Source organism: Apium graveolens, chromosome 4, assembly GCF_009905375.1.
Source record: "Apium graveolens cultivar Ventura chromosome 4, ASM990537v1, whole genome shotgun sequence".
Classification (NCBI taxonomy): Eukaryota; Viridiplantae; Streptophyta; class Magnoliopsida; order Apiales; family Apiaceae; genus Apium; species Apium graveolens.
Window position 1 is genome coordinate 8,474,647 of NC_133650.1, and position 68,075 is coordinate 8,542,721.

General features: G+C 34.2%; 6 protein-coding genes across 7 annotated transcripts; 1 reads left to right on the forward strand and 5 right to left on the reverse strand.

The window, feature by feature from the left end:
• Window positions 1-7,476: 7,476 nt before the first annotated feature.
• Window positions 7,477-9,274, reverse strand: LOC141716638 (bidirectional sugar transporter SWEET5-like). The gene is made up of 6 exons (XM_074518830.1): window positions 9,076-9,274; window positions 8,927-8,963; window positions 8,523-8,739; window positions 8,284-8,445; window positions 8,077-8,196; window positions 7,477-7,798 (listed from the first exon to the last, which is right to left on the reverse strand). Exons 1-6 carry the CDS (start codon window positions 9,116-9,118, stop codon window positions 7,670-7,672), a joined length of 708 nt encoding a protein of 235 aa, XP_074374931.1. The 5' UTR covers window positions 9,119-9,274; the 3' UTR covers window positions 7,477-7,669.
• Window positions 9,275-13,238: 3,964 nt separating this feature from the next.
• On the reverse strand, window positions 13,239-14,305 carry LOC141716639 (protein DELETION OF SUV3 SUPPRESSOR 1(I)-like). The gene is made up of 3 exons (XM_074518831.1): window positions 14,164-14,305; window positions 13,941-14,043; window positions 13,239-13,550 (listed from the first exon to the last, which is right to left on the reverse strand). The coding sequence occupies exons 2-3, from the start codon at window positions 14,035-14,037 to the stop codon at window positions 13,414-13,416; spliced, it is 234 nt and encodes a 77-aa protein (XP_074374932.1). The 5' UTR covers window positions 14,038-14,043; window positions 14,164-14,305; the 3' UTR covers window positions 13,239-13,413.
• A 25,539-nt stretch (window positions 14,306-39,844) lies between these two features.
• Window positions 39,845-40,348, forward strand: LOC141718280 (uncharacterized). Its single transcript, XM_074520665.1, has one exon. The coding sequence runs from the start codon at window positions 39,845-39,847 to the stop codon at window positions 40,346-40,348; it is 504 nt and encodes a 167-aa protein (XP_074376766.1).
• A 317-nt stretch (window positions 40,349-40,665) lies between these two features.
• LOC141716641 (inactive leucine-rich repeat receptor-like serine/threonine-protein kinase At1g60630) lies at window positions 40,666-43,122 on the reverse strand. The gene is made up of 2 exons (XM_074518832.1): window positions 41,722-43,122; window positions 40,666-41,402 (listed from the first exon to the last, which is right to left on the reverse strand). The coding sequence occupies exons 1-2, from the start codon at window positions 42,998-43,000 to the stop codon at window positions 40,840-40,842; spliced, it is 1,842 nt and encodes a 613-aa protein (XP_074374933.1). The 5' UTR covers window positions 43,001-43,122; the 3' UTR covers window positions 40,666-40,839.
• Window positions 43,123-44,147: 1,025 nt separating this feature from the next.
• On the reverse strand, window positions 44,148-49,442 carry LOC141717666 (protease Do-like 9). Its single transcript, XM_074519839.1, has 9 exons — window positions 48,827-49,442; window positions 47,858-48,057; window positions 47,595-47,775; window positions 46,704-46,895; window positions 46,208-46,440; window positions 45,208-45,309; window positions 45,056-45,106; window positions 44,857-44,961; window positions 44,148-44,780 (listed from the first exon to the last, which is right to left on the reverse strand). Exons 1-9 carry the CDS (start codon window positions 49,338-49,340, stop codon window positions 44,685-44,687), a joined length of 1,674 nt encoding a protein of 557 aa, XP_074375940.1. The 5' UTR covers window positions 49,341-49,442; the 3' UTR covers window positions 44,148-44,684.
• Window positions 49,443-49,935: 493 nt separating this feature from the next.
• LOC141717668 (uncharacterized) lies at window positions 49,936-52,445 on the reverse strand. Of its 2 annotated transcripts, none has more exons than XM_074519841.1 (4): window positions 52,208-52,314; window positions 51,853-52,035; window positions 51,384-51,541; window positions 49,936-50,400 (listed from the first exon to the last, which is right to left on the reverse strand). In XM_074519841.1, the coding sequence occupies exons 2-4, from the start codon at window positions 52,016-52,018 to the stop codon at window positions 50,293-50,295; spliced, it is 432 nt and encodes a 143-aa protein (XP_074375942.1). In that variant the 5' UTR covers window positions 52,019-52,035; window positions 52,208-52,314; the 3' UTR covers window positions 49,936-50,292. The 2 variants fall into 2 exon arrangements, with proteins under 2 accessions (XP_074375942.1, XP_074375941.1); XM_074519840.1 differs by lacking the exon at window positions 52,208-52,314 and adding an exon at window positions 52,346-52,445 and having other exon boundaries at window positions 49,937-50,400.
• Between the last annotated feature and the right edge of the window lie 15,630 nt (window positions 52,446-68,075).

The window sequence follows — 68,075 nt, forward strand, 5'->3', positions numbered from 1 at the left end:
GATAATTTGTAATTTGTAATTTCATTGGAGAAGTGTTCTACTACAGTAGCAAAAATAAAGAGAAAACTGAAAAAAAAAGAAACTGAAAAAAAGTAAAAAGTGTACAATAAAGTAGCTGGGAGGAATTGAACCCTAATGTTGAGGGTAGAAAACCAACTAAATAGCCAGCTGAACTAAAGCCACAACATGCTTATAATCAGGGGATCTACGAAGAGGCACGGGGACACGTGCCCCCTAATTTTAAAAAAAAAAAATTACCGCCGTGATTTCGGAAAATATTTGTGAGTGGCCCCCCTAAAAATTTGAAAAATAAGGGTGCCCCACGAACCTTCAAAATTTAATTTAAGTTGCAGCAATTTATTAAAATTAGAAAACCCTAAAAGGTAATTTACACATATAATTATATTAAGAATATGAGTTAGATATAATATAAAAGCAAATTGTTATTTTATCAATTTAACTCATACGGTGGTATTTTATGTGTTCTCTTTTCTGTACTTGTACTTACTGCTTCTCTTTCTTTTACCTAACAATCGAAAGCAAGTAAACTTCTCATAAATCATATATGTGTGATTGAAGCCTACAAACTAATATCCATATATCTATAGACTATAATACTAATAGATATCAAGTCTCAGCTACTAATCAATCGGAGATGGGTTTCTTTGATGCGTTTTCTTCATTCTCTGGCTAATTGATTCTCCAGCTTGCAACAACAGTTGAAAGGAAAGGGGGGAAACTCCATGATTTTAAAATTAAGGTATGTTAATTTCATTTGTCTCATTCTCTGTATATTTTTTTCTTACTCTAACTTTGTAAGCCTTTGATTATTATCTAAAATTGATAGTTGATACTTAAAATGGCTACCTTATATTTGTTAAACAGTAAATCAATTATGCTTCGATTTTATAAAAAACTCTGAACGTCTCATCCGTCATCTCCAACACCTCCCCAGCCAATAATAAATGATCCTCCAATTGTTGATGTTCCTGAATCTTCCCCACCAAATTTAAACCCAGAAATTGAAGTAGATGAACTTGAAGCTGATCCGGGATTGCGAGAAAATGTTAATATTGTTGCTCCTAATGAGAAAGAAAGAGACAGAATTCGAAGGGTATTCTTGCTAAAAGGACCTTTTCAACCAAAAAATCATGTCTTTCCGTTAACACCATTTGAAAAGAAAAATAGGAGATTCAATCCTTCATGGTTTAATGAATATCCTCCTGGTTGGAATATAGCATTAAAAAGGATGCTGCTTTTTGTCTATGTTGTTATTTGTTTAAAGATAAATGTGGTACAGGAAGTAATGACTCATTTGTTGGCGAGGGTTTTAAGAATCGGAAGAAACCGGATAGATTTCAGAAACATACAGGAGATCACAGTAGTGTTCATAATCAATGTCAAAGAGCTTGTGGACTGTAATTGCCGGTACTTGACTGAAATGTTGAATGCTGAAGCCTGCAGGTGCATTTAATCTCTCATCTTTGTATTTTATATTTGAGAAAGACTTTAAGTCCTTAATAGCTTTGCTAATAGTTCAATACTTAGTAAGAAACTGCTACATTTTAAGAAATTAGTTTGGTGAAATTTGGTGCCCCCTAAAATTAGATCCTAGATCCGCCCCTGCTTATAATACAAACTACTCCCTATTTATTCAAATCTCCGGGGGGCCTAGATCCGCCTCTGGGACCATGTGAAGTATTCATGCGAGTTACTCCTTTATTTTAATACATTGACATTTGATTTTCAGGATTTAGGAGATTTGATCATATAGTTAAAATTATTTTTTTCAAAAAAAAAATTGTGAATAAAAAATTTGATCTCATATTTTTATTTAAAAAAAGGAATTTTTAAAAATAATAATTCTAATAATGTGGTCAACTCTTCTAAATATGTGTGCCAAAAAAATCAAACGTCATATACAAAAAATAAAAAATAGAGGAAGTACAAAGTGTAAAGATTGAGCACCTTAAGGCAATTTCAAGAGTGACCAAGGTTTTCGACCTAAATCTTGACCTAAATTGTAAAGATTGAGCACCTTAAAGCAACTCCATACCAAGGTTTTTGGCCTAAATCTTGACCTAAATTTAGACCGAGACAACTCTCTATTTCAACGGTTCGCTCTAAAATTTGGTCTAAATTCATATCTCAATATTTTATTCTTTCAACTATTAATATATTATTATTTAATGAGTCGATACTAATTCACAAACCTATTAATTCAATTGGACCTGAAATATTTTATTTGGCTCAGAAGATGAAGGTAAAGGATCACAAAATGATCATAATTATAATCAATATTATGATTACCTTGGAGGATTGAGAAATAATTTATTTGATTAAATTGATGTTGAAGTTCATATTATATTTTTGTATAAGTTGTATTTACAATTAATTTTTATATTATTTTTTTATTTTTTTTATCGTAAATAACCCGCAACCGCTACCTTTCGGGTGCGCACTGGGTAAACATACGAGTATACGCAATATCCTGCAAATCACGTGTTTAATGTATTATTAAGTTGAATTAAAACAATTCATGGTGTTTAATATATTTTTGTTAAATAATTATTATATAAATAAGTGAAAATTAAAAAATATAATTTAAAACTACTTAATACATATATATAATAACATTCAATCAACAAATTAACAAATATTTAAAACATAAAAAGTTAATATTTTATTATTAAAAAAATTTAGGCCGGTGAATAGTGGCGGCCTAAATTTAGGCCGACACTATTCACTAGCCTAAATTAGAACAAGGTAATAAACCACCTTTAGGTAGATTTGGACCGAAATCGGTCCAAATTTATGCTAATAGACCACTTTTGAAGATGACCTTAGAGCATCTCCAATGATAAAATGCAAAATGGTTGGCTATCACTATTTTATAAAATTTTAGTTAAGGGGTTTGACATACACTCAAATGGTATTATCTATATCATGATTATGTAAAATTAATATTTAAGGATTTTCTTGGTTAGCTGAATATAACCAACTAAAAATGATTGTCTATAATTTTTGCAGTTTGTTACGGAGATATATGATTGGAGTGTAATTTTTTTTATATATTATCTAAATATATCATATACTTGATATATACTTGACATATAGATGTCAACTAAATTATTAACCAAAGAATTTTGTAGCAGGAGAGATGCTCTTACAAAACTACATATATCGTGGGAATGCTTTCTAAAAGTAAAGATTATTATTTCTGAGCATAATTTCTGCCTCATTCTAGACAAAAATGAGCATAATCTATTTTTATTTTCTATACGGGCCTAAATAAATAGAAAAATGTAATGTTAATTTACACAAATTTTGTCAACTAGCTGGTTAATAACCACTACAAGAAAAACGGTTAAATATAATTATTTTAAAATCGATTATATTTAGCTAAATTCGACCGTTTTCGGATGTATTTAGCTAAATATGACCGATTTTTGTAGATATAAATATTTAAACTATCGAACAAGATTTACGTTAAATCGGTTTGGGCTGCTTTGGCCGAAAAAATCTTGAAATAGTACTCAACCTATTTAATACGGTTTAATTTTTTTTAACCCAAGCATTAATCGGATTTTTTTTAATCGCTTTAATCAATCTATAAAAAGGTTGTGTTGAGTCGATCTGATCGGATAGATGAACTCGTGAACCCCCTAGTTTTTACTACTCAGATCAAATCGGTTTAAATATTTTCAATTAAAATTATTAGTTATTTGTGCCCCAATTCAACGGATCATACACCGGTTCGAGTCAGATTTTGTCAGTTTAAATGATTAAATGGTTCTATAAAAATCGTTTTAAGAGCTTGTCTCGAAAATATAAACCAACTATGATGCATATAATTTATCGAAAATATAAACTAACTATGATGCATATAATTTACAATTTTATTTACAATATTTAATTTTGATTCTTTATAATTTTTATAATAAAAAGTTAACATTGGGATATTTTTCCTAAAATCACCATAAATATAAATATATGTAAACAAGTTATTTTAATAATTTATTACTAAATATTTATTTATCATATATTTTACAGGTCTTTAAATTAAAAAATAAACGAGTTGATAATAAATTTAATAACTCAAATCATTTGTTATATTAAAATATATTTTTTAAAAATTGATTTTAAGATACTTATTCTCTATTTATATATGAAACAAAACTTGCAATGTAATGGAATGAATAGGCATCCGAAAAATCATAAAATCGTTCCATTTAACTTAAATATTAGGACTGACACAATTAAAGGTCGGTTTCCTTTTATCAATTCGGTTGGGATCCGGTTGGAGTTACTTATAAATTACTTGTAGTTTATAAGTCTGTAACTACTTATCTCGGAATATTTGTCGACTCAACTTATAAATATGATTTATAACTTATAAGTTGATAAGTTGAATGTGAGTAATAACGTATTTTTTCTCAACTTATTTTGAATTTTTATTTTTTTTATTAACTATACTTTTAAAAAATATGTTCTAAACTATTTTTCTAATATAATAATCACGAATTAAGATAACTTTATTTATATTTTATTTATTTTTGTTCAATTAATTAAAAAAATCTGACTTTTATCCAAACACTTATACAACTTATAAGTATTTATTTACTAATCACTTACGAGGCACTTATTCATTTTAAATCATAAATTACTTATTTTAAAATTTCCCAAACGGACATTTAGTAAACCCTTGAACCCAACATGAGACCAATTTGAAAGGGAAGTTATGAGTTGTATTATTTTTGTTATTTTCGGAAATAAGGTTCACTACAATAAAATAAGGCAGTTTTGTATTTTAGATAGCCGAAAAAGCTCCACCGCCGGAGAAGTTCTTTCAGCGAGTTTTTTTTTTGAAATTGGTGTGCGTGAATTCAACCGCACTCGGTAACATTTAGAATCATATTTTTGACCAAATACGTTTGAATTTAATAATTGGGCGGGTCTTTTGAATTTTATCATAAATTAAATTATTTGGGCGGGTTATTCGAATTTTATCTGAAAAATTAAATTTGACCGGAAGCGGTTGTATTTAGCCGGTCGTATTTAAACGATTGTATTTATTCGGTTGTATTTAGTATTAAATACAATCAGTTTACTAAATATGACTCGAGCGAATATAATTGGTACAAAAATCAGTCATATTTAGCTAAATACATCCGAAAACGGTCGAATTTAGCTAAATATAATCGATTTTAAAACAGCTATATTTAACCGTTTTTCTTGTAGCGGTTATTAACCAGCTAGTTGACAAAATTTGTGTAAATTAACATTACATTTTTCAATTTAATTAGGCCCGTATAGAAAATCGGTTCATATGTGCAATTGTATATTATACAATAAAAATATTTTCATTTATAGTTATATTTTGTGTATGTACATATGATTTACGATATGATATATATTACTAAAATTTCAATTTAATTAAATTTAAATAATAGTACTATAATCGTAATTTCTACGATTCGAAATTAGCAATTATATATATTATTGAAACTTTTTTTATATAATTATTCAATTCGTTCAAATCAATCCAACTCGACCTAAACCGATTTACGACGGATAGGGTTGGGTTACGAATTAATAATTTATGAGTGAGATCGAAATTTTTTAAATCAATTTAATTAGGTTGAGTCGTAAAAACGCCATCAACCCGGACAACATGACCCATGAACATCCCCGGTAAAAACGTTTTCGATCCAACCTTGCGCACCCCTGTTCGGCTAATCTCATGGACTCATAGTTACTGAGACCATGGGCCTAAATTTTCTATATGGGCTCGTTCGTCATATAAGCCTGTACGAGATACTAACAATTTCATTTCATGTTAGAGGATTTAAAGGACTGAAATTGTAAGCAAATTTTATTTAATTTAGATTTAATGTAAAGATAATAGGATACTGAGCCATCCGTAAAAACAAATAGTTTATATAATCCTAAAGAATCAAATAATGTTTGAATATCTTAGACTTTAACAGGTTTATATGAAATCGTAATTAAATACCTTCAAAATTTCAAGGGTAGTTTAAAATGCTAATTTAATACCACCGAATATTAATAAAATTTTCAAATCATTAATAAATATCCTGAAATTTTAATGAATTTTTGAAATTCTAATCAAATGTTTCTAGATCTCAAGAATACGAAATATAGATTTTAAAACGAAGATTAAATACAAACCCTCGAGGTAAGGAGGGGCATGGGACACTTCCACGTCGGGAATTCTTTTCCACTTGAATGGGCTCTGAATCTCGAACGAGAATTCTTTTTCACTTGATTCCCGTCCCAAACGGGGAACGTGAATCCCTACAAGAATTTAATTTTTTTTTCTTTTAATTATAAAAATAATAATTTTATATTATATTTTATAATTTTTAATAAACAAATAATCTACTAACTCGTAATACACAAATATATTGATATTATCTCATATTTTTAATACCAAATTATTATAAAATTGATTTATAATACAAATAAACAACAAATTTTAAATTATAAAAAATAAAACATATTTTATATTATAATGTAAAAAATTGATCAATAAATTATAGGTTATTCTAAACTTATAATAATATTATAAATGCTCTATATTATAAATCATTTATTTATTGTAATATATATATACATATATATATATACACATACACAAAATCAGGCTCGTGGCAGGGAGACGTTAATCACGACCCTGATCCGCAATTTTTTTTAATACTTTTTCTGTTCCTCATTCCGCTCCCGAAAAATTTCCCGAATCCCCGATTCGAATGGTACGGGGTTCGGATCGCGTTGATCGTGGCATGTAGATGCCCGTCGGCCGTCGCTACTAGTTTAGATATAGTTAAAATATTCCTTATAACCTAAATTTATTTATTATTTGAAATGAAAAGTAAATATTTTAAATTTATATTCTCCTTAAATACTTTAATTATTATGAGTGAATTATGGGCTATCAAAAATACAAGAATATATAGTTAGTATATACTCCTATCAATTATAAAATTTTATTTGCTAATATAAAATTACAAAAATAACTTAAATTGTTCAGGAAACAAACTTCAAACTACTACTAATTTCAAAATTTTGAGCTTTAGCATGTGTTAATTAACCTAACTATCTGCCAAACCATGTTTACATCTAAGTAGAGTTTATGGAAGACAGAAACATATGCCAGCAGTAAGTCGGTTTCAGAACGGCCAAATAGTTAGTTCAAAGTACTACTATACGTGTCTAGTGAGTTAATTGTATTAATCTATCGACGTAGTTTCAAAAAAATAAAAACCAAAGCCATGCAGCTGGAACCGCCGATGTGATAAATGAAATTTACACTTACGCGGAATATCCATGACACGAATGTACAAAAACACGACTCAAAAGTAAAAAAATAGGTTAGCAAAAACACGACTCAAAAGTAAAAAAATAGGTTAGCTTTAGGTTGAACAAGAATGGAAGACGACAAGACTTTACCACTTAAGTAATCTGATAAGTGCATATTATTCAATTAAATAAATTTTTGATTCATCTCTCTCAACTGCAGAATTCAAGACTTGTGTACAGATACACAGAATCAGTAAAGCCTATAGCCAAACCAAACAAGATAAAAGTAATCTCCAGCATTACATCATTAGTCTTATACATTCAAACTATAAATGTAAACTGGAGATCAGGGAGTGCTTTCAGACATTTGAACAGATGATCTTTCATATTCCTCTTCCCAGTTTGTTGTTCGATAAAACCAAGCGTATAAAATAAGCTGAACTGCTCCAGATATCGCTCCTAAACCATTGGGAATCTGCAGTTTCACACATTTCACATGTTGTAACTAATTCGATCAATAATTACCCCTCTCCCCTGATCACAGTTTTGCTCCCGAGTTTTTTTAAGGGAAAATATAAGTTATAACGAGTTAAAGTACTTTCATCCCACTTTTGGAGTTAAAATTTGTTAAATTTCCATTCATTACCACTTACTTTCGCTCCTTTTAAAAACCCGGGAGCACAGTTATGAATGCAAGTGAAACTACAGAATTGCAAGGGTAATGAGTACAGAATTGCAGTTCAATTAACTTACCAGAAGATAAGGATCAAACTTAAGCAATGCGTAAATCGTCCAAATCACTCCATTCGAAAAGCTAGCAACTGACAGAGCAAGCGGCATGTACTTCACACTCTTGGTCTTAATCACACGTTTCTGCATCCCATGCATGCATCCATTCACAACACAACTCTAATTCTATACTAATTTTGCGTATTTACTGAGTAATTTAAACGTACGTACCATGACACTCAAGGGTGATATGTACATGATTATGTTAAAGACGATACTTATCAACCCAACAAGCATAGCTCTTCCATGGAGTGTAGGTAATGCAAGTATGGTAATAGCCACCACCACAGCGAAGAACACAGCTTCTATCGTAAGAGCGATAAATATCTTTTTCTGCAGAAACACAAACATTCATTACAAACCACATTCAATCTAACCAAAAACTAATCGGTTGAGTCATCGATAAATACCCGTGTTCCCCAATTGCTGTATATGATGAAGATAGTAACGTAAATGATTTCAAGCACAAAACCAGCACCATTGATTGTAAGCACCAAAATATCATCTGAAGTCACAAATGGCATCCCGTAAAACGACCACATCGCGCAGTTGAGCACTGTCGCCACATATGGATGTGGTTTGTATTCTTGCACCGATTTGGCTTTGATTATTTTCTGAAATGTTGGTCTGCACTCAAAAAAGAAAGTTTTTATTCAATTAACTTGATCAACATTCAAATCATAATGAATGCGTACTTGGCGGCATATGTACATTCAAATTATAATAACTACGCGTCGATACTTTTATATTAAAATCATAATGACTGCATACTCGACGGAATATATACAGATCCATCCTAAAAACATATACTTACATGGGGGAAAGAAATAGGCAAGCAGATATGAAATTTCCTGCACACAGAGAAAAGATAAAAAACATCAGAAAAAAAAACTTAATTACAAATATGAAAGTATGAGCACACATTTCAAAATGAAAAAAAGAAAAGTTGGTAGTAATAATTACCTATGATACCAATAACAGTTCTTGCGACTCCGGTACCCGTCATCTTCGTTTAGGATTCGCAAATCGTTACTTAAAAATTTGCAAATTTTTAAACGATAAAAGTATTTGCAGAGATCAGTTAGAGATCTAAGTTTTGTGTGTGTGAAGGTGAGATATGTGAAGAAGAAGAAGGCAAAGTTATTACGAGAAAGAGTTGTTTGCTCGAATTTTATGGGTCACCATTGGAATTAATTCAACTTATATAAGCATCTCGTGTGACTCTTTATATACACGTTCATAATAATTTGGGGCCCAGGTATGTTATGCTGTATACCAATGATAGGAGAACATTGTCATCACTATTTCTATCTGATATTTGATGTTAGCCAAGGTAAAGTTTAGGAGTTATTAATTTGTGAACAAAATGAGATAGTATAATTACTGTTACCTCGGTTCCAACATGTACATTTATTTTGAATTTTGACAGGTCAACTTAATTATTTTGACTGAAACTTACATGTATCATGTAATGGAAAAAATAATATATTATTAGAAAGTATATTTAATTTATTTTATAATATCAATTTTAAATTTTAAAAATGATTATAGATACTTTTTAATATTTAGTCAAAAAATGATCAAATCAAAATGAACATGTAATTAGGGATGAAAAAGGGCTTTATTTGGTACATTAAGTATTTATTTGAGCTTTAGCTTTCTGAAACGAATTACTAGTTTTTCCAAATTAAACTTCTCATATTATTATTTGGTAATTAGCATATTAAAGTAACGGTTTATTTCCATAAAGTTAATTTTGAAAAAAGTTAAATGAAGGTATTTTTTCAATTAGATAATTATATCCTTATGTCTGGTGAAAATAAAAAAAAAATGAAACATTTGTTTATCAAACAGTTTTATTCATTTACTTAATTAACGAATTAAAATGATTAATTTAGTGGTTAATTCAATTGGCTACAGTTAATCGCTAATTACTTAACAGTACAGTGTCATCTTCTTCTTTTTTACCGACATGGCACGCATCAATCGAACATAGATAAAGCAGAAGTTAATTTATGATTTAATAATATCTACTACTATCAATATAATTAACACTCAATTACTTTTTTATTTATTTCGTGAGATTTTGAATGATTTATGAAAACTACATTTAAATATTTTACTAGATTCTACATCTGTTAGAATTCACCTAAAATTAAAATCAACAAATTCATAAATAATTATCAATCTCCTAAATTCTAGATTAAATATACCAATTAATAAATAATAAGAGAAGAGAAAATTCAGAAACTACGTGCAAAGATTATCTAATTACACATAAGAGAAAAAAGACAACAATTAACAGAACAAATACTACAGAAACCGAGGGAGCAGGAGAAGATTGAGATCGAAGATGAGGACTAATTTGGTTTGATAATGTTTATGTTCTTCACTTGGTAGTTAGTACCTACTACTCCCTTGTCCCAATAAATTCTTAATATTTAAAATAGAGTGTTCGATACGTATTTTAAGACTCTTATATATTATAGTCAGATAAATTATTTAAAAAAAATCATTTGAATTAAAATTAAATGTTCAAATTTTTATTCAAAATAAGAAAATCTTAAAAATAAGTTGTGGAAAGACTTTAAATGCATGTCGAAGTCTCCATTTTAAAAGTTAAGAAACTATCGGAACGGAAAGAGCAGTAGTTAAACTTATATACTCCATCTGTTTGGGCAGTCTAACTAGCTGATAAATTTGCAAAGACATTTCAGTATCATGAAACACAAATTACATGATGCTTATTTCCTCTTCAGATACAACCGAGAACTATTTAAACAACACGCATGCTAAATGTTAAGAATCCTTGAGGTACAGCCTTACAGGGCCTTAAAAGATTAATATTCCTTCATTATGCCTAATTAAAATAGAGTGTATATGACAGTCATATTCAGTTGTCACCTATAATATCCTTGCAGTGATTTGTCTCTGTCCTTTCATTGATACTATCAGACAATCATCTCTTCTAACTTCTATCCTAACACGGAGTTGTCCAGCGTTTCCGTTTCCTGGATGAGAGGTAAAACTCCCAATTCTTCACTCTGTATCTCACTGTTCATGATATAGGGTTTTAAAAGTTCCAGTAGCATGAGTCTTGGAACAATGATTGTAAAGAAGACAAGTCAGGTTTAGGAAGTACGCACAACCTAAAGAGAATAATGTTCCGAGGCAAACATTGGTGAATCTCAACATGTACTGAAAGAAGCGCAAACAAGGATATACTAACAGTTAATTTCAGTAAAATTTCTTTGGTATAAACTTCAACTAGTTTCGACATCGATATCGATTTGCGAACTTCCTTAGAGGTTACTATCTACGTGCGGTAAAATCAAGCTCAGGGACGCTGTTCTGAATTTACTTTATCTGCCAAATTTCAGCTGATAACGGGAAATATATGGGAACTAGTCCACTAAAACTTGAAATATATTAAGGAGCCTTGTCAATCTAGCGCCCAAGGATATTAAAAAAATTTAAAACTAATACATAACAGGGCCAGGCCAACATAACAGTTCAATAAGACAGAAGACTAATTAGAGGCTTTTAGATCGTTAGTTGGAATGGGATACGGGAATCAGAACGAGAGGTATGGGAATGGGAATGACATGGTATCCTAAGGGGTAAGTAGGGAATGATTTACCCATTTATTAGGAATGAAGTTCCCATTCCCAATCACCAAATTATTAATCCAAATACTAACACATGGGATTGAGGTTCCAATTCCCATTATAACCGGACTCATTAACCATGAACCAAACGACTCCTAAGACTCATATTCTTGTACTTATCAGCTAATCTGAATAGGCTAAAGCTGGAGTGTTTGGCCAGGCTGGAAGCAAGCATAATAATATCCTAGTTCCTCCAAAGCCATTAACAAATGACTAGACATCAAATAATTAAGATATAGACAGAGATGCTTAATCAAAAGTTTGCTTAATTTTGTTTAAATAAATGTATAGTCTTCACTGTCCTTATTGCGTGCTATTTTGTTCATTTTGCAAATTCTCCAGGGATCTACCTATTTATGTGAGTGAACTTGTGTTCCACAACATTAACCTTACCAAGTGTCAGAAACCCCATATATATTCTAACAAAACTAGTATATTGACCTCTAATTACGAGACCATATCAAGTAACAAGGCTCACATCCAAAATTATCAAGTTGAAACAGTCAAATATTATATTCAACAAAAGCAACCACTAGAGACTAGAGTAAAGGCATTATGTTCCCATATTAAACTACATAAACGGAAACACTCTTAACCCTCTCTACTCTCTAGCTAAGCAAATTATCAAACCAGCACTTAGCTCATTCACTCACTTCTTGTCAGTTATAAACAAATTATAACTGACAACCTGCAAATCATAGGATGAGAGGAAGTATTTGGTTTTATCAGTCTGATCACAAGTATCTCGCCTGGACTATAAACAAATCAAGACACCCCTACCTAAATCCCCTTTTTTCATTTACGATCTTTAACTAGTATCGCAACATTGATTTCAAACTTCCTTAAATGTTACTACCTACATGCAGTAATATTGAGCTCAGCTCAGGGACGCTGTTCTGAACTTGTTATTTCTGCCAAATTTCAGCAGATACTGGAAAATATATGGGAACTAGTTAACTACACATTGGAATACTTATATTAAGGAGCCCTGTCAATCCAGGGTCCAAGAATATTATAAAATTTCAAACTAATACAAAACAACAGGGCCATGCAAACGTAATAGCTCAATAGGACAGAATACTTCTATTTTCATACTCATCATCATCAGCTAATCTGAACAGACTAAAGCTTAAGTGTCTGGGCAGGTAGCAAGCAGCAGGCATTGATCCCTAGTTCCTGCAAAGCCATTAATGAATGACTGGACAGCACATTGTGAAGATATGGATTATGTACAGAGAAGATCCATAAAAGTGTTCTTAATTTTGTTTAAATACATGTATACTCTTCTCTATCCTTTATGCCTGCTATTTTGTTCATTTCACAGGGTCTCCAAGGATCTACCCTATTTATCTGAATAGACTTGGGTTCCAGAAAAAACATTAACCTTATCAAGCGTTGGAAACCACATAGATCTATTCCAACAAAACCAGTAAACGGACCTATAATTACGAGAAGATATAAAGTAACAAGTCTCACATAAAAAATTATCAAGTTGCAACAGTCAGACGCTATATTCAACAAAAGCATCCACTAGAGTACAAGCATTCTTCTACCAAATTAAACTACATTAACGAAAACACTCTTAACCCTCTCTAGCTAAGCAAATTACCAAACCAGCAATAAGCTCATCCACTCACTTCTTCTCAGTTGCATTGTTCTGCAACTCCTTCTTTAGCTGCAAAGAGAAATCATCATTGACATCATCATCATCCCAATCATCCTCCCATTCTTGTGTCACATCCGTCCCTATCTCGTTCTTCTCCCCAACCTCTGCCATCACAACATCCCTATCAGTAAAACTAAGTAACACGACACAACACTAACACAGAATTTTATCAACGCTATTATCTAGTTCTTTACTCAAACTATGCTATTACAATAACAAGACACAGTATTAACACCTAATATGTAATTAATTAAATCCACAGACGCGTATTACAAATACAACAATAGATCAAACACTGCAAAACTTAATTTATCATTTATCTCATAACGCCTCTCGAAACCCTAAAAACATTATGTTTACTAGAAATTATTGATACGAAAACTAAAATTACTAAAATTCACAAACAGTATCAATCATAACTAAAATAGAAACAAAATGCGATTTTACGAGTAACGAAAATATTAAAATTGGGGGAAAAGGAGGGAGAGATAAACCTAGACCGATTTCGAACTCTTCGAACTCATCATCGTCTTCAAACAAGTCGATTTTCGCAGCCTCTTCAACTTTATCCTCAACTTTTGTTTCTGCCATTACAATCTGCAACAAATATCAAATAAATAACTCAATCGTACAATAAAAATTGAGGGCTTAATTAAACCCTAATTTCATATCACTAAAAAAACAGATACACACAATTATATTCACAATTATACTTACGAAGCTTTGGTTGTGCGTAAAATTATTAGTACAACACCGCGATTTTGCAGCTGAGCGGGAGTTTTATAGTTGCTCCGCTTTGCAAGAAACAATGGATAGGCGATAGCTTTTATTTAAACGATGTCGGTTTTGGAAAATTTGATGAAATTGTTTTGCATTTTTTTTAAATTTGAAATTTTCATTTTCGAGTAAATAGTCGTTTTTAACTTAGTAGGGTCAAATCAACCAAGTTTGAGTTAAATTAAAAATTATAAAAGCAAGATTTTGACAACAACAATCGAGGTACTATGTGTCTTAAAAAGTGAAAATATCCATTAAAATGCGAAACTCTCACAATATTAAAGACAAAGAAAACCCTTTTTTTCAAAATATTTTTTTCACAACATTTGGCGTCGAAAAAACAACATCAACATACTTGGCAAAACACAAAGCAACACATTTAAGAAAGCACCGACGGCAACACGAACAATTGCATTTACCATCGAAATTCCGACACACTCGACCTACTTCACTCAAAGAGATTGTGGTTCAAACACCTTGGACAAATCACCGATTTCTACAACCAACTTCTCAAGTCCCCAAACTCAAATGTTAAATGCTCCCATTAACACCCAAGCTCCTGGGTTCGAGATGTCAACATTTGTGATTTCAGGAACTACGGACCTGATGGAATGCCTTTGTACCCCGAAATTGAAGGTAATGGTCTCTCACAACATGGATGAGGACGAACGACCCAATACATTTAAGACTTGACCCCCACATTTGAAGGGCGTGATTTTTCTGGTCCTTACACGGAGAAGGATTTTAAACCATCAACTGGGGAAAATGTAGCTCCAATAAGGAGACGTGCTGGCAGGGAAACTGAACCAAGTGGGCGCCTTCCATATCAGAGGACTCAAGAGACGACTCCTCGGAGTATACAAGAAATGCTAAGGGTTCATGAAGCTGATCTCCAAAAGTTGAACATGATTTGGAGAAGCGACAACCAAGGCACATGTTGAATGTTAGATAATCAAAGGATGCACCCCTATCATAAATCTGGAAGATCCACCAAGGAGAGGGAGGGTTGGAAACCTTAGGGTTGATCCCTGATCCTAATGACTTAATGCCTCTTGGAGATCATGATGATGCAGCACAATTATTCACGACAGAGATCATGAATACTCACATTACGAGCAAGTTCAAGATGTCGTTTATCAAAGCGTAAAATGAAACCGGTGACCCGACAAATCATATAAGGACGTTCTCCAACCTGCTATTGTTTTCTCAAACTCTAGGGGCATGTCTTAAAGATGGTACATTTGTCAACCCTCAACTCAATTGGATCCTCTAGAGATCTCAATCAAGCTTGCATAAAGCAATTAATAAGTGGAAGAGTACACGAGAAAAGTTTAGCACCTCTCATGAGTCTCAAACAAGAAGTAAAGCAGTCTTCGAGAGATTATCTGAACTGATTCATAAATAAAAATCTAAATGACAAAGTGGCAATGATAGACGTATAATAAGAAACTAAGAATAAACACTGCAAGATAAATACGGGTTATTGAAGCAATGATAAATATGGCTATTAGATTGACGATTTGGAGGTTTCCTGTTGACGAATTTGCCGTTGGAAAAGAGACAGGGTAGACTGACTGATTTTAGAACTAACACTATGCCATAAACTGGATTCTGCAACCGTTCACACTAGGATTGCAAACAAAAGTGTAATAATAGCCTTCTAAACCCATGTCTATCACAACCCCTATTTTTTGATGTTGCGGTATAGTCAAAATGTGTTACCAAAATGACATAGATGATTAAAGATGATTTTTTAATTTAACTAATTAATAATTAACATAGAAATGATATCATAATTAAAATATATTTTTAATTTATTTTTAAAAGTTAATAATATTAGTTACGTGATTTATAAAACTTAACAAATCATTATATATATGTATATTATATATCATTTTAAAATATTTATATATTATTTTTAATAATCTCGTAATTAAATATTTGAAATAATATTTATTAAAAAGAGCAATTAATAATTTAAATTTGAGAAAAACCAAGTTGGGCTGGGCTGTGTTTTTATGAATAGTGAAATGGGGCTGGGCTGATAGTGAAATGGGCTGGGCTGTGATTAAAATTGTAGGCGGGAGTTCAATTTTTGGACAAGCGGGGAGTTGAAATTGGTTATAGGCGGTTTTCAGACAACTTTCACAAAACAGAAACTTCACAAATTTCACTCAGCAAAATCACAATCTCACAAATCGCACTCTCTCACAAATCTCGCACTCCTCACAAATCTCAAAAATCTCTCACAATTTGGATTTCATCTCTGGCTTCAATTGGAGTTCGATATTACGGCGTGGATTTGGGCTTTGTCGGGGTTTGATTACTAAGGTTCCAATTTGGGGATTCTACAATTGGAGTTGAAGTTTGGGGGTTTCGATCGATTTGAACTACTGCATTCTTATTTCATCAGGTATTATTCATAAATCGAGCTTTTATTTTTATTTCAAATTAGGGTTTCGAGTTGTGTTTATTGAATCAGAAGTGTGTGTATTCAAGTATGTTTATGTGTATGTTATGTGTATTGCAGTATGCATGCTCCTCTCTCTCTCTCTCTCTCTCTCTGTCTCTCTCTCTCTCTCTCTCTCTCTCTCTCTGTCTCTCTATCCTTCCCCTCTCTCTGTATAAATATCTGCATTTATATTAGTTTGCGTGTATGAATAGTAAATACTCTTGTAAATATCTGCATTTATATTAGTTTGCGTGTATGAATATTATTTATATTAGTGAGCTCCGAGGCTACGGTTTCAGTAAATACTCTTGTAATAATTACACAATCACATTTTGGTAAATGTCTTGAAGTATTGCATGTTATTGATGCACATTATTGAATATCGATATTAAAAAACTGTAGTGATGGAAGGCTGGATTTGTTGGATTTTAATCGCAGCGGAGGCATGGTAAAACACTTTTACATATATAAAATCCAAATAAAAGCATATAAATCGTGGTAAAAATATAGGGATCGATTACTAACCTTTAATATGCGATCCAAGAGCAACGATCGGAGATCCTTAGCAGCTGCTCCTCAAACGTGAAGCACTCCACTGGTATCCACCAAGAAAACGACGTTAAGGAGGAGGAGGAGGTGGAGAGAATTAGGTTTTTCTAAAAATTGGGGTTGGAATCAAAATAGGGTTTATAATAGTATATTTATAGGCAAAAATTTCAGCTGAAATTTTCCCATAAATATTATTATTATTATCCCATTTATTATTCTCATTAATAATTAAAACACCTTTTAATTATTAATCCTTTTTCTAAACACTTTAGAAACAATTCTCTCTCTTGATTTAATTTCCAAAAAATTAAATCCTTAATTAATAATATTAAGAACTTTTCTTAATTAATTTATAATCAATTAAATCTCATTTAATCAATTATTAAATTTGCCAATTAATTATTTATTTCACAAATAAATAATTATTAGCCATTATTAATTAATTCCTCCACCATTAAACCATTTTCTTTTTATGGTGTGACCATGTAGGTTCAATATTAAGCCGGTAGTAGAAATAAATAATAATAAAACTATTTTATCATTATTTATATAAATTCTCTAATTTATTAAATATGATTAATTAATTAATCATATTTATTCTACATCGTGAGGGATACTTCTCAGCATATCGCAACTATCCGGATAATATGAATTCACTGCTTAGAATACCAAGAACCTATTCAGTGAATAGTTACCGTACAATAAACTCCTTTTACCCTACAATGTCCCGATTAAATACAAGGTATGGATCTCGTGTCAAGCCTATCTAATTTAATCACTTGCTTACCATTTACTATGCTTAGTTCTATGCAAATTAGAAACTCCTTTCTAATTTCATTTACTCTGGCCAGAGATTCCTGAACTAGCATAAGTGGATCAGCCTTGAACATTCGCTTCCTTCACTGGAAGGGGTAGATCCTTTATTGATCATACACTATCCTCGTGTACAAATTCCTATACCCAGTAGAGGCCTAATAATTGTTCCTGGAGACTAAGAACTAAACCAAAGCATAGTTCAGTGTACACAAGATGACTATGATGACCTCAAGTCTAAGGATACTTGTACAACTATCACTATGTGAACAACTGCTGACACGTGAGTGAACTTCATCAGTTGTTCAGCTGTGCGAGTCATGTTCAGTGAACTTATTCTATAATAAGCACCTACATACTAGCTATAGTGTCACCACACAAATGTCTATGAGAACAGACATCCTTCATAATGAAGCAAGCATAATATGTACCGATCTCTGCTGATTATTAATTACCAGTTAGTAATCCTACGATCAGGAACTATTTAAGTTTAGAGTTATCATCTTTTAGGTCTCACTATTATGATCTCATCATAATCCATAAAAAGCTTTACTCTAAACTATGGTATATCTTATTTAAACACTTAAATAGATAAAGCCCGTAATAAAAATAAAACAAGTCTTTTATTAATATCAATGAAATCAAAACAGATTACACAGGAAGTTATTCCTAAATCCTAATACATGATTGGACTTAGGACATATTCCTTTCAATCTCCCACTTGTACTAAAGCCAATCACTCTGGTATCTAATACCCATCTAATCTTTATGACGATCAAAGTGACTTTCAGAAAGTAGCTTTGTGAGTGGGTCTGCTATGTTGTTATGTGTGTCAACTCTATTTCAATACAATACAAGAAATGTTACCGCGCTCCCACTAACCCTTTTGTAGACGCATGGTTCATCTATGTTTTTGATAAAATCAAACTTTTTGATTGTCTCATCAAAATGAATGTTCCATCTTTCGAGAAGCTTGCTTTAAACCACATATGGTTCGCAGTAGCTTACACACTAGGTTTTCATTTCCCTTGGAAAGAAAACCATCTGGCTATATGCCAGATCTCATAGTCGTAGTAAGCAGCAATCGCAAGCAAAATCCGAACTGATTTTAACAGGGCTACAGGTAAAAAGTTTCATCAAAGTCAATCCATTGCCTTTGTTTGAATCCTTTTGCCACAAGTCTGGCCTTATAGGTCTCCACCTGGCCATCTGCTATAATCATTCTTTCGTATACCGTATACATAGATTTCATTATGGATTTCATGGCACTATGCCATTTCTCTGAGTCAACACTACTAATAGCCTCATTATAGGTCACAGGGTCGTCATCATCAATGATCGACAACTCATTGCCATTCTCAATGACAAGGCCATATTACCTCTCAGGTTGGCGAGACACTCTCCCTGACCTACGAATGGGCTGTTCCACAGAAGGTTGTTCAGTCAGAACAGGTGTTTCCACTTGATACGTAGTAGTTTGTGCTTCTTGAACTTCATCAAGTTCAATTTTACTCCCACTGTTTCCTTCAAGGATAAACTCCTTTTCCAAGAAGGTAGCATGTCTGGAGACAAACACCCGATGATCGGTGTAAAAGTAATACCCTAAAGTCTCTTTAAGATATCCCATAAAACTACATTTTACGGATCGAGATTCCAGCTTATCTGGGTCAACTTACTTGACATAAACTGGACATCCCCAAATCTTAACGTGTTTAAGACTCGGTTTCCTTTCTTTCCATATCTCATACGGAGTTTGAGGAACAGATTTGGAAGACACCTTATTCAGTAAATATGCTGAGGTTTCCAATGCATAACCCCATAGGAATACTGGAAGATTTGCATAGCTCATCATGGACCGAACTATGTCTAACAAAGTTCAATTTCTCCTTTCAGATACCAATCTGGAGGAGTCCACTGGGAGACTATACCATTTACTTTGAGATAATCCAGAAACTCTACATTCAAGTATTCACCACCTCGATCTAATCGAAGAATTATAATACTATGTTTGGTTTGTTTCTCCACTTCATACTTATACTCTTTGAACTTTCAAAGGCCTCAGACTTGTGTTTCATCAAACACATATCCGAATCCAGATCTATCATCTATGAAAGTAATGAAGTATGAAAATCCACCCATGGCTTGCGTAGACATTGGTCCACATACATTTGTGTGTACCAATCCTAGCAAACCTGCAGCCCTCTCTCCATGTCCACTAAATGGAGACTGCAGTGCCACAATAAAGTGAGATTTTCATCATCCCTTTTCTTTTATTAGTTTGTTCAATCTGAAATAAATTATGTCACATACATACAGACCATTATTTAAAGTACCACGTCCATAAAGAATATTATTTCTAAGAATAGAACATTCATTATTCTCAATAATAAATGAAAATCCAGCCAAGTCTAACATGGGAATAATATTCCTCACAATCGAGGGAACAAAATAACAATTATTTAAAATAATAGTCTTGCTCATAGGCATATGTAAATGAAATGATTCTACATCTACAGCAGCAACTCTTGCTCCATTTCTCATCAGTAGAATCACCTCCTCTTCTTCAAGAGTCCTACTTCTCCTTAGTCCCTGTAACAAATTACAGATGTGAGAACCACAGGAGGTATCTAATATCCAAGTAGAAATTTGATTTAATGACATATTCACTTCTATCATGAACATACCTGAATCAGAAGCGGTAGTCTCACTACCCTTCTTCTTCTTCTTCTTCTTCTTCAATTCTGCAAGGTAAACCTTGCAGTTCCTCTTCCAGTGCCCCACCTTGTTACAGTGAAAGCAAACAACTTTGCTCTTGGGGTCTTCAGCTTTTGGTGGAACCGGCATTTTCTCACCTACTTTCTTCTTCTTGGAAGGGTTCCTCTTCCTTTTCTTAGGATTGGAACCTTCACCAATCAGAAGAACAGAACTCTTCTTAGGGGGAAAATTCGATTTCGCAGTCTTCAACATGTTGTGAAGTTCAGGCAGGCTGACATCCAACTTATTCATGTGAAAGTTCACAACAAACTGCAAGAACGAACTCGGAAGCGATTGCAAGACCAGGTCTTGGCTCAGCTCCCCATCCATGGCAAAACCAAGTTGTCCAAGACGTTCAATCAAATTGATCATCTTAAGTACATGGTCATTCACAGATGATCCCTCAGACATCCTACAACCGAACAGCTCCTTCGATATCTCATATCGAGTTGTCCTCCCTGCCACATCATACAACTCTTGTAGATGCATGAGGATAGTGTGAGCATCCATATGCTCATGTTACTTCTCTAGCTCAATGTTCATGGAAGCTAACATGATGCATTGAGCAACGTTTGCATCATCTACCCACTTACGATACACGACATGTTCATCATTATGTGCATCACTAGCAGGTTCAGTAGGCTTGGGTGAGTCAATCACGTATTCCAGCTTCTCAATCCTGAGAACAATTCTCAAGTTTCGAAGCCAGTCAGCATAATTAGGACCAGTCAACTTGTGAGCATCTAGTATGCTCCCGAGTGATAGTGCAGAAGACATAACGTACAAAGTAAATCTGTAAATGATAAACACATAACAACACTTAGTAAATATTCGATTTCATTTCAAAACACTATATGAATCGGGTCTTTATTCATAAGTGGCTCCCACTAGTTTATCTAATTTATTCAACCCCCTACGTGAAAAATTAAGCATTCATAATGCTAGTGGGAATAGGGATCCTACATTCCATTACACAACCCCGGCTATAGCACGAACCGCCATGTAATATTCAATAGGCAGACAACTCTTATCAATTACATCTTATGTTATTCCCTAATCAAACTTTAGCCTCTTGAATAATTGAGTCTCGGCTGTGGCATGACAAACTCAATATTCTAAGTCAAGTCTAACCCAACATTCCGTACATTTGAATCAGTCCCCAAAGGCCCACGGCTGTGGCACGTACCGACCTTTAGATTCTTATTCAATGTACACATCTCTATGTAATAGACAAGTATTTCTTATTTCGAAATCAAAGCCCTCGGCTGTAGCACGAACCGACAATGATTCAAAAATAAGAACTACTTTTCTATCATGTTGGAAGGCTATGACCGACACAAGCCCGTTGTGTCATTGGCCAATTACTACTTGATATTATTTAATTTTAGAGGGATTATATTACGTTACAATAATAATCATATTATAAAGAGATTCTTCCTTTTAAATTAAATATTTCAAATCAATAATCAATAATCAGATTATTCCCAGATCGGGTGGAGCATTGTCAAGAGGCGTCACTTAATGACCCTTTCTTACAGATAGAAATTTGTTGTTGGCAGAATCATCCTTTCTCTCATATCGAAAATTCATATTCAATTACGTATTTCATAAACACAAGAATCTCATGATTGTATTCATAATATTATTATTAAGGTTATGAAACAATTTCACTATACTAGGTTGTCTAACAAACGCCTTATGTTCATTTAAGTTCACCTAAACCTATCATCGCATGATAAACTAAGCATATATCACATATATAAACATGAATAAACATCAAGGTAGGCATGTTACATCATCTAGCATATTGGTCTAAGCATTATACATCTCTATGTATCACATGAAGCATTTAAAAGCAGTTAAAAACAACTTTAAAACACTTTCGGAAATATAAACAGTTCAAAACTTTTATATAAACTAAAATTGATCATTCCATTAGATCCTTCTCGGAAAAATGAATCCAACGGTATATTGCACGCCCAAAACGGAGTTACGAAACTCCCAGAAAATCAAATTTAATGTGGACAGTCGGGCTGTAACGCATTACAGGAACGCGTTACAAGCCCTGTAACGCATTCCGGTGATGCGTTACAACCCTTTTAAGCTATTAAAAGGTGTAACACATTCCGTGAATGCACCACAGGGTATAACGCATTCCCGGAATGCGCGACACCCCCCCCCCCCCCCCCCCCCGCGCGCGCGTGCGCCACACGCGCCTGCAGGAGCCGCCTGACAGCTTTCTCGATCGCCGTGCCTGTCCTTTTTCTGCCGTACCTGTTCTTTTACTTTATCTTTTCCGTGCATTCAACACACAACAACAGTTGTACAGCAGCAAATGCTTAATATATATATACTTACTTACAATTCATATATATATATTTATATATATCTTTATTTAATTACGAATTTAATTGCAACAACTTCAAAAATTCATAATAAAAAATTTATACATCATCAAATTATGAGAAAAATACCCAGACGATCTACAACACTTGTAGAACCCAGATCAACATTCAAAATTATTCTGAGAAACGATTTCTCATCAGACAAAATTAATCCATGATATAACTTGTAAAAATCATAATTAATTCATACAAGCACATAAAATTCTGAAATTTTTACCACAGATCTATATGCATACAACCTGGCTCTGATACCATTGTTGGATTTTAATCACAGCGGAGGCATGGTAAAATATTTTTACATATATAAAATCCAAATAAAAGCATATAAATCGTGATAAAAACATAGGGATCGATTACTAACCTTTAATATGCGATCCAAGAGCAACGATCGGAGATCCTTGGCAGCTGCTCCTCAAACGTGAAGCATTCCACCGGTATCCACCAAGAAAATGACGTTAAGGAGGAGGAGGAGGTGGAGAGCATTAGGTTTTTCTAAAATTTGGGGTTGGAATAAAAATAGGGTTTATAATAGTATATTTATAGGCAAAATTTTGAGCTGAAATTTTCCCATAAATATTATTATTATTATCCCATTTATTATTCTCATTAATAATTAAAACACCTTTTAATTATTAATCCTTTTTCTAAACACTTTAGAAACAATTCTCTCTCTTGATTTAATTTCCAAAAAATTAAATCCTTAATTAATAATATTAAGAACTTTTCTTAATTAATTTATAATCAATTAAATCTCATTTAATCAATTATTAAATTTGCCAATTAATTATTTATTTCACAAATAAATAATTATTAGACATTATTAATTAATTCCTCCACCATTAAATCATTCTCTTTTTATGGTGTGACCCTGTAGGTTCAATATTAAGCCGGTAGTAGAAATAAATAATAATAAAACTATTTTATCATTATTTATATAAATTCTCTAATTTATTAAATATGATTAATTAATTAATCATATTTATTCTACATCGTGAGGGATACTTCTCAGCATATCGCGACTATCCGGATAATATGAATTCACTGCTTAGAATACCAAGAACCTATTCAGTGAATAGTTACCGTACAATAAACTTCTTCTACCCTAAAATGTCCCGATTAAATACAAGGCATGGATCTCGTGTCAAGCCTATCTAATTTAATCACTTGCTTACCATTTACTATGCTTAGTTATATGCAAATTAGAAACTCCTTTCTAATTTCATTTACTCTGGCCAGAGATTCCTAAACTAGCAAAAGTGGATCAGCCTTGAACATTCGCTTCCTTCACTGGAAGGGGTAGATCCTTTATTGATCATACACTATCTTCGTGTACAAATTCCTATACCCAGTAGAGCCCTAATAATTGTCCCTGGAGACTAAGAACTAAACCAAAGCATAGTTCAGTGTACACAAGATGACTATGATGACCTCAAGTCTAAGGATACTTGTACAACTATCACTATGTGAACGACTGCTGACACGTGAGTGAACTCCATCAGTTGTTCAGCTGTGCGAGTCATGTTCAGTGAACTTATTCTATAATAAGCACCTACATACTAGCTATAGTGTCACCACACAAATGTCTATGAGAACAGACATCCTTCATAATGAAGCAAGCATAGTATGTACCGATCTCTGCGGATTATTAATTACCAGTTAGTAATCCTACGACCAGGAACTATTTAAGTTTAGAGTTATCATCTTTTAGGTCTCACTATTATGATCTCATCATAATCCATAAAAAACTTTACTCTAAACTATGGTATATCTTATTTAAACACTTAAATAGATAAAGCCCGTAATAAAAACAAAACAAGTCTTTTATTAATATCAATGAAATCAAAACATATTACACAGGAAGTTATTCCCAAATCCTAATACATGATTGGACTTAGGACATATTCCTTTCAGGATTGAACTTCCAAAGTTCAGCGAAGGATATATCAGAGGGATAAATCTTTTTTACGGAATGCATTTTCTAGATACTCTGTAGGTGATGAAATCACACGCCCCTACAAAAACTGTGATAATCACATGTGGCATCGTGAGGATGTGATTTTTGATCATCTCATCTACAGTGGTCCATCTCCACTATTAGTGAACTGGATTTGTGAGATTTCCAATACAGAAAATGTAAATATGGTGTTTGATGAGGGCGTATATTTCGGAGATAATTTAGGTGAAATGATGCACCGTATGCACAATTGTCAAGACAAGGGTAGGGGTTCTGGTAAACTAAATGAAACAGCTATGAATTTCTATCGCCTTATTGAAGATGGAAAGCAGCCTCTGTATCAAGGTTGCACAAAATTCTCATGACTAGGTTTTATCATTAGGCTTTATACCTTGAAATGTGTACACGGGATTACCGAGTCTGCATTCACTGATTTATTAGAGCTGATTAAAGAGGCCTTTCCAGAAGCACACATCCCTCTTTCATTTAAGGCCGCGAAAAATGTCATTAAAGACTTAGTCCTAGATTACCAAAAAATACACGCGTGTCCCAACAATTGCATGTTGTTTTGGGGAGAAAATGAGAAGGAAGAAGTCTGCAAAGCTTGCAATGCCTCTAGGTGGATTATAGTGGAAAATAAAGATACAAGTGACGACATTCGGGAGCAGTTGATGCACAAAGTTCCGGCAAAAGTAATGTGTTACTTTCCACTTAAGCCGAGGCTCCAAAGGCTGTTTATGTGCAAGGAATATGCAGAACTCATGACTTGGCATTCCTCGCGAAGGAAAAAAGATGGCAAACTGAGGCATCCGGCAGATGCCGAGGCTTGGAAGACGATGGATGCCAAATTCCCTCATTTTGCAGAAGATAATAGAAATGTCAGATTAGGTCTAGCATCTGATGGGTTCAGTCCATATCGTACAATGAGTACAACTCATAGTACGTGGCCGACTGTGTTAGTAAATTATAATCTCCCACCTTGGTTATGCATGAAGCCAGAAAACTTGATACTCTCAACGATTATCTCCGGTCCAGAATCTCCAAAAAATAGTATTGATGTTTTTATGCAGCCCCTGATCGCTGAGTTGAAAGATTTATGGGATAAAGGCATGAAAACTTATGATGCTTTAGCTGGAGAAAATTTTAATCTACGTGCAAGTATTTTATGGACCATTAGCGATTTTCCGGGGTACGCAATGCTATCCGATTGGAGCACAAAGGGCTATTTGGGCTGTCCGATATGCCACTACGAGACTTCTTCTTCGTATTTAAAACATGGTAAGAAAGTGTGCTACATGAACCATAGGAAATTTTTAGAGTCGAACCACAAGTGGAGGTTTGATAAAAAGAGGTTCAATGGTGAAATTGAAATGGGAATGAGTACGTCAATTTTATCGGGGCTAGAGGTTGAAGAATTATTAACCGGTTTTCAGAACCAGTTCGGGGCTGCTAAACACAAGAAAAAGGGCAGGAAGAAGAAAGGGGAAAAATTGATTCTCCTTTAAAAAAAATCAATTCTTTTTGATTTACCATATTGGAGTCAGAACTTGCATCGACATAACCTTGATGTTATGCACATAGAAAAAAACCTATGTGATAGCATACTTGGTACTTTGCTAAATATGGGTGGGAAATCGAAAGACCATTTAAATGCTCGGTTTGATCTTCAAGAAATGGGAATCAGGAAGGACCTATATCCAGTTTTAACAAATGATGGGAAAGCGTACGAGATAAGGGCTACTATATTTGATATGACGAATAAGGAAAAAGAAACTTTTTGTGCAGTGTTGGAGAATGCTAAATTGCCGTATGGTTCTGCATCCAATATTAGACGGTACATACGAAGGAGAGAAAAATCACGGGGTATAAAAGCCATTACGCACATTTCATTCTTCACTACTTATTGTAATTTGCTGTAAAGAGAACACTGAAACATGAGGTTACGTTGCCTATGATAAGATTAAGTGCATTTTTAAGAAGCCTTTGGGCGAAAGTTATCGATTTGACCCACTTAAAGAGACCGCAACAGGAAATTATAGAAATCCTGTGTAGTTTTGAGATGATATTTATACAAGCTTTCTTCGACATAATGGTGCACCTACCCGTACATTTATGCAAGGAAATTGAGTATGGTGGACCAGCGCATCTCCGGTGCATGTGGTCCATTGAGCGATATCTAGGTAAGTTAAAAATGTATGTGCGAAACAGGAGTAGACCAGAGGCTTCCATTGCTGAAGGTTATCTCGCAGAAGAATGCATAATTTTCTGTTCAAGATTCTTAAATAATGATGGAGCTGGGAAAATAGGCAAGTATTCTGCTAAATCTAAAATATGTCCACAAAATATGGAATATCCAATCGGTTCAAGAAGGAATAAAGATGGGAAAACCATTACTCTAAAAGATTCGCAATGGATGGAATGTCATCGCTATGTTCTTTTCAACTGTGCTAACAAGGAAGTAGAAAGCTTACTTGAGTAAGTTTTTTAAGTTCTTTTTTTCCAATTAGTATTAAAGAATTAAGATCTTTCCGTTATGATTTTATTAACTAGGTCATTATTGTAGGGAACATCGAGCTTTAATTGAAGGCCAAGCTATACCTAAAAGATTTAAAAGGGAGAGAGTTCATACTGATGATTTTTATAAGTGGCTGCAAGAACAAATTGGAAAAAAGGAAGCTGTTTCGCCATAATTACAAGTTCTTTCAATGGGCCCTAATTGAGTAGCTAAAAAATTTAGTGGATATGTCATTAATGGATTCAGATTTCATACCAAGTTTAGAGATGCTAGGTGTACAACACAAAACAGTGGTGTATTCCTAAGTGCCTTGACAACTAGCATTGCGAGTTTGAAAGATGAGAGTCCACTGGTTAGTGAAGTCAATTACTATGGAAGAATTGAAGAAATGCTGGAAATTCATTATTGGGGAGAAATTTCAGTGGTTTTGTTTAAATGTTGTTGGTACCAAGAAGAGACAGACTTGTATGGCCTTATTCGTGTTAATTTTAGTAAATTATGCCAAAAATCTGATCCATATATTTTGGCATCACAAGTACAGCAAGTCTACTACTTACAAGATCCTGTTGATAAATCATACCACAATGTCATCAAGAAACTTCCAAGAGACTGGTCTGAGGTTGAAAGCCCAGATGCAAATGAAAGCCCAGAGACTGTTCGTGCGGGCGTTGAAGGCAGTGATGTTCATTGGTGCAGAAATGATGCCCCAATAATAGAGATCCCAGTTATCGAAGAGGAAGAAAATGCTTCTTAGAATTAGAATCCATAATATTTAATTATCATGCTAGTATTTAGCTTATTTCTTTGTAACGTCATGATTTGATCTTTGAACCTTCTATATATGCTTAAATTGTAATCACGGTACTTATGCTTCGGTGTTTTCGATTTTAGATAAAAATGGGTATTTTTGTCGAATTTTAATTTCAGTTAATTAGTTACATTTTTCCATTAGTTAATTAGTGGTTGTTTAAGTTGTATTTTAGATAAAAATGGGTATTTTGTTGAATTTTAATTTTAGTTAATTAGTTGCATTTTTCCATTAGTTAATTAGTGGTTGTTTAAGCGTTTGTTTTCTTATAAGTGGCAGAATATTAATATCACTGGACTTGCGTATCTAATATTTTCTATGATTTTTTTCAGGATGGAAGATGATTCATTCCATGTCAGGATTTACGACAAGGGTCAATTTCAGAATAATAGCTATGTTGGAGGGGACCCGACTATTTTTAAGTATGTTGAGCGTGATAGGTGGTCTTACATGGTACTAATGGAGTATGTTAAGGATGACCTTGGATACTCAGAAATCGGAGGAATATATACAAACAAAGAAGGGTGGAAATTATGTGGCAATGATGCAGACCTTAATGAATATGATAAAGTAGTAGAAAATCTGGGCTACCTGGATTTTTATGTTGAGAATGTGGTCGATCATAAGATCCAACCTTTGAAAGAGATGCAGCCACATGTGGTGATGCGACCTAGGCCAAATCTATTTGCAGGTATTATAATTTCCATTTGCTCAATTTTCACTGCTCGAATCCACCATAGATATCACTTGCTTTTAGTTTTGATGACTACTTTATTACAACTAAAAATGCAGGAAAACGGATGTTTGTGACCACTGCAACAAAAAAGAAACAAGTTGATGTGCGCAACAGCCCTCGGAAGTCAACACGGCTTAACAATCCACAAGATGTCAACAGTCCTCGTAGGTCTACACGGCTAATGAACAGCCCGAAAAAGTCAACACGGTTGAATAATCAAGAGGTTAACAGTCATCCAAAATCAGCTGGTCAAGAGGTTCATGATGCAACTGCCAAAATTACAAGTGTGAAGAGGAAATTGGATTTAAAAAATCCACAGAATGAAGATGAAAAAATGGGGGGAAAAGAAATTGAAGTAAGACTTCATTATGTTCAGTTTTTTTTGCTAAAGTAGAGTATATTGTCATGCAATTCTAAAATTTGAATCATGTTTTATCTGCAGGACCTACCTCCACCACCCCCCTACAGAGTATGAAAAAGCGCGAGCCATTAATATCATGAAAAATAATATGAGACTGAAGCAGTTAGGCTTGCCTAAACTAGTGGAAGGTGTTAGAGCTGAGACGAAAGGAAAATGTTCAGGAAAAGACGCTATTCAAGAGGAAGGCTCTGAATATGATCCTGGGGATCCTGGAGCAGAGGAAAGTAAGGAAGCTGAAAATGGAGAGAAAACAAGAAAGGAGTGTCATGTCTACTACTGGTTCATTTTAATTGGATATTAATTATGCCTGCAAATTAAATTTTATTGCATTATTGTTTTTTACACTACAGAGAAGTAAAAAAGAGCTGAATAGGAATCCTCTTGGTGGTAGACCAACAACCCGTTCACGGGTGAATGGTACAACTGCCACAGAGAAAGATGCATCAACCGAGGCACCACATGCTTCAGTTCCGGTGGAGCCTGCTACACAAATTCAGTTTCACGAATTGAGGGGGTAGGAACAATGGCGGCTTATTTAGCTATGCGGAAGCGTCAAGAGAAACAAAATGATGAGAAAACTATAGAAATTGGTAGTGGAAGTGGAACCGCAAATGAGCGAGTTGATGCAAATGATGCATTTCCTGATCTTGGAGAAGAATTCGAACAAGGTTAGCATCTTTAGTTTCGCAATTATCGTTTTTTCCAGTGTGTACTTGAATTATGTATGAAATGATTTGGTATTAATTGTCTATCTTTCATACGTATACTTGACAATTACAGTTGAAATTCTTAAAAAGAAAAGAGGGCCAACAATTATGAATAAAGTTCATACAAGGCCCTTTGACAAAAGAATTGTCCTCAGCATGAATAAGGAATTTCAACCTATATCTAACAGTGACAAAGTTGTGTCTGAATTTGGTCAATTTCTTGGGACATTAAAGAAGTGTGTGCCACTTACCTATAAATCTTGGAAAGATGTTCCTGAAAATTTAAAGACCACTTTGCTGAATTATGTCAAAGTATTCTAAACTGCAATTTTTTCAATTTCCATGCTTATATTAAAATGTTAATCATAGTAGGAATTTGCAAGTGTAAAATGTTGGTCATAGTAGGAAAATTGTATTTAATTGATTTTTCTCAATTTCCTTGCTTCTGAACTAAAATTTAAATAATTAATTTATGATTTGTATGTAAGCAACGATACATATTTCCTGATGAGTTGGAAGCCTGGGTGTTGAAGTCAATTAATGTTGATTGGAAGGGGTACAAGAGTCGTACCAAGACGAAATATTTTACTGCATATGACACCGATGAGGAGAGGTTAGCAAACAGGCCTGCTGAAATTCCCCTCGAGGAATTCAAACTGTTGTTGCAGTATTGGGGAGATCAAGAAATTCAGGTATACCTTTATATAGCCAATATCGTCTCTTCTGTGTATTTAGTTACACTGAATTCAGGTATACCTTTATATAGCCAATATCGTCTCTTCTGTGTATTTAGTTACACTGAAATATTTTTATCATTTTTTATGTAGACCATGGCCCAGAAAAATGCTAAGAATCGGCATACATATGTGGACACACACACTGCTGGTACTAAATTATTTTCACAACTTCGACATAAGATGGTATGTTCTTGACCGTTCTCAAAGGAAAATTTGAATTATTTTTACTTGCCTTCTTTACTGTTCTGACAAAAGATATTTGATTTAATGGCATATATTGGATAATTATGTAATGAAAAAGACAGTGTTGAAATTTATTTATCTAAAGAAATTTAGATAAAGGGTTTTTAGATAAATATTTTTTTATTTCATTTCTTTCTTTAAAAAGTCAATATTGGTTTGAGTAATTTTAATGGATTTAAATTTGCATCTAGGTCAACGATTCAGACGCAGCAGTTTTTGTTAAGACTCGAAAAAGAAAAGTCGGTCGCAAGTATAAAACTGATGGCAGAGTAACTAACTTTATAATTGTAAGTATTCTTAATTTTGTTCATCACCTGCTAGTCTTAATTATGGATTATAAATATTTGGATTGACTTGTTTCTGGCTTTATTTGGTAGGAAAAAATTGAAAATGTCTTGGGAAGTGATTTATCAGGACCAACTGATGGTGTGAATGAGCTTTTGTTGGATGTAAAAGGACATGGTCCTTCTTGGCTTGTAGGGAGATCTCTCAAGCCTGTCAAAGGTTCTAGCCCGACGAAGTCGCAAATCAATGACTTGACAGAAAAGATTCGGGAAGAAGTTACTGCAGAAATGGAAGAAAAGATGAAGCAGCAAAAAGAAGAAGTTGACGCAAAGATGAACAAGATGCAGGAGAACTTCAACTGAGCGCTGAGAAAACTAGGTGAAGCAAACCCTAGCCTCAATGTCAATATGGCAGAGCTATGCGCCACAATTTCAAGTGACCATGATGATGGCACTCCTGTTACCATGGTCACTCCTATTACTGGAGGTGGTTCTACCTAGTCAGAAGCGTTCTAGCATCATTCTCGTTATACTTTGTTTTTCTCAGTACTACTATGTTTAGATTTTGAATTGTAACTTAAACTTGTTTAAACTTCCGCTTTTGTTTTGATGGTGAAGGTTGTGGTAGTATGGGGAAACTGATGGTAGTATGGTGAAAGTAGTGGTAGTATGGTGATGGTTGGTGGACTGATGTTTATGGTTTGTGTTGGTTTAAGACATTGGTCTTATTTATGGGCATGTTAATTTACAAAGAGTTCCTCGTATTTTTTTTTATAAAAGCGTTGCAATAGGTCCTTATAGTGTTGCTAATAATCACTAAAAAACGTTGCTAAAAACACTAAAAAGCGTTGCAAAAAACACTAAAAAGCGTTGTAAAAAACACTAAAAAACACTAAAAAGCGTTGCAAAAAGGTTGCATCGATACCCCACATGTGGGCCCCATTGTGGGGCCCACAAATATTGTACTGGTAGCCCAAACCCTATGTAACACTTTTCAAGACCTATTGCAACCCCATTGGTGTTGCAATAGCACGTTTCCGTAACGGATAAACAAGGGTTGCAATAGGGTGTCATCAGGGTTGCAAAAAACTCTATGGCAATGCCTAAAATTGCAAACCCAAAAAAGAGTCGCCATAGCCTTTTTTTGGCCTTTAGCAACGCTTTTTTGGCCTTTAGTGACGGTTTCTTGGGGTTGCGGAATCCAGTTTATGGCATAGTGTAATGAATTTGCGGGGGGTTGTGTGAGGAGGTGTCTCGCTTATTGCAGGCTTTATTGCTCTGGTCCAAGATCAATAATATAAGATGATTATGTATGGATTTATTTTGGATATGTATCAACTAAGATATCCATGTACTATACTTAATGTGTTAGACTCACTCGACTGAAGTACCCACCTTGTAAAAATGTTTGAAGTTCATATACATAAAACTAGAGTTTTTAAAATTTTATATCTCAAGTGGTCTGACACATAAATGATATGTACACATAGTGCACCTTACTCAAATATTAAAGACCAAGAAAGAGTAATTTATACAAGATAAATCACCGAGTCATAGATAATTGAGTTTCCAATGGTGGCGGATTCATAAAAAATTGTTAGTGGGGCACTAATATATATAAGAAAGTTATGTTAAATTTGTAAAATTGATTATCGATATGATCAATCTTCTTTTTCATATTTTTAATATCTATTTATAAATTTTTAATATATGATAGCTGTAAATTTAATTTTTCAAACAATATATCTTCATCGAGACCATGAAAATCTATTTATCTATACTATAATAGCCGGAATGAGGTATAATTTATAGTTTGGTTAACCCCTCATTTTGGTTATCCCTTTCTATCACGACCGTCGGATCTTCTTCATCAAATAATCAGAGTCGTTAGATCGAAATACTAAAAAAATTCACTCCACAAGTTCTCAAGTTCGAATCCTGTCAACAACAAACATTTATATTATTATTTGTAAATATACATATAAATTATCAGGTTCGAATCCCATTAATAACAAAAATTTATATTATTTATAAAGATACATATAAGTTTTCATATTCGAATCTCACTCACCAACAATAAATATTTACATTGTTATATACGAATAAGATCTCATCAATCATATACTATTTATACAATCTGAACCTAACTTGAAATTATAACTATATAATCATTATATATTATTTAATTATTTATATTGAATTTTAATAAAATTATATAAAAATATTTAAAATATATAAATATTAATCAAGACTCGTGCATCGCACGGGCCGTAAAATAGTAGAAATAATATGGGGGCACTTAACTTTTTGTATTAGGAACACTTGATAAAATATACACATTTATATTATAAATTATTTATATAAGTTATTTAAATAAAAATTTAGAAACACATATTTCCGTAAACATTTATTTAAATCCTTACTTGGTTTTCACACTGCTAATGGAAGAGTTATCGAATATCAAATTATTGACCCATAATCACTCTTCATAACCAAGCCACCTTCCTCAATTTGGACATTTATCGAATCAAGATATCTTACATTCGTCTTACATATATCAAAAAACCAATAAGATAAAATCATCAAACGATGTCAGTGGGGCCAAAAAAAATATCAAATTTACTTCCAGCTCAAAGACATCTCCTTTTATATATTATAAGGGGACTGGGGCAAATTGAGTCAACAAAACTGGCATGAATTTATAACTTTACCCTTATATATTGAAAATTTACAAAAATGACACTCTAATATGATTTGTGCTAAAATAAGAAAATTTTATGTGCCACTAAGAATCGAACCCCTAACATCAATGTAATCTCTTCTATATATAATAGCCCAACATGACTATAATATTAGTGAGACATTTTATTCTCATGAAATGACATATTTTTCCATATGTTTATTATCTTTTTTAAAAAAGTTGTTAATGAGAATTGAACCTAAGTATGCTCATTCACCTATACATCTTTAAACCACTATTCTAAATTATCACTTATTTTTTTACCATAAATATAATATGTGGGTATCATTATATTAATGAGAATTGAACCTAAGTATGCTCATTCACCTATACATCTTTAAACCACTATTCTAAATTATCACTTATTTTTTTATCATAAATATAATATGTGGGTGTCATTATATATATGTATATATATATTCAGATATAATTTTGTATACTATAAGGTACGTGAAAGAAGTAAAAAAGTATACTTACTTCCAAAACATGTACCAAAATATTTTTTCTTCTTTATCAAATCACATAGTTGATCAATCTTAAGCTTAAAAACATGCGCAACAATATCAGGAGCATCACAAACATCAACACCGGGCAAAAATTTCATCTTTTCCTGATCTCAGACCATTTAGTATTACATGTCATAGTATGAAACAACGACGGGTGTCCAATTGCTCTACACAGTGCAAGCGCATATTTAAAGTGTCAGGACATGCAACGTTGTGATCCAGTGAAAGATGTTGGAAGTACTATAACTTTATCCACGTGATCAGAGTAATGGACCCCCTTGCGCAAAGCATTCCACGCGGAATTATACAAATCAGCACGTATTGTTGTCTGGTGTGTACTAACTCAATCAAGACGGTACTTCAATTGCACAAAATGCATCTACAATATATTGTTGCCAAAGACGACCACCAAGATGAGGAGTTAAACATATAGCATATAAGAGAGTTGATGGGTTATGAAGTAGAATAATAGGTATGTTACAAAATCTTATATTATGGAACAAATTTGTTTTAAAACAATTCAATGAAATTTAGTAACGGTGATAATATAACTTCACATAAGCGGATCATTAACTTGTAACAATAATACTCTCTCATTGTAACATACACCCTCTTCTTGCTCTCCCCAATGTCATCATCTTCAATTGTGGGAATTAAAGAGAATACTGAAGTTGCATAAAAAAACATTAGTCTCCCAAACTCGCTTTAATGATCCTTGATTTTTTTACAATTGTATCCCTACATCCCACAGTATCGACATCTTTATTGACAATAAGACCCGCAATCTCATTGTTGGGGCCAATAACATTGGGTCGACCACTGGAAGATCTAGACGAAAGATGGATCAACTTAAACTCATCAACTTCATTTTCTTGAAATCGTTCTCGAGTCTATAAAAAATGTTTAGCCAACTTGTTATAATGATACAACATACGCGATAAATCCTCAATAATCCTCTGATCAACAGAATCCCTTGTATTGCCAATCAGGTCCATCCTATTATCAATCTCATTATCGGTGTCATATATATATATATATACCTAACAAAATCTCGGCTTCTGGCCTTCTCCGGGAATTATGCTGCCAAGTAAATGCAAGTTCATACCTTTAATTTTAAAGCAATAAGGGGAACTTCCCCTGTTTATCGTGTGATCAACTTTCCCACCACTTGAACACATTGTAAACATAGAGGTGTACACACGAATATTTGGCATAAAATGTGAAGCTCAATTATTGTTGCCAAGCAGACTTTTTAAGGGTTATGGTGCTTCTTTTTCTTTAGGTAACCTCATTTGATCATTCTTGTAACGTAAGGAAAAGGTAGGTTGAGCATACTTTTGCAGTTTGTTGTTTCGCTCATTATTCCACATAATGGCACCACACATATTGCAAATGTAATATGGACCTCGAAAATTCATGTAACCTGCCCACAAATCTGAATTATCTGTGATGTCGTTGTTTAAATTGTATTTCAACGTGGTATGTTAGGACATGACTGAAACAATAAAATTGAGCAAAACACAATCAAAACGTTATGCAATCATGTCACCAATCTTCATCCAATAATTCTTCTTCGAAATGATTAACTTCATCAGCCTCATTAAAACTGTCAAACAAATATTTTACTCCAGATGATGATCTAGCATCCACCAAATTTGTACCTGGAGCAAAACATACAAACGTTATTTTTGATTAATGAATAATCTAAATTTTAGATTATTACATAATTATAAAAATTAAGTGGGAAAATATGAACAATTCTAAATTGGTCATAGAGTACCTAGTTGAGGTCGACTCTTTACTTGATTTTTCAAAATTGTGTTAATTGATGGACCTCTGGTTCTCTTAGCAGATGAATTAGATAAATCAGAAAGAGGGCTACTATATCTAATATTTTCAGATACATTTTATGTCGCAAAATGATGAAAACATTAGCTGTGAAATAGACGAATAAACATAAAAATGTTAAAATCTAGGATGTTGGAGTTCAATTATACCAACTTGGGCCAGACTTTTTATTTTATCTTCCAAAACTGTACTCATTAATGGACCTTTTGACATCTTGGCATATGAATTAGATATATCATAAAGAGGGCTCCTCGATTTAATATTGCTAGATGCATTTACTGTAATTCAACATTGAAACACATAAAAATAATAAACATTTATACTGAGTTGAACAACATTATCCAATTATATTTTTAAACAGGTAATATTAGTATATAAATACCGAGAAAATAATACCTTTTGGCGGTGTACTTGTATCATTCCTGAGCACTCTGCATCTTTTATTTACGGGTGCAACTTGCAATGTATTGGAAATATATAAATATTGTACCAATGGTTAATTTAAATAATCAAACCCGATAAAAATAATTAAAGACAAAATGAAGTTTTTTCAAATTTATTACATGTAGTACGACTCATACCACTTACATCCGAGGTCCATTGACATCCACGATTCTCATTATTTTCAGGAATTATGTGACCATGAGATACCGGGCAGTCTAATATTAAAAAAAAATCCTGTAAATAAAACCTCACACAATAATCAGGATTTAAAAATTGTGGATTAACATACTATTAGAAACACACGACAACGGAGACTGGTGTTGTGTTTATTAAATTGGAGGACATCTATTATCTTCTACTATCTTTATAATACTACAACATCAAGTTTTGGGGGGAAATATTTTATTCAAAATTACTATTTTGCCCATGTATTTTAATAAATATCAAAAATAGTTGTTGTTGATAGGAATCGAACATATGCCAACTATTTGCAAATTAAACACATCAACCACTTGAGTTAGAGACACTTTACATGAGTTGTATTGCTTTACATTAAATTTTATATTTATTTTAATATTAATATAAAATCTGTTATTTTATAATCTGCAGCATCAAGTTTTTAGAGAAATATTTATTCGAAATTACTGTTTTGCCCATGTATTTTAATAAATATCAAAAATAGTTGTTGTTGATAGGAATTGAAACTATGCCAAGTATTTGCAAATTAAACACATCAACTACTTGAGCTAGAGACACTTTTGGTTAAACTTTTATAATATTAAGTATTGAGTTAGAACTTGTTTATTTACACAAGGTGTCTTGTCTTATATTAAATTTTATATTTATTTTAATATTTATATAAAACATAATGATTTGAGACTTGATTGAATAACTCATTTCGATATGCTAACTTTACACTTATAATAAATATATGACTTCAACCAATTGAGTTAAAAGCTCATTTGGTTAAATTTTGATAAAATCAAGTATTGAGTTACATATTTATTTCTTTCTTTTGGGTGACTAAACCTATATAATTCAATATTTATATAGAATAAAATTATTCTAAGACTTGGTTAATTAGATGATTACAATATAATAACTTTTCACTCACGTGCAACAACGAGATTATATTTTTTTTAATTTATACATTCAATAAATAACTTCTTGTTGATAATATATTATCATATTAACTTGTTGATAATATATTACCATATAATAATTTATTAATTATCGAAAATCGGATATTAACTCACATCGAGATACTAACTTTACACTCATGTAACAACTAAGGGTATAATCAATTCGAGTCGAGTCGAAAACTGTCAGGCTCGTACTCGATTAAAAATGTTCGGGTTCGAGCACGAACTCGAGTTCAACCGAACTTTAAATTTTAAACTCGAAATTCAGGTCATAAAAAGTTCGATAGGTTCAATTTTTTTAGGGAAAACATATAATTTGAAATTAATATTTTGCGCCCTTATTTAAATAAATATGGAAAAATATTATTGGCTTGTAAAAATTGAACCTGTGACACCTATATCCAAACATTTGACTTCAACCGATTGAGCTAGAGGCTCATTTGATTATATTTTGATAACATCAAGTATCGAGTTATATATTTGTTTCTTTATATTGGATGGCTAAACCTATATAATCTAATACTGATATATAATAAAATTATTCTAAGACTTGAGTAATTAGCTAACTACAATATACTAACTTTATACTCATGTACAACCACGTGATTTTAATTATTTTTTTATTTATAAAAAAATTACAACTATTAAATAAATAACTTGTTGATATTATGTTACGATCAACTTATTGATAATATATTAACATTTAATAATAGTTTATTAAATATTGAGATTTGGGTAATTAACTCACTTCAAAATACCAAATTTATAACAATTAAGGGTATAATCAAGCCGAGCCGAGTCGAAAACTTTCAGACTTGAACTCGATTAAAAATGTTCGGGCTCGAGCACGAAATCGGTTTCACCCAAATTTTAAATCAAGCATAAAACTCGGGTCGTAAATAGTCCGGTAGTCTCAAGTTCGGCTCGAAAACTTGAATCAATTTCACCATATATTAACAAAAACTCGAAATATGATAAGTCAGGCTCGAATTCGATTCTAATAAATATATAAAATATTAATAAAATATTAAATTTCTAGATAAAAATATATTTCTATTAAAAAATAATACCGTCTCGATAAAACTCGTGAACGTTAAGGGCCGAGTAATTTGAAGTTCGAGTTCGACCGTGCAAACAAATTTACTATTTTACCCCCATAATTTGATAAAGATGACACCTAAACATTATTATATATTAATCAATATCATGCTGGCTAGCCCCACTATAGAAGTACCAATAGAATTAAACAAAGCCCCTGCCACCTAAGCGCCAGTCATACAACCCCACCAAAGCCCATCAACATTTCTGTAACCGGCATTTCCCGGTCGAGGTTAAATTTTATCTATTATAGCCGTTAAAAGAAACTAAATCTCCGCTTACAGCTGGGCATTTTAAAATTTTCGATTACCAATTTACAGATGGATAGACTCAGACATTATTGTGTTTATTTATAATTTCCATCGAAACAGAAATTAACAAAGCCTCCGTTTGTTTGTCGAAAAATAACTTCGTTTCGGAAAATAATACGAATTTATTTTCCGAAACGACTAAGTTTTGTTGATAATGGCGATCAATAGCCATGATTTTTCATCTATAGATATAGAATCAGTTGAAGAAGATGCACAATCGGAGATGATCTTCGCTAAACGGCGCTGTTGTTTCTGCTTACCGTACTTGAACTCGCCGGAAAAATCATCTCCGGCCGCCGGAAGTCGGTGGTGGAGCAAATTCCGGTCATCGGAAAGTGAGGATGCAATCTGGACTCGTGGAATTAACTCGGTTAAGAAGGTTCGGGAGTGGTCGGAGATTGTCGCCGGACCGAAGTGGAAGACGTTTATTCGGCGGTTTAATCGGAGTAATAATAAGAGTAGTTTGGGGAGTAGTAAGAGTTCGAAGTTTCAGTATGATCCGTTGAGTTATGCGCTAAATTTTGATGAAGGACCGGGAACGAATGGCGATTCGGATCAGGTTGATGATTATTTGTTTCACAATTTCTCGTCGAGATATGCTAATGTGGTGAAAGGAGGATCGGTGGAGGATGTGAAGGATGCGAAGAATTTGATTTGAAGATTGCGAGGATTGGATTAAAAGTAGTGTTGTTTCTCTCACATTAGAATTTTGTTTTGCGTAAGATGGAGAATATATTTTTTGATGTATAAATGAGTGCATACGAATAAATGAATAAATGATTCGATTGATTTAATTATATTAAGATTACAATGCTCTTGAATTCGAGTTTATTTTGTATTGAATTAAATTTTAACAAGCTAAATATGTATTTATTGCGAGATTAAAGGATGGCGAAGGATTAAAGTAGTGTTATTTCTATGTATTAGAATTTATTTTACGTAAGATGGAGAATATATTTTTTGATGTATGAATGAGTGCATATGAAATATGAATAAATGAATGAATTATGTTGCGATTACAATGCCTATGAATTTGAGATTCATTCGGAATTATTTGAAATTGAACAGCTAAATATGTATTTATCGCGAGATGAAGATGATGATGAACTGAAATGTGTTGAGCATGTTTTGAGAAAATGTAAATATAGGTTAACAGCTAATGGATCTTTCTTCTTCTTCCTTTATAGAGTTGATCATGTCTGCAATTTGATTCATATTTGGCCTGGCATCTGGCAAAACATTTATGCACTTTAAGGCGACCTGCAAGAGATTTACGATCCTTTCTTCACTAGCACCTTCTGCAGCGAGGGACTTGTCGAATACTTGAACCATCCATTCTTCTTTGGCTACTGAATGTACCCATCTAGCCAAATCAGGCCCTCTATTTTGAGCTACTTGTCCTGTTAGCAGTTCTAGAAGAATTTCACCCAAGCTATTGATGTCATCCTTGAAGGTGTATGAATGACCGACATCAGGACTATCAGTTTGTATGTTGTTGGCTTTTGTTTTGGTTTCCTTGTGAACTACCATTAGGCCGTATTCACTAATGCATGCTTCCATATCCTCATTCAGCATGATGTTGGATGATTTCAGATTGCCATGAGCTATCCCATCATCATCGAGCTCCTCGTGCATGAAAGCCAGGGCCTCAGAAATGCTAGCGGCCATGTTTAGTCTGCTTCCCCAGTTGAGCATTTGCCCATTGTGTAAACCTGGTATTAGAAATGAGCCATTAATATACTGGACTAAGGTAGATACTTTAGATGTATGATTATCGTAAGAAACCCGCAGTCGCTATCATTCGGGTGCACACTGGATAAACCCTACGGGCTCACGCAATAGCCTGCAAACCACGTGAAGCAAGGTAAACCGCATTTACGTGACAGACTCTGACTCATGTGCCATAATCATAATTCTCCTCCCGTGGGATTCGAACTTGTGACCAAGAGTATAGTTATATTTCTTTAACCAACTGAGTCAACCATTGTGGGCTGAAAGATGAAGTTTAAGAGTATAGAAGGAGAGATTTACCGTGAAGGATTCTGAAGAGACTTCCATTTCGCTGATATTCATAAACTAAGAGCTTCTCTTCCTTGGAGCAATAATAGGCAACAATTGGGAGTACTTTTGGATGTAACACTTGGCCAACCCTCTGCATTTTCTTCTTGAAGTCGTCTTTAGTAATCGGCCAGTCCTTGATCCTCTTTACAACCAGGTTCACGCCACCATTAGGCGTGACTTTGTAGAGGCTTCCATGTTTCCCTCGTCCAAGTAATTCTGCTGGAGCTCGAAGTAGATCATCAAATTTCATCCCATTCACCATTGGAGTAGAAACCACAACTAGGGATGATGCAGCACTTCCCGTTTCAGCAGATGTCAGTGAAAATTCGGACCTATTTCCTCCTGTCATAAAATTAGTGGTAGTAGCATCACTATCATCTCTCCTTACTTCCCTTGGAGAGATCTTAACCTTATTCTTAGATTTCCTTTTCTTGACCATAATGAAAGCAACGAAAAGCACTACAATCAACGCAAGAACAGCGTAGCCAGAGTACATAAGAAACTGACTCAATGAAGATTGCGATCCCTTTCCAGGCGGGGGAGAAACAATTGGACATACGTTTGAAAGTGGCTTTCCACACAATCCAGGATTACCTAAAAAGCTTCTGTTGCCGAGACGAACAGCAACATCAGGAATTGGGCCACTAAGATTGTTATTAGAGACATTGAGTTCTACTAAATTCGAAAACTCCAGTTGAGGTATCCCTCCAGTAAACTGATTGTTTTCAGCCAGATAACTTAACAAGCCAGTTACCTTTGACATATCAGGCAACTCTCCAGTGAAGTTGTTATGTGATACATTAAACCTTTTCAGATTACTCAACTCGGAGACAGAATCAGGAATTGATCCCGAAAAACGATTGTCACTTAAATACAAGTGAGTCAGGTTTTTGCAGCCTGATATTTCTTCTCCTAATTCTCCAGCAATATTGTTTTTAACAAGGCTCAAAACAAGAAGTGTACTAGTCTGGCAAAGAGACTCAGCATCAAGGACTCCAGTAAGATTATACTCATCAAGAACAATCTTTTTCACGAAATTTAAGCTAGTATCACAAGTAACCCCTTCCCACTTATCGGTGCAGGGGTTGGAAGTATCATTCCATCCGAAATTCAAATCTCTTTGAACATTGCCAGGAGAAAGTTTTGCCATGAATTCCACCAACGCCGTTATGACATCCTGTTCTTCTGAGCTGGCCATCGGGAAGAGCAGGAACGGAACGAAAACTAATCCTAGAGGGAACAATGACATTGCGGGATTCAAAACAGAAGCTGTTTGCGATTATTTTCAAGAACTTTGGTGGAAATAATCGAGGAGATAATGCGTGTGACAGTGTTGATGTTTCAGGTGACTCGATAAATGTTTGAAGAAACTATAATAGTGAATGATTGCAAAGAGTTGATATGACCCTACTGAACGGCCTGAGGAAAGCTACATATATCGAAACGGTTGGTGCCGGCCTGGGGAACTTGTCAATTTCAGACAATTTGGTAAACTGTTTTTGGTGTTTCCTATTTGTAAGAAGTGGTACATTTGGACTGCGTGATGGAAGTAGAGAACAATACAATGGTCTTGCTACTTCATAATTATTTATAGAGTAAAAGGAATAACACTATAACATTTTATAATGTAAGAAGAATAACAGGAGGACATGTGAAACATCACCATCCTGCAAAATTGATGCGCTGCTGATGGTATCAAGTTGGATGAGAATGTAAATATGTAATCGCCAACTTAGTACTGTTATACTCCAGTTTTTGAAAATCAATTCTTATAAATGCTTTGAGGCGCAAAAAAAAATTACAAAAAATTGTTACAAAATGATGTGGAATGAATGATGTGGCAGTATAGAATTAGAATAATTTAATAGGTGTTGTTAGTGTGAATGCAGGGATGTCAATAAAAATCCGGCAAATGTCATTTTGTAATTATTTTGAAAATTAATTTTGTACCCCTATTTTTCATTAAGTAGAGCTTAATTATTATATAGAGTCCAATGTACGTTAACAAGATAACTTTGGTTCTGGTTACAACTCCCTTCTATACGAGGCAAGGTCCGGAGTCACGGAATGGTGTTCATGGGTTGGGTTGGCCGGGTTTGATTCGTTTGTATAACCCGATCTAATTACATCGGTTTAAAAATGTTGGAAGCTGATCGTGGTCGGTCATCTAAAAAGACATACATCTCCCTGTTCTTTTTTATAGCATTTTCCTGGAAATTAGGGCTTATTTCTGAAGAATAAGTCCTTCAAACACAGACTTTTACAAGTTCATAAACTATTATAAGACCTTTTCACCACTTGCTAGCCTAACCAATCCGGCTAATTCTGTTTACTATTAGTAGTAACAAGGAACCTAGAAGTTTCACACGAGCAGCACATATACAAACAGAAAAGGATCAAGGTCAAATAGTTTTTCTTTTAATATAGAAGATTTAGTCCGAAACTTGTAAACAAATACCTTAGTATGAATCTGTAGTTTCCCAAATGTAGTTGTCAGTCTAATCCTACACAAATTTAACTTGTGTCACATGCCATAGTGCCCGGAAGAACTTCTATCATCACAACTCTACAAGATTTAAGGGTCCAAAATAGGAAAGTCACAAGAAACTTAATACTGATTTCATATCTGGTGTAGCTCCAACCCTGATTACCCAGACTTGCAATATCTAAAACTGAAAGCTTCTATCAACCTCAATTTCGACATAATAATATAATATTACTAAAAAAGTTGCAAGCGCAAAGAAATTGACAAAGAAAAAAAAGTTGCAAGCACAAATTATATATAGCAACTACCAGAGAAAACACTTTTTTTCCAAGGCTCGGCCTCAACATGGAACTAGATCTGGTTCGAGCTGGAGCTGGAGACCAAGGGGTTTGTTAAGGATGAAACATATGACCCCATCTTGAAAGGAATCACCGTTATAGGAGCCTAGTCACTTAAGATCATCTGACATGGCTGAGGGTATACAATGTGTCGTTAGGATGTCTAAGGTCGCCGCTTTCGCTGTCTTTGTCTGAAGGACAACAATCTGCACAATAATATACATTAAAAAACAATATTTGGAATAGACGCATTGAAGAGGAGGAAGAGAGAAGAAGACTTACCTGCTCGTATTCCAAATCGAATTTCAAAAATTCAGCATCACAATTCTCTACCATGCTGGCCAAGCTCTTTAGATTCTTCACAGGTTGACCGTTAAAAGCAAGAACCTAGATGTATGTAATGAAGCAAAACCAACATGCGTTAAACAGATGAGACAATATATCGCAGGCAATAACACTTGCATGGTCAATTAAAACTGACCTGGGTGTTGACAATGTCCTCATATCCAATATTAATATCAGCAACGAGTACCTTTAGAAGAATTTGAAAATAATGTAACATATAAGGTTACAATTATGATAAAACCTACATTCAACAATAGCACAGGTTAAAAAAATAATCAATGAAGGAACCTGAGAAATCACAACAATCTGTTCATCAGGAAATTGAGGCATTTCGTGTAAAAGCTTGTCTAACAACTTGACTGGAGCTTCGAGATCATAGTCCTTTCCATACTGAGTAAGCACGCAAAAAGAGTTTTTATTAGGTAACAGAAAAATTATAATCATTACATAAATAATTCTGTCACATGGTAAATTATGCAATTGTAAAGCAATTTTTCTTTAAGTGGCAATGGAGGCTACGGAGCATCATAACTGGCAAGCCACCTACTCATTAACGCCCAAATTAGAGTTTTTAAAGCTCGTAAACCTTGAAATATTTCTTTGGAGCTGGAAATCAACAAACTACTGACTAATAGGTACAGCTATCTAGTTGTTTTTAAGGAAGGAACATGAAGGAGGCCTCGTGTAGCAAACTAAAATCTTGTATAATTCAAAGGGAACTTTCATTTGAAAACAAGACCCTCGGAAATTCTTAGAATAGTCATCACACCAGAATCTAGATGCCATATTCTGATCTTTGCATCAGAATCCATTTAAAAACTTGTGCCTGTTTCAACTTTCATCCGAGGTATTTTCTAGAATATTTGAGATTCTGTTTCTCCCTGTTTTACTGCCATCATCTAGAACTTCTTTTACTACTATCAAGCAACAAGCATTATCGCCTCTAATCATATGTCTAAATAGTGGTTACCTAAACCTGAGGGAAAAAATTATAGAAAAATTACCGAATATGATTTAGCACACAAACAACTAGTAGTAGGTAAAAAGCCCTGTTCTTGTTTCAATCACTTTTCAAATAATTCTTAAGAGACGGAGATCTTAACTACTACTTTCTTAATCATAATCTCAAGTGCCTCTAAAATTTAGATCAGTATTACAAGGGAAGAAACATAATGCTCAAAAGAAAATATGCAAGTGATACCTTGATTTAGCTGGTATTTGAACTATTCTAACCACAAACACACACACATATCCATATTTGTTTAGAAAGTATTGGATGGTTGTGTACCTCAGAACGAAGATATGGAACTGATACGGTTGTAAAAACAAATCCTGCAATAATGTAATACGAAGGGGGTCTTCCTTTGTTGTGAGCTGGAATCAACTTTCTGTGCGACTCAAGTTTGATATCAAATGTAAGTGTTTCAGAGTTGCGCAGAACTTTGATTGCTGCACATTCTCCCGTATATTTCTGTGAAACGAGATAACTAAAACCTATTCTCTCTCCATGCCTAAAAGGAACTGAAAATTACAAAAAAGTAAATTAGTAGGAAATATATAATATCCCTGGGTTAAACAAACGTGCTTATCTAAACAAAACTACTATACTGAATAAAATGGAATCTCTTATGTGGAAAGCAGACACTCTGCAACTACCCGAATAAGTAGAACCAGCTAGAAAGATAATACAGATACTTAAAACTCGGACTGCCTAAAATTACAGAGACACTAGCACTAAAAACCATTAATCAAATCGGTGTAGTAAGCAATGAAAAAGCTCCTACCTGTCCCATCATTAGCAATATCAACCCCATCAAAACTTAGTATGATATCTGATGGCTTTAAAACCTGAAATGCTGGTGCAGTCGGATCAATTCTTTTTATTCGAACACCCTTTTGATTAGATTTCATCCCTACTGACATGCGCAGATCTGGATTTTCCATCTTCTGCCATTCAATCCCAAGAAGAGGGAAGCCTGGTTTAACAAACATTGAAGTTAGAAGTAACAAACTGCAGAAGGAGGTGAGCAGAATAAAATAAATAACAAACAGAACATTTTAGAAGACAAGAAGCTAAACTGTTAATATATATCTAAACAAAAAAATTTGCAACTAAAACAAAGCTACTCACAAAACTTACAAATTACTAACAAGTTCAAACTACACATCAGATAACAGCACACTGCAAACAAGTTCAAAATACAGTCGGATAACAGCGCATTGCAGTCGCACAGTGTCGGTTATTTTCACAATGTAGAAGTTAGGATACTTAAAATGTAATTACATGCATTACAGCGTAGAAGTAGGGATGTGCATCTGACTAAGTTATTCTTCCCTCCGTCCCGTTCAATTGTATATAGTTTCCTTTTTGGGACGTCTCTCTCAATTGTATACATTCCAAAAATAATAAAGTTTTATAATATAAAAATAAGTACTATCCACTCACATCCACTGCACTCACTTCATACATTACATATTAATCGGTCCCACCACTTTATCCCCTTTTCTTACTTAAATTACACTTTTTCTTAACCTCCGTGCCACGCCCCATATGTATACTAGTGGGTGGGACGGAGGGAGTAAGTATTGCTTACTGGTACTAATATACTAACACATGAATAGATGGACTGTAAGCCATTTTAAAATAATCTGATTAGTGAGTTTTCAGAACATACCAGTATATCCTCCATTTTTCTCATAATCTTGGATGAAGTGCCTGATGACTGGTGTTGGAATGACATATCCTATATTCTCAGCATCTTCATGTTTAAGGGATTGAAAAGCAATACCCACACACAAACCCCTGTCATTGAAGGCAGGTCCACCAGAATTCCCAGAGTTGATAGCTGCATCAATCTGTTAACAGTTTGAGTTGTGAGTCTAATTCCAGATGCAATCAAATATCTGTACACATTTAAAATAAAAATAAAATATCTACCTGCAGTCCAAGAAGCTCAGTGGACACATGCGCATATGATAAAATCTCTATGCGTGAAACCACTCCACTTGTAACAGATATCGTATCTCCACCAATTGGGTAACCCACAACTGTCACTGCATCTTGAAGTGTAGGTAAATCCCCAAATTCCACCGGCGACACCCCTTCCCAGAACTCATCATCAGCCACGGTAAGCATAGCTGCAACATAACTTATAACCTCAACATCATAAATATAAAAAAACCATCAACACACAGACTCGCATTCATCTTTGACACTAACTCGCATAACCAATACCGCACACACATGAATATATGTAAGTTTCTAAAAAGCATTATGCAAACCGCTCCGGGTTCGAAAACAGATTCCATTCATTATGAAGCTGCCAATGGATTATGTAATTGTATGCCACTGGCAAAACTGACTGAAAAACAAAATACACATCCTAAACACAATCACCAAAACCTAGTTGCCTCATACCAAATAGTGAATCGTAAGATCAAAAATATACTCCCTCCGTCCCGCTGGATAGTTTACATGCACTGTTTGCACGTATTTCGAGACTTCAATAAAGTATAGTTTCATAATGTTTTTTTATTTTGTTTTTTTGAATAAAAGTTTAAACATGAAACTTTTTTTCAGATTTTTTTTTAAAAAAAAATTATGGAAGTATACTTTAAACGAGCATTGAAAAGCGTACCGAAAAGTAACGTAAACAATCCCGTGGGACTGAGGGAGTATTATACAGTCAAAATTGAAATAGTAAAACAAACTATTCTAAATTAGCTCCACACAAAATAGTAGAATGTAATATTATGGATTACTATTATTATCGGCATTCATCAATACACAAATACAATTAATCCTTTAACAATCGCAGTTTATATCAAGCAAACCGAAACAGTTTATATCAAGCAAACCGAAACATAACAAAATGTACACAAACTTAACATCATCCTCATTTCTCACCGATATCGCATTCAGTCCCAATAGCAAGCACGGTAGCTAAATACTTAGTATCCGAGCCGCGTTTCTTCAACTTAACCTGCGTATGATGCTCAACAGAATGCGCATTCGTCAAAACTCTCCTCCCACCAATAACAAACCCACTACTACTAGAACTAAACTGCCTCTTTCGCTGCCACGGAAGCGAGAAATTAGGATCAGTGTGCACGCAAAACACCTTAACCACCGCTTCCATTGACGGAACAACTTTCGACACATTGTCCCACTCAGTTAAATTGTTGTGAACTGCTCCATTGCCGTTTGAGTCAATTAATTGTCGTTTTGGAGAGGAGAGTTGAGTGGGCTCGGAGGTTTGGGGTTGTGGGGGGTTACGCGGACGGCCGCGCCGGCGAATTGGGTGGTTGTTGGTGGCGGTGGTGGGATGGATTGGTTCGATTTTGTTGATGGGGAAAACGGTGTCGTTTTGAGGATCTAGGGTTTTAGGGGATTGGGTTTTGCGTTTCCGGCCCGGACCCATTTTGTTTGGTTCTTTAGGAGGTGTGTTAAGTGTTTGATTCTTTGTGTGTGAGAAATGAGAATGTGTTGTGTTGTGTTGTGTTGTGTTGTGTTGTGTTGTGTAAGAGATTGCAGGAGCAACAAGCAAGGTTAGGGCGGGGAACAATACGACGTCGTTCGTTTGTTTGTAAAATCTTGATTATTGTAAATGGAATTTATCAAAAATAACTATGTTTCAAAATAGTTACTCCTACTATTTCAGGAGTTATTTTTTACCTTTAGCACTGCTCTTTTAAAAAATACCGTTAAAGTTGCATATGAGATTGATTGCTCGAAGTTATATATAAGGTTCCAAATGTTGTATATAAAGTTACATATTAGTATTTTTAAAAATATTTTCTGCAATATAGGTATTTTTCAAAAAATCCTTAATGTAAATTGGAAAGTGACCAAATTATAGAACTAAATCAATATGTTTTCTTAAAGAAAAATTTTACCTAGAAATTTTAATATTAATATTTTTAATATTAATTGTATATGATAGCTCGTTTAAGTGTATTTTGCAAATAGTTTTTAACAATGCTTGACAAATGTTCCCTCAAAAAAAATACTTGACAAATATCAAGAATTATTATGACAATTGATAAATCTTGTTGAGTATGTTTACACAAAGGTACAAGATTATGATTTTAGTCAGATGATAAGAAAATTGATTATACAACTATTAGCTCTAATATGAATTTGAATTTCATCATTTTTATCTGTCATTCATCTGTTGTTGTAGAAATAGAAAATTGTTATACCAAATCTCCCGGCCAAACTTAAATCTTTGATTCACAAGCTGTAAGTTGTCCAGTAATAACGGTACAAATGATTCTTGAAGGTTCCAAAAAAACTGCTTCTTCCGCATGAAGATAATGGTAGCAACTAGCAACACTGACAACAAAAACATCAGAGTGACTACATAGAGCTGATCACAGAGCATTTATTAGCCTTTTCATTTCAGAAGATCTCCTCGGATCTGGATCTTCAATCGCTCTCTCAGTTAGTACATGCTTGATCCGACACATGGACTTCCTTACCTGCGATAGAACAAGATCAAAATTTAATGACATGCTGTAATCTTTCAAGGACAATTTCTTTCAAGGGGAAACATAGAGTAAATGACTACATGAGGGGGGTTTTGATATATGTAAGTTGTCCCATTTTGTGAGAGAACTGTGTAAAACTCTCAATGTCTTGATATTCCGAAAGCAAAAATAATTAGATTAGAAACAAGCATTCAACAAGAGAACAAGCTGAGAGTGAGACAAGTATAAAAACAAAGAAACACAAGTAATTTTTTTTTGTTTTTTTTCAATGGTACTCTTAAAGTCATAATCAGCCACTTCAAGCAACGTTGCAGATACACGTGGTAAACTAGTAATGGAAGTTGCAGTAAATGATTACAGTGGTGAGTTCCAAACAAGAAATGGGTTGAGTTGGGTAAAGTTTCCCTACATCATGCCTGCCCCCTATGTAAATGAACCATGTAACCCAGAACAAAGCACGATCTGTGATTACAAGTCAGCACATGATTCATTTACGAAATATATGATAACTACACACACAGAATGAACAATGAACTTGATTTCATAAGCAACATATAGAGGGGGGTTTAGTAACATCTAGGCAGGATTGAATGAGGGTTAAACTGGATGATTTAATCATAAAGTTTATGTTTTACAGCTATTATAGACTGAATGAAACTGATACGAGCTAACCGAATCATGAATATTGACCTTAATAAGGCTAAATAATTCATCAAAAACTCTACCTGTCAAACTGAATAGCTAGAAAAGAAGATTCAATTTTGCATTGATGAAACTCATTTAGCTTCCTTTAGTAGTCAAAACAATACATTCATCTCTATCAAAAAGCCAAACAACAGCTACTTCAATTCACTTCCTCATGCAGTGGGTTGAAGCCGTGAAGCTAGACAGTTATGTCCTACAACTCGCAATTTACAGGATACTTCTAGCATAGTTCGTTACTAAATAATAATTTATTTAAAGCATCATAGTACCTTGGGAATACGTTCTGGATTGGGAAACCGTAAATTCTGTGAATTAAGCATCTGACGCTGAGTCATCAACATGTTTTTCTCCTTCAGCAAAACATACCATAGTTTGTGAAGATCATCCCAAGACTTTAAACGTAGTTCGGAAGCCTTCCAACTCCGACCTGAATCAAAATTCTAACCAACTCAATGACTCAATCATATACAACAAAGAAATTAAGGTGTAAAAGGACTTGGCTATTCAAAAATACGGGTAGTTAAAATACGCAAACAGAGATTCATACAATGTTGGACATATCAAATTACGTTTACAAATATCATTTATTCAAGATGCAATTGGATTTTCTGTGTTAACATCGTCTGATCTCTCTATTAACTTGCAACAATATGATATTAACGACTTACTAATAGATAACAATAAAATCCAACTACAATACTACTAAGGAGCCAAAGAAAGAGAGTGAACAAAATCTACCATAGACAACAGGCTTGTCCTGGTCCGGGCTTCTATCAGTCTCAAAAAACTCCTCAAGCGGGTTATGCCCCATCCTAGCCGTAGAAGCAGCAGCAGCTGCCGCAGCTGAACTTTCGGATTTAGCAGCAGTGCAAAGTGTCCTCCCAAATATTCTTGCCAAAAACATGATAGCTCACCAGATCACTGAATAAAAATCAGCCAAGTTAAAGAAACAATTCATGAATAAACTACAAAGCTATAACAAAAATCACGACAGTTGTAAAAAATGCTTTCATTTTAAATTTTGCAATTGCTTATGTGGGACATAAACAATAATTAAGAAAAACATTAAAGTTAGGGTGTCGATTGAATTAACCTTGGAAGCATGTAATTGAAACATTAACAAGAGAGAAAGAGAAGTTAAAGACACATATACAAATACGAACACGTAGATTGTATAATGATGTATAATGTATGTAAAAATGATGGTAAGGATTAAGGAACAAGTACTAACCTGCGGAAGATGTATTCAGTTCGAACTGGTTCAGTTGTAGAACAGACATGAGTTAAAGACTTCGAAATGTATTTTTATGTTATTGTACTGTATGTTAAAAGTACCGATCCAGTTCAGGCCCAAATATAAGCCCGGTTCACTTTATCAATTTTTACGGTCCAATCCAGCTTCCAAGCTCTAGCCGCGTCATAATCAAACTCGTGACCTCACAAAAGAAAATTACGAGCTTAGGGATGTTAATTTGTATCGAACCGATTGATATCCGATTTGTATCGATCCAGTCAAATTTTAATGAACTTGAATATTTTGGATCTCTGATTTGATTTTTAAACTCGAACTATTTTCGGGTCCAGTTTGAGTTTAAGGCATAACGTTTCGAATCCGACCCGAAAACCCAAAACTCATTTTCTTCCGATCTGAACCCGAACATGACCCGATCTGAAACCCGTATTAATATATAAATAATATTTTACATATACATGTGTAAGTAGTTCATTAGAATATATAATATAGAGTTAATTGCACTTTACATCCCTCAACTTTGATGAAAAACAAATGTGTATCAGAAATTTGGGAAAATCAGAGTGCACCCCTTAACTTATATTTTAGCAATAGTCATGTACCCATTTTCATAATTACACTAAATTAAACAAGGGTAAAATCGGAAATTTAGCAAAAATATTAAGTAAATTAAATTTTATATCTTTTAAATAATGTTAAAAATTGAATTTTGATACAAAAATTTAAGTTTTTGTAATTTTTAAATGATACTAGTCATTTCAGTTTTGATTTTTATTTTATATTATTAATGCTAATATTTTGTAATTCTACAAAAATAATTTTAACAATTAGTTTTGATTATATAATTAAATTTAATTAGTCAGAGTAATAAAATTTTGAAATTGATATTATAAATATAAAAATCAAATGTAAAATTAATAGTGCTATTTGAAAATTAAAAAGTTATTATTTTATAGTTGATATTAAAAAATATACAATTTTTAATATTATTTAAACAAGATAAATTTTATTTTAATTAATTATATTGCTTAATTTCCAGTTTTACCCCTGCCCAATTCAAAAAAATTCTGAAAAGAGGTACATAATTAATCTCAAAGTTGAAGTGTAGGGGTGCAAACTGAATTTCCCAAAATTCTTGTACAAAATTATTTTTAAAACAAAGCAATATGGTACAAAGTGCATTTAACCCTTTAATATAATATATTACTAATATTAGTATCAAAATAGATTATACTTTGTACAAATTATTGCATTAAAATATGACATTAGTGTTAAACATATTATCAATAGTAGGGTTCGAAGCAAGTATACTATAGCTTAATATGGTTGTATTGACTTATCGACAATTTATTCCTTAAAAGTCTAATTCATCATCTCTTATGAACCTATAATTCAACCCCAACAATTTCAATATCATTAGATCAATGCGTCTTTCCTTGAATCACAAGAGTTTTTGGAAATCCTTTGGTAAAGATTTTCAAACCCGGACTCGAACAAAACCCGATAAATTCGAGTTTTAATTTAGTGATTCAAATTTGGTTTTTGCTAAATTCGTTTTGATTGATTATCATCCATACACGAGTTTGACTACTATACTAACATTTTATCCACGCTTTTGAGTGGTTTGACGCAGACTATCTATGTAATTTTGAATCATTAGTCGGTACTAACTGAAATATCATGAATATTATGTTTTGATTGAATGTTACTTATTCCGTCTCTTTCCACTTACTATATTTGACTTTTATGCAGTCAAATTGATTCAAATATGATTGTAATTTATTTATATCTTTTAATTGAACAAAATAAAAAAAATATCACTAAAAAGTACATTTAATCTATTTTAATATAGAATTTTAAATTTTTAAAAAGAATATTAGAGTGATGTTTAATCTTTGGTAAAAACTTGGAAAATTTGTTCACTAAGAAAATGTTACAACTAAAAGGGGACAAAGATGATAAATTATATGTTTTTAATTTGGTTAAAAATAATAAGAAATAAAGAATACCACTATAAGTTTTAACAACTTACCAGAATTTTATGAACTTTCATTGTTATGCCCAAATATGGACATGGGCTCTAAACAGGCCCATTACAAGAATTATTAACAATATTGAGTTTAATAAACAAGCTCAAGAATATGGAAGAGCTCTCCTAATTTATATATGGATCGGGACCATGTACCGCATGTTGATCACGACTTCGCATGATGACACGTGAGAATATATAAAGGATGATAGTCATGTCCACCTCTAACTAAGAGGTGACGTCTGCCCATCTCTTACTAGGAGGTGAGTCATGTCTATCTCTCCAACAGGAAGGGGGCATGTCCACCTCTTACTAGGAGGTGAGTCCTGCCCTCCTCTTATAAGAAAGTGAGTCTTGCCCTCCTCTTACTAGGAGGTGAGTCTTATCCGCCTCTCCAGCAGTAAGGGGGCATGTGCACCTCTCAACAAGACTGGAGTCCTGTCCACCTCTCAATCGGGAAGAGAGTCATGTCCACCTCTCAACAAGACAGGGATCAAGTCCATCTCTCAACAAGAGGGGAGTCCTCTCCTCATACTACTAAGATGGGAGTCCTCCTCACACTACTAAGAGGGGAGTCCTCCTCATACGACTAAGAGGGGATTCCTCTTCTCAGACCACTAAGATGGGGATCCTCTCCTCATACTACTAAGAGGGGAGTCATCTCCTCATACCACTAAGAGGGAGTCATCTCCTCATACTACTAAGATGGGGGTCCTCTCATCATACTACTAAGATGGGAGTCATCTCCTCATATCACTAAGAAATGAGTCCTCTCCTCATATCACTAAGAATGGAGTCCTCTCCTCATATCATGCATGACTCCATATTACTACAAGGGATGACCTACCATCATATCACTTTGAGGGGTATCATGTCCCCATATTAACAAGAGGGGAGTCCTCACCTCATATTTTTAAGAGACTTGAAGAGACAACTGAGAGTCCACGATCACATGTCAACTGCACAAGGAATATTATTACAACACTTTATGGCTACATGACCCTATTGGGACACATCATGGAAATCTAGTGGGACTATATTACGCTTGGAAGGACCTCATCGAGGTCAACACTACTTACATATTTCTGGGTTCACATGACCAGACTCTAAGGGGTCGCATGTGAGGGCTCTAGGTGTTCTCGTGCCTCACTAACGAGATATCTTCGCCTAATGCCATGATAACATATTACAGCCTAATTGGGCTTGGGCCATGGAAGAATATGGGCTTATTACGAACTATCAAACGGTCAACGAACCTGGGCTTTGATGGACCGGACCAAACCCTAACCCGTCTAGGTAACTTTTCCTCCAAGAACTACGTGTAGCTTGAACCCCTATAAAAGGGTACGTAGGCCTCTTCTTTACGGATGATCAACAGTTTGAAATAAGAGAGGATAAACACTATTCCTCTGGCATTCTAAGAATCATCGAACAAGATCAGCTATAACACCCATCAATTTTCATCCTGTGTTCTTCACGTTCTTCATGAAAATATCCTCAAATTAACATAATTTGTTCCGTGATTCCAGTAACCTTTGAATTAGTGTTGTTACGAATTTCTCCCAACAATATTTGGCTCTAGAAGGAGGGGCTTTGACATCTACGGGAGAAAGATGTCTCGATTTCATAAAACGGAGCTAGCAGCGATCCAAGAGGCGAAGATATCAGTATGAGTAAGATTCCTTATGCTTCAGCAATAGGATCTATCATGTACGCGATGTGTACTAGGCCTGATGTTGCTTATTCAATTAGTGTGACGAGCAGATATCAGTCCAATCCAGGTGAAGACCACTGGAAAGCAGTGAAGAACATCCTTAAGTACTTGCGAAGGACTAAGGACATTTTTCTTGTTTTTGGTGGTGAATCTGAGTTGAAAATATAGGGTTATACTGACTCTAGTTTTCAATCAGAAAGTGATAGCAAATCCATGTCAGGGTACATGTTTACTCTGAATGGTGGTGTGATTAGTTGGAAGAGTTCCAAACAGTCTACAACGGCTGACTCCACTGCGGAAGCAGAATATATAGCTGCAAGTGAGGCTGCAAAATAAGTCATTTGGATGAGGAAATTTGTTTCTGAGTTGGGAGTTGTTCCTAGCGTTGAAGAGCCTAATGTGTTGTATTGTGATAACAACGCAGCAATAGCACAAGCCAAGGAACCTAGGTCTCATAAAAATTCCAAACATGTCATGTGACACTTTCATCTGATTAGGGAGATTGTTGAAAGAGGAGATGTCAACGTCGAGAGAGTTGACACACATAACAACATAGCAGACCCTTTAATAAAACCACTTTCTCAAAGTCACTTTGATCGTCATAAAGACAAGATGGGTATTAGATACCAAAGTGATTGGCTTTAGTACAAGTGGGAGATTGAAAGAGATGTGTCCTAAGTCCAATCATGTATGAGGATTTAGGAATAACTTTTATGTAATCTTTTTTGATTTTATTGATATTAATAAAAGACTTGTTTTGTTTTTTATTGCGGGCTCTATCTATTTTAAGTGTTTAAATAAGATACACCACAGTTTAGAGTAAAACTTTTTTAATGGATTGTGATGTGATCATAATAATGAGACCTAAAAGATGATAACTTTAAACTTAAATAGTTCCCGGTCGTAGGATTACTAACTGGTAATTAATAATCCGCAAAGATCGGTACATACTATGTTTGCTTCATTATGAAGGCTGTCTGTTCTCATAGACATTTGTGTGGTGACACTAAAGCTAGTATGTAGGTGCTTATTATAGAATAAGTTCACTGAACATGACTCACACAGCTGAACAACTGATGGAGTTCACTCACGTGTCAGTAGTTGTTCACATAGTGATAGTTGTACAAGTATCCTTAGACTTGAGGTCATCATAGTCATCTTGTGTACACTGAACTATGCTTTGGTTTAGTTCTTAGTCTCCAGGGACAATTATAAGGGCTCTACTGGGTATAGTAATTTGTACACGAAGATAGTGTATGATCAATAAAGGATCTACCTCTTCCAGTGAAGGAAGAGAATGTTCAATGCTGATCCACTTATGCTAGTTCAGGAATCTCTGGTCAGAGTGAATGAAATTAGAAAGGAGTTTCTAATTTACATTAAATAGAACTAAGGATAGTGAATGTGAAAGCAAATGATTAAATAAGATAGGCTTGACACAAGTTCCATGCCTTGTATTTAATCGTGACATTGCAGGGTGAAAGGAATTGATTATACGGTAACTACTCACTGAATGAGTTCTTGGTATTCTAAGAAGTGAATTCGTATTATCTGGATAGTCGCGATATGCTGAGAAGTATCCTTCACGATGTAGAATAAATATGATTAATTAATTAATCATATTTAATGAATTAGAGAATTTATATAAATAATGATAAAATAGTTTTATTATTATTTATTTCTACTACCGACTTAATATTGAACATACAGGGTCACACCATAAAAGAGAATGATTTAATGGTGGAGGAATTAATTAATAATGGCTGGTAATTATTTATTTGTGAAATAAATAATTAATTAGCAAATTTAATAATTGATTAAATGAGATTTAATTAATTATAAATTAATTAAGAAAAGTTCTTAATATTATTAATTAAGAATTTAATTTTGAAAATTAAATCAAGTGAGAGAATTATTTCTAAAGTGTTTAGAAAAAGGATTAATAATTAAAAGGTGTTTTAATTATTAGTTAATAGGTTAATAAGAATAAAGGGTTGATAATAATAATATTTTATGGGAAAATTTTTAGCTGAAAATTTTGCCTATAAATTTACTATTATAAACCCTTATCTTGCCTCAACCTAAAAATTTCAAAACCCTAATTCTCTCCACCTCCTCCTCCTCCATTACACCGATTTCTTGGTGGATATCGGTGGAGTGCTTCACACTTGAGAGCAGCTGCTAAGGATCTCCGCTCGTGGTTCTTGGATCGCTTTTAAAGGTTGGAAACGATCCCTCGATTTAAATCATGATCTATATGCGTATTATATGGATTTTATATCAAGAAAAATGTTTTTCCATGCTTCTGTGATAGATAAAATCCTACAATGGTATCAGAGCATAGGTTGTATGCATATAGATTTGTGATAAAAATTTCAGAATTTATGTGCTCGTATGAATTAATTATGATTTTTACAAGTTATATCATGGATTAATTATGACTGATTAGAAATTATTTCTCATAATTATTTTGACTGTAGATTTGGGTTCTACAAGTGTTGTAGATCGTCTGGGTATTTTTTCATAATTTTATGATGAATGGATTAATTATTATGAATTTTTAAAGTTGTTTTAATTAAAATTCATAATAAAATATATGTATATATATAATTTGTTGTATATTTATATTATGTATTCTGCTGGTTATTAAAGAAGAGCACAGATGGTGATGGAGGCACGGCTTCCGATAAAGTGTAAAGGCGGCGGCGGCGACTGTCAGAACAGGGGGGAGGACCGCGCGTCTGGCATGCGCGCGTGGGGCTCACGCGCTCGTGTGTCACGCGCGGCGCGTGTCAGACACGCGCGGGTCAACGGTCAGAACTGTGCTGACGTCATGCTGACGTCATCAGATGACGTCATGCTGACGTCATCTTAGGGTTTGGGGCGCGTGAGGCGCGTGTGCGCGTGGGGCGCGTGGAAGACAGTCAGACACGCGCCTGACAGTGCGTGTGCGCGTGGCGGCGCGTGGCTTACCTTCTCGGGGCGCGTGGTTGATCAGAATGGGGCGTACTTGGTGCCGTTGGATTCGTCGTTTTGAGATGCATCTAATGGTATATTATATTGTATTTTCTGAAATTTTTTCGGACTGTTTATAGCTAACAGAAGTATTTTAAAGCATGTTTTTAAATGTTTTAATTACTTTTAAATGCCTCATGTGATACATAGAGATGTATATTGCTTAGACTAATATTCTACATGATTTAACATGCCTACCTTTACGTTTATTCATACTAATATATGCGATATATGCCTATGTTTACCATTGGATGATAGATTTAGGTGAACTTAATTAACATAAGGCGTTTGTTAGACAATCTAGTATAGTGAAATTGTTTCATGACCTTAATATAAATATTATGAATACGATCATGAGATTCTTGTGTTTATGAAACACGTAATTGAATATGAATTTTCAATATTGAGAGAAAGGATGATTCTGTCAACAACAGATTTCTATCTGTAAGAAAGGGTTATTAAGTGACGCCTCTTGACAATGCTCCACCCGATCTGGGAATCATCTGATTATCGATTATTGATTTAAAATATTTAATTTAAAAGGAAGAATCTCTTTATAATATGATTATGATTGTAACGTAATATAATCCCTCTAAAATTAAATAATATCAAGTAGTAATTGGCCAATGACACAACGGACTTGTGTCGATCATAGCCTTCCAACATGATAGAAAGTGGTTCTAATTTTTAAATCATTGTCGTTTCATGCTACAGCCGAGGGCTTTGATTTCGAAATAAGAAATACTTTTCTATTACATAGAGATGTGTACATTGAATTAGAATCTAAAGGTCGTTACGTGCTACAGCCGTGGGCCGTTGGAGACTGATTCAATTGTACAAAATATTGGGTTAGACTTGACTTAGAATATTGAGTTTGTCGTGCTACAGCCGTGATTCAATTATTCAAGAGGCTAAAGTTATATTAGGGAACATAAGATGTAATTGACAAGAGTTGTCTGCCTATTGAACATCAGATGACGTTTCGTGCTACAGCCGAGGTTGTGTGATGGAATGTAGGATCCCTATTCCCACTAGCATTATGAATGCTTAATTTTCATTTAGGGGTTATATAAATTAGATAAACTAGTGGGAGCCACTTATGAATACAGACCCGATTCATATAGTATTTTGAAATGAAATTGAATATTTGCTAAGTGTTGTTATGTGTTTATCATTTACAGATTTACTATATTGGTCATGTCTTCTGCACTATCACTCCGGAGCATACTAGATGCTCGCAAGTTGACTTGTCTTAATTTAGATGTTTGCTTTCACTGTAACAAGGTGGGGCACTGGAAGAGGAACTGCAAGGTTTACCTTGCAGAATTGAAGAAGAAGAAGGGTAGTGAGACCACCGCTTCTGATTCAGGCATGTTCATGATCAAAGTTAATATGTAACTAGGTCAAATTTCTACTTGGGTATTAGATACCGCCTGTGGTTCTCATATTTGCAATTCATTGCAAGGACTAAAGGGAAGTAGGACTCTTGAAAAAGATGAGGTGATTCTATGTATGGGAAATGGAGCAAGGGTTGCGGCCAAATCTGTAGGATCATTTAGTTTACATATGCCTACGGGCAAGACTATTATTTTGAATAATTGTTATTACGTTCCCTCTATTGTGAGGAATATTGTTTTTATTCCTATGTTGAATTTGGATGATTTTTCATTTATTATTAAGAATAATAAATGTTCTATTCTTAGAGATAATGTTCTTTATGGACGTGGTATTTCAAATAATGGTCTGTATGTATGTGACGTAGAGCATGATTTACTTCAGATTGAACAAGCTAATAAAAGAAAATGAGATGATGAAAATCTGACCTATTTATGGCACTATAGGCTAGGTCATATTAGTGAAAATAGACTGCGGAGATTGCATAAGGAAGGGTTACTTGACCCTTTTGATTTTGAATCATATCCTACATGCGAGTCTTGTCTATTAGGTAAAATGACCAAATCTCCATTTAGTGGACATGGAGAGAGGGCTGCAGATTTTCAAGGATTGGTACAAACAGATGTATGTGGACCAATGTCTACGCAAGCCATGGATGGATTTTCATACTTCATTACTTTCATAGATGATAAATCTGAAAGGAATATGTCCTAAGTCCAATCATGTATGAGGATTTAGGAATAACTTTTATGTAATCTGTTTTGATTTCATTGATATTAATAAAACACTTGTTTTGTTTTTATTACGGGCCCTATCTATTTTAGTGTTTAAATAAGATATACCATAGTTTAGAGTAAAGTTTTTTATGGATTATGATGAGATCATAATAGTGAGACCTAAAAGATGATAACTCTAAACTTAAATAGTTCATGATCATAGGATTACCAACTGGTAATTAATAATTCGCAAAGATCGGTACATACTATGCTTTCTTCATTATGAAGGATGTCTGTTCTCATAGACATTTGTGTGGTGACACTATAGCTAGTATGTAGGTGCTTATTATAGAATAAGTTCACTGAACATGACTCGCACAACTGAACAACTGATGGAGTTCACTCACGTGTCAGCAGTTGTTCACATAGTGATAGTTGTACAAGTATCCTTAGACTTGAGGTCATCATAGTCATCTTGTGTACACTGAACTATGCTTTGGTTTAGTTCTTAGTCTCCAGGGACAATTATTAGGGCTCTACTGGGTATAGGAATTTGTACACGAAGATAGTGTATGATCAATAAAGGATCTACCCCTTCCAGTGAAGGAAGCGAATGTTCAAGGCTGATCCACTTATGCTAGTTCAGGAATCTCTGGCCAGAGTGAATGAAATTAGAAAGGAGTTTCTAATTTGCATAGAACTAAGCATAGTAAATGGTAAGCAAGTGATTAGATTAGATAGGCTTGACACGAGATCCATGCCTTGTATTTAATCGGGATATTGTAGGGTAGAAGGAGTTTATTGTACGGTAACTATTCACTGAATAGGTTCTTGGTATTCTAAGCAGTGAATTCATATTATCCGGATAGTCGCGATATGCTGAGAAGTATCCCTCACGATGTAGAATAAATATGATTAATTAATTAATCATATTTCATAAATTAGAGAATTTATATAAATAATGATAAAATAGTTTTATTATTATTTATTTCTACTACCGGCTTAATATTGAACCTACAGGGTCACACCATAAAAAGATAATGATTTAATGGTGGAGGAATTAATTAATAATGGCTAATAATTATTTATTTGTGAAATAAATTATTAATTGGCAAATTTAATAATTGATTAAATGAGATTTAATTGATTATAAATTAATTAAGAAAAGTTCTTAATATTATTAATTAAGGATTTAATTTTTGGAAATTAAATCAAGAGAGAGAATTATTTCTAAAGTGTTTAGAAAAAGGATTAATAATTAAAAGGTGTTTTAATTATTAATGAGAATAATAAATGGGATAATAATAATAATATTTATGGGAAAATTTCAGCTGAAAATTTTGCCTATAAATATACTATTATAAACCCTATTTTAATTCTAACCCAAAAACCCAAAAGTTTTTAGAAAACCTAATTCTCTCTACCTCCTCCTCCTCCTTAACGTCGTTTTCTTGGTGGATACCGGTGAAGTGCTTCACGTTTGAGGAGCAGCTGCTAAGGTTCTCCGATCGTTACTTTTGGATCGCTATTAAAGGTTGGTAATCGATCCATATGTTTTTACCACGATTTATATGCTTTTATTTGGATTTTATATGTGTAAAAGTCTTTTACCAAGCCTTCGCTGTGATTAAAAATACAACAATGGTATTAGAGCTTAGGTTGTATGCATATAGATTTGTGGTAAAAATTTCAGAATTTTATGTGCTTGTATGAATTAATTATGATTTTTACAAGATATATCATGGATTAATTTTGTCTGATGAGAAATCGTTTCTCATAATAATTTTGATTGTTGATCTGGGTTCTACAAGTGTTGTAGATCGTCTGGGTATTTTTTTCATAATTTTATGATGTATAGATTTTTTATTATGAATTTTGAAGTTCTTACAATTAAATTCGTAATTTAATAAGTATAAATATATGTATATATAGTATATATATATATGTTTGTATTTTATGCTGTTGAATGCTGTCTGTTGATGGCACGGACAAAGAAAAGCAAAGGTACAGGGTACAGTACGGCGGCACGGTGACCGAAAAAGAAAAAAAAAAGAGGAAAAACGGCGACTGCTGAAACAGAACGAAGGACCGCGCGTCGACCACGCGCGCGTGGGGCTCACGCGCTAGCGTGCCACGTGCGGCTCGTGGAAGACACGCGCTGATGACGTCATGCTGACGTCAGCATAAGGGGTTAGGCGCGTGACGCGCGTGTGCGCGTGGGGCGCGTGGGGAACCTTATTTCGGCGCGTGAGGGCGCGTGGGAAGTCAGAATAGGGCGTTTTTGGTGTCGTTGGATTCGTCTTTTCGAGACGCTTCTAATGGTATATTATATGATATTTTATGAAATTATTTCGAACTGTTTATAGCTAACAGAAGTGTTTTAAAGCTGTGTTTGACTGTTTTAACTGCCTTTAAATGCTTCATGAGATACATAGAGATGTATAATGCTTAGACTAATGTGCTAGATGATGTAACATGCCTACCTTGATGTTTATTCATGTTGATATATGTGATATATGCTTAGTTTATCATGCGATGATAGATTTAGGTGAACTTAAATGAACATAAGGCATTTGTTAGACAACCTAGTATATTGAAATTATTTCATAACCTTAATAATAATATTATGAATACAATCATGAGATTCTTGTGTTTATGAAACACGTAATTGAATATGAATTTTTGATATGAGAGAAATGATGATTCTGTCAACAACATATTTCTATCTGTAAGAAAGGGTTATTAAGTGACGCCTCTTGACAATGCTCCACCCGATCTGGGAATCATCTGATTATCGATTATTGATTTAAAATATTTAATTTAAAAGGAAGAATCTCTTTATAATATGATTATGATTGTACGTAATAATCCTCTAAAATTAAATAATATCAAGTAGTAATTGGCCAATGACACAACGGGCTTGTGTCGATCATAGCCTTCCAACATGATAGAAAGTGGTTCTTATTTTTGAATCATTGTCGTTTCGTGCTACAGCCAAGGGCTTTGATTTCGAAATAAGAAATACTTGTCTATTACATAGAGATGTGTATATTGAATAAGAATCTAAAGGTCGTTACGTGCCACAGCCGTGGGCCTTTGGGGACTGATTCAATTGTACGAAATGTTGGGTTAGACTTGACTTAGAATATTGAGTTTGTCGTCCCACAGCCGTGACTCAATTATTCAAGAGGCTAAAGTTGATTAGGGGAATAACATTAGATTAATTGACAAGAGTTGTCCTGCCTATTGAACAGTAAATGACGTTTCGTGCGCACAAAGCTGGGGTTGTGTAAGTGGAAATTCTAGGATCCCTATTCCCACTAGCATTATGAATGCTTAATTTTTCACGTAGGGTGGTTGATAATAATGAGATAAACTATTGGGGTCCACTTATGATAAAAAGACGCCGATTCATAATAGTGGTTTTAAAATAAAATCGAATATTTGCTAAGTGTTGTTATGTGTTATCATTTACAGATTTACATATTACATTATGTCTTCTTGCACTATCCTCCGAGAGCATACTTGATCGCTCACAATTTGACTGTCCTAATTATGCTGACTGGCTTCGAAACTTGAGAATTGTTCTCAGGATTGAGAAGCTGGAATACGTGATTGACTCACCTAAGCCTACTGAACCTGCTAGTGATGCACATAATGATGAACATGTTGTGTATCGTAAGTGGATAGATGATGCAAATGTTGCTCAATGCATCATGCTAGCTTCCATGAACATTGAGCTACAGAAGCAACATGAGCATATGGATGCTCACACTATCCTCATGCATCTACAAGAGTTGTATGATGTGGCGGGAGGACAGCTCGATATGAGATATCGAAGGAGTTTCGGTTGTAGGATGTCTGAGGGATCATCTGTGAATGACCATGTACTTAAGATGATCAATTTGATTGAACGTCTTGGACAACTTGGTTTTGCCATGGATGGGGAGCTGAGCCAAGACTTGGTCTTGCAATCGCTTCCGAGTTCGTTCTCGCAGTTTGTTGTGAACTTTCACATGAATAAGTTGGATGTCAGCCTGCCTGAACTCCACAACATGTTGAAGACTGCGGAATCGAATTTTCCCCCTAAGAAGAGTTCTGTTCTTCTAATTGGTGAAGGTTCCAATCCTAAGAAAAGGAAGAGGAACCTTCCAAGAAGAAGAAAGTAGGTGAGAAAAGCCGGTTCCACCAAAAGCTGAAGACCCCAAGAGCAAAGTTGTTTGCTTTCACTGTAACAAGGTGGGGCACTGGAAGAGGAACTGCAAGGTTTACCTTGCAGAATTGAAGAAGAAGAAGGGTAGTGAGACTACCGCTTCTGATTCAGGTATGTTCATGATAGAAGTGAATATGTCATTAAATCAAATTTCTACTTGGGTATTAGATACCGCCTGTGGTTCTCAATCTGCAATTTGTTGCAGGGACCAAGGAGAAGTAGGACTCTTGAGGAAGAGGAGGTGATTCTACTGATGGGAAATGGAGCAAGAGTTGCTGCTGAAGATGTAGAATCATTTCATTTACATATGCCTACGGGCAAGACTATTGTTTTAAATAATTGTTATTTTGTTCCCTCGATTGTGAGGAATATTATTCCCATGTTAGACTTGGCTGGATTTTCATTTATTATTGAGAATAATGAATGTTCTATTCTTAGAGATAATATTCTTTATGGACGTGGTACTTTAAATAATGGTCTGTATAAATGTGACATAATTTACTTCAGATTGAACAAACTAATAAAAGAAAAGGGATGATGAAAATCTCACTTTATAGTGGCACTGCAGTCTCCATTTAGTAGACATGGAGAGAGGGCTGCAAATTTGCTAGGAATGGTACACACAGATGTATGTGGACCAATGTCTAAGCAAGCCATGGGTGGATTTTCATACTTCATTACTTTCATAGATATAGATCTAGATTCGGATATGTGTTTGATGAAACACAAGTCTGAAGCCTTTGAAAAGTTCAAAGAGTATAAGTATGAAGTGGAGAAACAACCAAACATAGTATTATAACTCTTCGATCATATCGAGGTGGTGAATACTTTAATGGAGTGTTTCTAGATTATCTCAAAGTAAATGGTATAGTCTCCCAGTGGACTCCTCCAGATTGGTATCTGAAAGGAGAAATCGAACTTTGTTAGACATAGTTCGGTCCATGATGAGCTATGCAAATCTTCCAGTATTCCTATGGGGTTATGCATTGGAAACCTCAGCATATTTACTGAATAAGGTGCCTTCCAAATCTGTTCCTCAAACTCCGTATGAGATATGGAAAGAAAGGAAACCGAGTCTTAAACACGTTAAGATTTGGGGATGTCCAGCTTATGTCAAGTAAGTTGACCCAGATAAGCTGGAATATCGATCCGTAAAATAGTTTTGTGGGATATCCTAAAGAGACTTTAGGGTATTACTTTTACACCGATCATCGGGTGTTTGTCTCCAGACATGCTACCTTCTTGGAAAAGGAGTTTATCCTTGAAGGAAACAGTGGGAGCAAAATTGAACTTGATGAAGTTCAAGAAGCACAAACTACTACGGATCAAGTGGAAACACCTGTTCTGACTGAACAACCTTTTGTGGAACAGCCCATTCATAGATCAGGGAGAGTGTCTCGCCAACCTGAGAGGTAATATGGCCTTGTCATTGAGAATGACAATGAGTTGTCGATCATTGATGATGACGACCCTGTGACCTATAATGAGGCTATGAGTAGTGTTGACTCAGAGAAATGGCATAGTGCCATGAAATCCGAATGAATCTATGTATACGGTATACAAAAGATGATTAGAGCAGATGGCCAGGTGGAGACCTTTAAGGCCAGGCTTTGGCAAAAGGATTCAAACAAAGGCAATGGATTGACTTTGATGAAACCTTTTACCTGTAGCCCTGTTAAAATCAGTTCGGATTTTGCTTGCGATTGCTGCTTACTACGACTATGAGATCTGGCAATAGCCAGATGGTTTTCTTTCCAAGGAAATGAAAACCTAGTGTGTAAGCTTGCGAACCATATGTGGTTTAAAGCAAGCTTCTCGAAATGGAACATTCGTTTTGATGAGACAATCAAAGAGTTTGATTTTATCAAAAACGTAGATGAACCATGCGTCTACAAAAGGGTTAGTGGGAGCGCGGTAACATTTCTTGTATTGTATTGAATTAGAGTTGACACACATAACAACATAGCAGACCCACTCACAAAGCTACTTTATGAAAGTCACTTTGATCGTCATAAAGACAAGATGGGTATTAGATACCAGAGTGATTGGCTTTAGTACAAGTGGGAGATTGAAAGGAATATGTCCTAAGTCCAATCATGTATTAGGATTTAGGAATAACTTTTATGTAATCTGTTTTGATTTCATTGATATTAATAAAAGACTTGTTTTGTTTTTATTACGGGCTATCTATTTAAGTGTTTAAATAAGATATACCATAGTTTAGAGTAAAGCTTTTTATGGATTATGATGAGATCATAATAGTGAGACCTAAAAGATGATAACTCTAAACTTAAATAGTTCCTGGTCATAGGATTACTAACTGGTAATTAATAATCCGCAAAGATCGGTACATACTATGCTTGCTTCATTATGAAGGATGTCTGTTCTCATAGACATTTGTGTGGTGACACTATAGCTAGTATGTAGGTGCTTATTATAGAATAAGTTCACTGAACATGACTCGCACAGCTGAACAACTGATGGAGTTCACTCACGTGTCAGCAGTTGTTCACATAGTGATAGTTGTACAAGTATCCTTAGACTTGAGGTCATCATAGTCATCTTGTGTACACTGAACTATGCTTTGGTTTAGTTCTTAGTCTCCAGGGACAATTATTAGGGCTCTA

Bases quoted from the DNA above. Each gene is read 5' to 3' on its own strand.
- LOC141718280 (XM_074520665.1), top strand. From the start codon at position 39,845: ATGGCGATCAATAGCCATGATTTTTCATCTATAGATATAGAATCAGTT.
- LOC141717666 (XM_074519839.1), bottom strand. From the start codon at position 49,340: ATGGGTCCGGGCCGGAAACGCAAAACCCAATCCCCTAAAACCCTAGAT. The intron at 46,896-47,594 runs GTATGTTCTGAA...TTGTTAAACCAG, and splicing joins GAAAAATGGAGGATATACTG to GCTTCCCTCTTCTTGGGATT. The intron at 44,962-45,055 runs GTCAGTTTTAAT...ACATACATCTAG, and splicing joins AGGACATTGTCAACACCCAG to GTTCTTGCTTTTAACGGTCA.
- LOC141716639 (XM_074518831.1), bottom strand. From the start codon at position 14,037: ATGGCAGAAACAAAAGTTGAGGATAAAGTTGAAGAGGCTGCGAAAATC. The intron at 13,551-13,940 runs GTTTATCTCTCC...TTGTGATGGCAG, and splicing joins AGAGTTCGAAATCGGTCTAG to AGGTTGGGGAGAAGAACGAG.
- LOC141716638 (XM_074518830.1), bottom strand. From the start codon at position 9,118: ATGACGGGTACCGGAGTCGCAAGAACTGTTATTGGTATCATAG. The intron at 8,964-9,075 runs GTAATTATTACT...CTCTGTGTGCAG, and splicing joins AACTGTTATTGGTATCATAG to GAAATTTCATATCTGCTTGC. The intron at 7,799-8,076 runs GTAAGTTAATTG...GTGAAACTGCAG, and splicing joins AGTTTGATCCTTATCTTCTG to ATTCCCAATGGTTTAGGAGC.
- LOC141717668 (XM_074519841.1), bottom strand. From the start codon at position 52,018: ATGTTTTTGGCAAGAATATTTGGGAGGACACTTTGCACTGCTGCTAAA. The intron at 51,542-51,852 runs GTAGATTTTGTT...ATTTTGATTCAG, and splicing joins GGACAAGCCTGTTGTCTATG to GTCGGAGTTGGAAGGCTTCC. The intron at 50,401-51,383 runs GTACTATGATGC...GTTCTATCGCAG, and splicing joins ATCCAGAACGTATTCCCAAG to GTAAGGAAGTCCATGTGTCG.
- LOC141716641 (XM_074518832.1), bottom strand. From the start codon at position 43,000: ATGTCATTGTTCCCTCTAGGATTAGTTTTCGTTCCGTTCCTGCTCTTC. The intron at 41,403-41,721 runs GTAAATCTCTCC...TTCTAATACCAG, and splicing joins TCTCTTCAGAATCCTTCACG to GTTTACACAATGGGCAAATG.